This window comes from Pipistrellus kuhlii, unplaced genomic scaffold (assembly GCF_014108245.1).
Source record: "Pipistrellus kuhlii isolate mPipKuh1 unplaced genomic scaffold, mPipKuh1.p scaffold_m20_p_8, whole genome shotgun sequence".
In the NCBI taxonomy this organism is placed as follows: Eukaryota; Metazoa; Chordata; class Mammalia; order Chiroptera; family Vespertilionidae; genus Pipistrellus; species Pipistrellus kuhlii.
Window position 1 is genome coordinate 39107106 of NW_023425584.1, and position 72089 is coordinate 39179194.

The window sequence follows — 72089 nt, forward strand, 5'->3', positions numbered from 1 at the left end:
GTAGGTGTGAACAGAAGCTCATTTTCCCAACTCACTTGGGGAATAACAACTGAACTTGTTTATATCAAAAGAATCTGCCAAAACTTGTAGATAGAATTGTACAGAAAGTGAATTTTTTCTCAAGGACCCAAAAGAATTAAAGGAAACAATTTTCTTTATGTTTACCATTTGAGTAACAGCTATTTTCAAAGATATAGAAACCATAAAATAAATATAATAAAATTACATTTATAATAAACTGTTCAGGGAAATCTAGTGGTCATCTAAAAAAGACAGATGGGACTTAATTTGTAGTCAGCCAACTCATTTCTCTCCATCATATCCAATATTTAGTGATTCTATTAGACATCCTTTCTCTCTAAAATATTTATATCTGAATGCATGCAATTGAATGTGTTTATTTAAAAGGTAGAATGACAGTATAAAGAGTGAAAAGTGTATTTATTTTCTATGTTTGTACCATAGCCATACCATGCTTAGAAACTGTGCTTATTATCAGTTCTCTCATTCCCTACAAAACCAAATATTTATTTGTTGGGGACATCATATATTATATGCCAGACATTGTTGTAAGCAGTGGGGGGGGGGGGAGACACAGAAAAAATCTTTAAAGAAATTACATTAAAAGAAAGGTAGTAGGCAATAAGAAAAGAAAAAAAAAAGTAAAACATTTTATATTTTAAATAGTAATAAATGCTACAGATTTTTTAAAAAGGATGTTAAAAGCAATGAAGCCATGAAGGATAAAAGGTAATACATAAAACAGGAGGACCTCATTTGGGAAAGCAGGTTTTTTTTTTAAACAAGATGAGCAGAGAAGAATTTTCAGAGATTTATTAACATCAAAGATGTGAAGGACATAAGGCAGATGTGAAATGGAGGCAGAACTGTACATGCAAAGCCCTAAGGTAGATTGTCTAGCATCTTCCAAGAGAGCACCTTTGCCCTGTGGCTGGAGAGGGCTCACAAAGCAGAGGCTCTTACATCGAGAAATTAATGCACCCTCCTACTGGTGAACAATTATAATGTTCTCTGCACTGTGTGTGTCTTTTCCCCCCATCAAGTAGTTTATGAGTCTCTAGATTTGAAATAGGGCTTCTATCTCTCTAATAGTGATCATCTCTACTAACTACACATTCACTTTAAGTAAAATAATTACATATTAGGGTCTAATTATTTCTCTTATGAAATATTGGGTCGGCAACTACGTAATTGCGGATTCCACACATATATGGCTTCAGTTGAATTTTTAGGTTTGCAGACGTAGTACAAATGTAAAACACATTTTGTTATTTGATAGTTGGCTATTCAGCTGTTAATCAGTAAAAAAAGTTTTTTGATCTGTTTTGTAGTTTTCGTTTGGCGTTCGTTGAAAAATGGAAAATCAAAAGGAACATTTTCGTCATATTTTGCTTTTTTATTTCCGCAAAGGGAAAAACGCATCGCAAGCTCATAAAAAGTTATGTGCTGTTTATGGTGACGAAGCCTTAAAAGAACGGCAGTGTCAAAATTGGTTTGCCAAATTTCGTTCTGGTGATTTTTCACTCAAAGATGAAAAACGCTCTGGTCGTCCAGTTGAAGTTGATGACGCCCTAATCAAAGCAATAATCAATTCGGACTGTCACAGTACAACACATGAGATTGCAGAGAAGCTTCATGTATCACATACATGCATTGAAAATCACTTAAAACAACTTGGCTATGTTCAAAAACTCGATACATGGGTTCCTCACGAACTGAAAGAATCACAGTTAACGCAACGCATTAGCAGCTGCGATTTGCTAAAGAAACGTAATGAAAATGATCCATTTTTAAAACGACTGATAACTGGCGATGAAAAATGGGTTGTTTACAACAATATCAAGTGGAAAAGATCGTGGAGCAGGCCAGGTGAACCAACTCAAACAACATCAAAAGCTGATATTCATCAAAAGAAGGTTTTGTTATCAGTTTGGTGGGATTACAAAGGAATTGTCTACTTTGAACTCTTACCACCCAACCGAACGATCAATTCTGATGTCTACATTGAACAACTAACGAAATTAAACAATGCAGTTGAAGAAAAGCTGCCCGAATTGACAAACCGAAAAGGTGTTGTATTCCATCATGACAATGCAAGGCCACACACATCTTTGGTCACTCGGCAAAAATTAATGGAGCTTGGTTGGGTTGTTTTGCCACATCCACCATATAGTCCTGACCTTGCACCATCTGATTACTTTTTGTTTCGATCTTTACAAACTCAGTGAATGGTAAAAATTTCAATAATGATGATGATGTCAAATCGTACCTGATTCAGTTTTTTGCTAATAAAAACCAGAAGTTTTTTGAACGTGGGATTATGATGCTGCCTGAAAGATGGCAAAAGGTCATTGATCAAAATGGGCAATACATTACAGAATAAAGTTATTTAGTTCCATGAAAAAATTGTCTTTGATTTTCTTTAAAAAATCCGCAATTACGTAGTTGCCGACCCAATATATTTGTTATATAGAAATAACTAAGATGGTTCCTTTTTCAAAGGCCAAGTTTATTTTGTAATATAATATCTATCTCCCTGGTTGAAGATGTAAGACAGATTGTTTTATACCAAATATAGAATTATCAAAATGTTAACTTAATGTGATGTGTTAATAAAAACATCAGAGTCTCCGAAACTGGTTTGGCTCAGTGGATAGAGCGTCGACCTGCGGACTGAAAGGTCCCAGGTTCAATTCCGGTCAAGGGCATGTACCTTGGTTGCGGGCACATCCCCAGTATGGGTGTGCAAGAGGCAGCTGATCGATGTTTCTAACTCTCTATCTCTCTCTTCCTCTCTGTGAAAAATTAATAAAATATATATTTTTAAAAAAACAAACATCAGGGTCTAGAGGGAGGTGAAATGTTTGCCCCTAAATTATGTGGGTGAAGATATTTGCAGCTGGCATTATTGTGGTCCCAATGTGTAACAGCCATTGTGTGGAATACCATACATGCATGATGTAATGGTAACCGTTCCACAATTCTGAGAGGTAGTTAATTTTACTCTTTCACTAATGAAGAAAATGTAAATTATTCCAAGTCCTACAGTGGGTGAATGGTATGGCTGGAATCTGATCAAGATCTTTATACTTCAGAAAGAATCCACACCATCTACTGTTTTTTTTCATTGCCTGAGATATGGGGCCAGGCATTCCTATTGGAAACATGAGAGGCAGAGAGGTATCCTGGGAAGAGAGAAAGCATTCTCAGGTGTTTGATTGAATTTCTATTCTACAAAAGAGCTGAATATTGTGGGGCAAGATTTTTGTATACGTTTCCACTTGTTAAAATTGAGGATTCAAATTATAGCTCCATACTTGCTTATTGGGACCTTGACTTTATCTATCATGAGTAAAAGAAACCATCAAGCTTTCTAACTTAATTTGTGAGTATATTCTTATAAACCAAAAAGCTATTCAGTTGAAATGAAACCTTTATATGCCTAAAAGGAACATAGATCATTACATTAAAATATAGGACTCATAATTTTTACATGAACATTAGTACAATATCAATAGGAAATCCAAAGTACCCACTTATTGTAAGGTAAAAGAGTTTATTGAAATTAATAAAGTGTTCATTAATTTGCCCCATATTATCTTCTTAATTTTCACTTTTTTATCTTTACATACAGTAGGTCCTTGGGGTACATTGGAAATCTATTCCTATGGCACTATATAACGTGATTTATGCCATAAGTTGGAACCCACCTACTTAAGCACCTAAGTCACTCACATGAAGCACATACACAGCAGTAATGAGATGAAACAATAAAAAAAAAAAATTAAAAGAAAGATAATTTCTGACCTGTACTTGTATAAAAAATATACAATAATAAAAGACATGAAGCACATATGTACATACATTGAAATGATGGAACTTTTTTTTTTTTAATAAATATGAGATGGCGGCATAACCACAGAATGATGTACGTTGAGTCTGACCAAAGAACTGCCTGTATATCTAAGATTTTAATTATGTTGAATGAAAAAATATTATTGGCAAATATCATTATAGATCTACATTGTACATACAGACTTTAAAAAGTAACTTATTTGCAGATGAGGAGCTATAAATGCCAAGTTAGGTTCATAATAGTTACTCAATATTTTTATTAGGTATTAGAGGCCTGGTGCACAAAATCTGTGCATGGGTAGTGTCCCTAGGCCTGACCAGTGATTAGGGCCAATCAGGGTCTTCTGGCTATCAGCCAGGGCCTTCCTTCTGGCTGCTGGCTGGAGCCTCCCTTCCCTAGGGCCTTCATTCATACATCACCCCCTGGTGGTCAGCACATATCATAGCAAGTGATGTGTCTCCTGGTCAAACTCCTGTGGGGACAGTTTGCATATTAGGCTTTTATTTACGTAAATAATTTGATATTTTTCAAATTTAAAATAGATTTCCTTTAGAGCTAAAATAGCTGTAAATAGGCTATTAATCTGAAGTCATAACTGATTTTTATTGTGGTTACTAGGAAGCAAAGTTTCAGTTACCTTGATTACTGTGTTTTGCTAATTATTTATTTATTTTTAATCCTGCTCTTTTGTATATGAAAATGATATGATTTATCAACTGTGGGTCAGGAAATTTCAAGTTATTTTTAAAAAAGATATATTTTGTTGATTTTTTACAGAGAGGAAGGGATAGAGATAGAAAGCTAGAAACGTCGATGAGAAAGAAACATCAACCAGCTGCCTCTTGCACACCCCCTGCTAGGGATGTGCCCACAACCAATGTACATGACCTTGACCGGAATCGAACCTGGGACCTTTCAGTCCACATACCTACACTCTACCACTGAGCCAAACAGGTTTCAGCTCAAGTTATTTTTATATCCTTAGTAATGAATTTATAATAATCATCCAGTCTCCCACAATCAAAACCCACAGTGATGAATTGAATGCATTTACTGGGTCACCAGCTGAGATTACAGGGTGTAATCTGTGGCAAGGGATCAGAGATTTCACTGTGTAAATTTAATTTCCCCTTATGAGGATCAAAAGCTCATTAATACCCTATTCTTTGCAACCGAGCTAAGAGCTTGAAGCAATTAGTATTTGAGAAAGATTTTTTCATTAAATATTTTCGGTATTTAATCTGTGTTGGTTCTATTTTAAGTATTAATATGTTGTGTTTTAAAATTAAAAATGTTTGTTTTTGTGTGTGCGCTTTGTTGTTTTGTTTTGAATTAATATTCCCTAACAAGTATTTATACAGCAATTTAAACAATAACAACAAAAATATAGTGTCTAGGTCTCCATTGTATCTGCTTTCCAAATGAAGTTACTGATAACTTTCAAAAGATTTAAATTATCCCTCCATAGAGGAAGCGACGGAATACTTTTACTCATTAACACAAAAGAGTTTGCTACATTTCAGTGGGGAAGACATTGCATACTAGCTGCTTTAGCTGGAAAGCTGTTGATTAGTTACACAAATGTGTTAGAAACAGATCTCCCAGCACCATTTTGCATGACTAGTGAATGAAAAAGCATGTATGTTTTTTTTTTAATACTCCATCTAAAATGTTAGGTTATTATCAATTATCATATGCACATAAAATGTAAGTCTGCCTGCTCTTACAATTTCTATTATATACAGGTATTATTATTATTTTTTAAAATATATTTTATTGATTTTTACAGAGAGGAAGGGAGAGAGACATAGAGCTAGAAACATCGATGAGAGAGAAACATGGACCAGCTGCCTCTTGCACACCCCCTACTGAAGATGTGCCTGCAACCAAAGTATATGCCCCTGACCGGAATTGAACCCGGGACCTTTCAGTTTGCAGACTGACGCACTACCGCTGAGCCAAACCAGTTTCGGCAATATGCAGGTATTATTTATCAAGAAAATATTCATGAACAGGAAGAACAGAAGGAGATGATAAATGTTGGTGAAAAACAACTGAAGGATTTTGTTTTGTTTTAATATGCTGACATAATTTGAACTATGATATATTACTAGGTTTCTTTATTATAATAACATGTTGACAAATGACACTGTGAATGGATAATCTGTAATACTACAAACTACAGATGAGGGAGGATTTTGTATAATAACTTAGAATCATTCTTTCATCAATATCCCTCCTTAGTAGTACATGTACCATGTTACTTTAGGGTGTTTATTCTAAGTTTTATGTTTTTATAATGATACAATAATAAACCTGCCCCTCAAATGTTATGAGGCTCAAATATAATTGTATTAACACTGTGATTTAAAACAAAATTCTCAGCCATTTGAGTTCATGGTTTTTATACAGATTCATGCTATTATTGTTTCTAGTTTGAGGCTAGGGACTTTAACACCCTGGGAAATGAAATTAGAAGAGATGAAACACATTTATATACAGTGGAAACAAAGGACACCAGTTGATCTGTGAAATGTGAAGTTTCTGATGCAGTCATGAAGAAAAAGACATTTAGGAAGGAAAATGTTATTTAGCTTTGAGTGCCCTTTTAACTTTGGTCACAGTGTCTCTGTGGTCAACACTCCTGAGTTGCAAAGTATTCATCTCAATTTTCATAAAAATATGTAGCCAGACTCTAATTTGTATGAAACCAGAGGCATTCTAAACTTCCTATTTCTTTACTTCATATTTTATAGATTCTTTGATTTGCTCCACAGGCTACAAAAATGACTGTATTCCCTAAGTTTTATTCACATATTATTTCATTTCAATGGATTATTCTTTTGAAGTAAAGATAATTTTTCTACTAAGCATAAGTCACTCTAATTTGAGCTGTTATAAAATATAAATCAATGTTAATTAATCTCCCTAAGGGTATAACAATGGGATCTTTCTTTTTACATTTTTAACATATTTATCACACCAAGCTTCAGATATTCATATATAATAGACTTGCATCTTGTTCCCAATATTGAATTAAGGAGCTCTGAATAGGCACACATTTCTCAACACCATTTCCCCTTCTCACTAGTAAAATAGGGAGGGGTAATTTTGTGTTCATTTAGGGATGTTTGGAGATTCCCTTGATGGCTTTACTAACTTTTCCATCAAGGCTTTCTTGTTGCCTGAATCACTGGGTGCATTATTTCTATGAGCCTATACTTTCTTAAGATATTCAAATACATAATTTACCAAATTACAGAATATTGATGGATCCCAATAGAGTGGATGGTCAATAAAGAACATTTGTCTTTGGCTTCCAAGAAAGATTTATGGAGATTTTCAGTTTATTCTCCAACTCACTTTCTGGTTAGAAGAATCACGCTGAAGGGTGATGGGTCTGCCCCTATCTCTGATTGGCCCCTGGTGTATTGTGGCTACTGCCATCTGGTGTTTTAGATTCTTTACCTACATGAGATCACTTGGGAGGTAATATAACTCACCTATTAGTAATACCTCAGGCTTTGAGGTCAAACGGATCTCTTCATTTCCTGGAAAATTTGGGGGAAACATGGTATTTGTAAACATCAGTTTTGGTCATTTGTGAATGAGGATGGTAGCACTTAGGCATGAATAGTTTTGAGGCTCATATAACATAATAAAATAAAGTGTTTAAAACAATTAACATAGCCCAGGTTAAAATATGAATTGCTTATGAGTCATTCTATATGAAAAATATATTTGTAGTCAGTTCATGACTGTTATAAAATATAATTTAACTAGAGGCCCAATGCACGAAATTCATGCAAGAGTACCGGTAGGCCTTTCTTCTCAGCTGCCAGCACCAGCTTCCCTCTGGCACCCAGGAACCAGGCTTCCCTCTGGCCACCAGCAGGCACCAGATCTGGGCTTTGCTTGCAGCCCCAGCTTCATCCAGAAGGTCGTCCAGAAGGATGTCTGGTCTAATTCGCATATTACATTGTTATTATTATGGATAGTTGGATATTAGAAAGAGTTGTTTGGGACAAGAGGTGTAATCTCTTAAATCTCTTTTGTTGTTCCATTTTGTGATTTACTTTAAAGGAATGGATACAGTGGAATTTTAAGATATTTATCATATTTATAATATTTGTCAATGAAGTCTCAAGCTTCAAGAAACAATGAGGCACTAAAATAGTAAAGTACATTATTAAATACAAATCCATCATAATAAGGAGTCTAAAAATTTAGGCTCCCAATTCTAGGTATTCTAAGAAATTGATTGAATTTTCTTGGCATTGAATAGTCTAGTTAGAGGCTCATGTTTCAAAAAACAAACTTTTAATTTCAATTCTTCCACTCACTCCATCTAGGTGACTTTGTTAATTCTTATCAGCAACCCCTGCTTCTCTATTGATAAAATGTTAATACTAAAATCTTACCTCACCTAGAGAATAAATTAGGAAAAGAGGGTAAAAAATTCTTTTGAATGATAAGATTATACAAAGTAAAGTTTATGGTGTTAACATATTCTAAAGTTGTTGAGTTTCAAATTTCATAAAACCTTTTTTAAAAACTATTGAGAATAATGTAAAGTATCTCACTAGAACAGTGTAGTGATTTTAATATTCAGAGATGGTATTAAAAGACCTGCCATTGCCTAACTGCAGTTTCTTGTTCAGTAGAAGGGTAAGCATCCTTCCTTTATTCTTTAGTACTCTTTAAAAAAGCACGACTTGCAAGATGAATTTTTTTAAGGCTAAAGAAAAAAAAAATCCTAGTAGGAAAGTAAAATCTCAACTTCTTGGCCTGAAACCATATAACTGTTTTTCAGACAGAAAAAGAGGGAAAGTGAAAAATGTGATGAACCCTTAATACTATAAGCTCCTCTAACTGAGATGCGGTGGTAATTGCTTTTTATTTTTTATTTTTTTGTAACATCTCCTGGTAATGGTAATGCTTTCAAGTGAGGATCAAAGAGAATGACCTATATAAGAAATAGATTGCAACATGTGGTTACATTTTTCATCCTTTGTAATAGCCTTCTTGCATCCATACTTCTAATAAGAAACAGCCTAATGCTCATCATTTTTTAAAAATGAGTTGTCACTAAGGTCAGAGGGGATACTTGGAAACTAGGAAAAAATATGATTTAGACAATAGATGGGGATCAGTAGATAGATCGCTCATCACTTATCACACTTTTCCACTTAAAGAAAATAGCACCAAACTTTCAATAATTTACATTTACATGTCTCTGAAGTGTAAATGTACATAAGATGTGTATTTGCATATGTATATAGTCTGTACATATATTTCTGAATTTTTATGTATATATAAATATAATTATATCTATGCACACCACATATATCTATGTGCACTCACTCATATATTATCTGTTTCTGATGCAGTATAACTGTGTGTGTCTCATCAGAAATAGTCAATATCTGTTTTCCTATCCAAAAGATTCATTAAAAATGAAGGGTTTAATGTAAGAAGAGGTGATAAAATGATACTATTTTTGAACTTATAAGCAAATTAAATTCATGTTGTTTTCTCAGTCCTATATCTGGCTGATCAGGAGGTATACTTCAAAATGTGTAGCTACTGGGAATTCTTCACATGGAAGGCGAGATCTGCAAACCCTTCACAAGGCCAATTGAGTAATTAGTGTTATGTTCTCTATTATACAAGTTTTCATAAAGGTTGTTGCCTAAGTTATTAATAGTTAACGTAGTGCATCAGATATTGCCAATGATGAACGTCACCACAGGAACCCAGAATTCTTCAGTGTCTAGGGGTTGGTAGAGAAGGACTTCATTGGTACCAGGAAAAAGGCAAACCACTTAATTCACAAATTTTACCAAGGATTGTCCTTTCTTAATCCTTCTTCTACCAATAAATTAAAAACAATATCTGATTCTAAAATTTTCCTTAAAAAATGATGGTGCTCATCCTCTGATACCATTTGTAAATGCTCTAGGTAGCAGAAGGTGAAAGAAAACCTATTTAGTAATGGCCCAGGCAGGAGGGGTATATTAAAAATAATCATGTTTTGTTTTGATTGAACATGATTCTATCCTATAAAAAGGTATCCGAATTGGTGTTCTATGGTTATAGCATCACCTTTCTTTCAAAAGGCGAAATTAATTTTTATGTAGAGTCTAAGCCTTCCAGAGGCTTTTCAGGGAGGCCGGATGATCCAATGGACGTCTGCCAGCATGCACTTAACAATTGTGGGACGAGAATAAAGGGCCATAAGGACCCAAAGGAAGTAGAAATGGATTAGTCAATATGTCTGCAATAAAAGGAAAAGCTTCAATAAAGAGATAGCTGCACTTTATTTTATATAACAGACTTATTTATTCCATAGAGAGTTAGCTATACATTTCTTGAATATGTTTATTGAATTTTATTTGTCTTATAATCATGATAAAATTTGATAGGTATGCCTATTAAAATATTTCTTCCTATAAATCTACCTCAGGACAACAAACCAATTAACAATGAAATGCCCATCCGACAGGAGAATAGTGTTCAAATAAGACACTTAAAGTATAAAATATTTAAAAAAATTTGCTCGCAGTTGGAACTCATCTTAAATTTTAAAGGGAAACTGGCCACCTCTTAGAACAGAGCATCCTGGATTAAAGCCCTTCTGCTTCTGTCTAAAACATCTTCCCAATATTCTACTATTCCACATACTGCTCAGGCTTGTACTTACTGAAATGATGCCTTATAAGTCAACAAATGAATTCAGACTCAACTAAGGAGATAATAAAAAAGAGATACCATTTGTCCAAAATGAAAATGCTTAAGCAAATGTGAAAATGTGTTTTACATTTACAAAAATCATTTAGGAGCCTGAAAACTGTCTTCAGAAAACAAATAGAGCAGAAGTCCCTTGGATTATTTATTCAATTAAAAAAAAAGACAAAAATAACTTATTTAAAAATTACCAAAAATAAATGTATGAGAATAAAAATAACACTATTCATCAAAGACATGCAAATTAAAATGACAATGAGATGCTGCCTCACACTTGTCAGAAATGGCTACCACCAATAAATGAACAAACAAGTGCTGGCAAGGATGTGAAGAAAAGGGAACATGGCGCAGTGCTGGCAGGAATGCAGACTGGTGAAGCCACTGTGGAAAATGGGATGGAGCTTCTTCAAAAAGTTAACAATGGAACTGCCTTTTGACCCAATGATCCCACTTCTGGAAATATATCCTAAAAAATCTGAAACACTAATCAGAAAGAATATATGCATCCCTGTGTTCCTAGTAGCTTTATTCACAACAGCCAAGATCTGGAAACAGCCCAAGTGCCCATTAGTGAATGAGGGGATGAAAAAGCTGTGGTATAATTACACAATGGAATACTGTGCAGCCATCAAAAGAAGGAACTCTTACCTTTTGTGATAGCATGGATGGACCCGTAGAGTTTTATGCTAAGTGAAATAAGCCAATCAGAGAAAAATACCATATGAACTCACTTAGTTTGTGAAATCTAATGAACAAAATAAACTGACAATGAAAGTAGAACCAGAGGCATGGATACATGGAACAGACTGACTGCTGTTATAGTGGAGGGGGGATAGGCTGGATAAGAGGAGGCGAAGAGATTAACCAAAGATCACATATGTATGGCCCATGGATATAGACCACAATGGGGTGATGCCCGGGGAGGGGGATTCTGGGTGGAAATGGGCAAAGGGGGAGGAAAAAAAAAGAAAAAAAAAGAAAAGAAAGCCATCAATAATAATAAAAGCATAGTATGCTAATTAGGTCGGACAGCTGAATGACCTTCCAGACAACCTGCCAGATGAAGCCAGGACTGCAAGGGCCAAGGCAAGCCGCCACAGCTACAAGAGCTGAGTCCCTTGCACGAATTTCATGCATTGCACCGCTAATCCTATATAATAACAGGCTAATATGCAAATCTACTGAACAGTGGAACAACCAGTCACTATGATGCACAATGACCATCAGGGGACAGATGCGCAATGCAGGAGCTGCCCCCTGGTGGTCAGTGCGCTCCCACAGAGGGAGTGCTGCTCAGCCAGAAGCCAGGCTTATGGCAAGCTCAGCAGTGTTAGGACTGGAAAGTGGGCCTAAGCTGTTAGTCAGACATCCCCTGTGGACTCCTGGACTGTGAGAGGGCACAGGCTGGGCTGAAGGACTCCCCAAGTGCACTATTTCATGTCCCAGGCCTCTAATATCTATAAAGGAAAAGAATGGGATGCTCAATAAACAGGGGTTGATTGAATTATTAATTTTTAAATGTTTTAATATAAGTGAATCCTATATTATGAGCACTCCAAGGAAATTATCCCTGTAATGTATGGTATATATTAATGTTTACTTTATTAAAATACTACCAGATGTTTTCCTTGATAAAACCTGTCATGAAAATAAAAGAAGCTTTAGAATTTCTGTGTGTACCTTTTGTACCCATGGGGCATTTATTTCTTTCTGGAAATTCTTTTATCTAAAGGATCTTTAGTTTTGTATCTGTAACAAATTTAATATGTAAATTGAGATAAATGTACAGATTTGTTGTTTTGATTTTTGATGCTGTAGTTTTCATTTTAGCAGACAGTGAAAATATTTTTTATGTACCTTGTTAGCCAAGGGAAAGCATAATATTCTTCATGAAGATACTAATATTTTGGCTGAGTTAGAAATCTGTAACTTCAGGGAGAAAAAGTAGAATAAGAAATATCCATCCAGTTAAATAACTCTTCAGAAAGGACTGCACAGATGAAGAAATTATCTTTGGGAATTGGGTTTAGGATTTTTGGAAAGTGCATGAGTTTCCTGATTTATATGTATACCCTTCCTTTATAAGATAGCTCTGGGAAGAGGAGTGAGCTCAGTGTCTTTTTTTTTTTTTTTTTTTTTGACATAACAGATATTTTCACATGCATAGAAGTGAATGTCATATTTTCTCACAAGTGTGAAAAGTCTATTTGCTTTTTGGATTGTGTATTTGGATTCTAAACTAGATTGTAAGGGCTAGAATAGATCTCAGATATTATAGAGGCTAACCTCATTTTACAGAGAGATAACCGAGCTTCAGAGCAACTGCATTTAAAATGCCTCTGATTTGTATAGGATCCAACCCGCAAGCAAAGGGTGAATTACAGGGAATTCGTATTCAGATATACCATTTTAAAATGTTTCTAGTTCTTTGTTTCTCCTCTGGAAACACTTACATGATCCTAAGAACTTTATATGCTTTTAATTCTAAATCTCATCTTTCCCCCTCCATCTGTTCCTCTAGATAACAGTCACCATTGAAATGGTTGTGGATGATGAATGATATCATATACTTAGCAAGCTGTTTTACATTATGGGATTGTAATTCCACAAAAGGTTGTTGTAATAAAAACAAGTGGCTTATGTGGCCAACAGGACCCTTGTATATAATGTTATAGTCTCATAATTCAAAGTATGCATAATTGTTATTTGATGTAGCATAAAAGTTCAAGAATAAAAATCTAATTTATTATTTATAGTTCAGTTTTAGGCTCATAAAATGTCCTAAAAAAGAGATGTGCCTCCTACCATGCCAGCTTGACTCTACGTGACGTTAGTCACTTGGAATATTCAAGTTTGCTTTTTCAGCACATATGTCAGCTGTCTCTTTACAAGTGAGTTCATAGTTTTCTTTTCAAAAATTGTGTGTACATAGATATTTACTTTAGGCACATAGATGTGTGAAATCTGAGAAAGGCCATTCTTTCTCCGTGATCTCCAAAAACTAAGTTTAAAGTTTTCACTCATAAATAAGGAAGTATTTTATTAAGCATGTGTTAAGTGTATTCTCTAGTTACGAGTTTGATTGGTTATGTATTCCCTTTTCTTAAGATAGCCCTGAGTCTAGATGAAATAAAACAGTGATAATTTTTTTTAGTAATCTCTTCTTTTAAGTCTTTAAAATTTCTTTAAAAGGATATATTTTATTGATTTTTTACAGAGAAGAAGGGAGAGGGATAGAGAGTTAGAAACATCAATGAGAGAGAAACATCGATCAGCTGCTTCCTATTGGGGATATGCCCACAACCAAGGAACATGCTCATGACTGGAATCAAACCTGTGACCTTTCAGTACACAGACCAACACTCTATTCACTGAGCCAAACCAGTTAGGGCTTCTTTTAACTCTTTATGACCCAAATCTGAAAACCTGGAGCTGTCACCAAGCAGGACAAGCTGCAGTTACCCCAACTTGCTCACTGACACCATGGAAGAGTTGAGTGGAAAGTCTGCTGCTCAGCAGTTCCTCACTCTGTCCAGGGCCTTGAACCTGCAGGGTCTCAGGTGAACATTTCAGCATCCATGCTGACTCATAGACATGCTACCTCAAAGCTCACATTGTTGCCCCGCACACAATCACATAGTGCATTTGGCAAAACTGCATTTATATCCAGTAGCATACGATATGTCCATGTGTAACTTATTTTCATTAGTTCTGCAACTTAAAAATACTATACTGGGATTTAAAAAAAATTATCTTAATTTAAAATTTTTTTTGTCTTTCTTTGCATGTCAACAACAAACCCTGGGCTTACCTTCCACTCAACTATTTCATGGTGTCAGTGAACCAGTTGGAGTACCTGCAGCTCTCCTATATAAATTACTAATCATTTAATGTTAATATTAATCTAATATAGTTAGCAAAGTCATTTATGCATGTGCATTTAACTTTTGTGTCCTGATAATCAAATCAAAACAACCTTTAATCTGTAATATGCATATAAGAGACAAAGCCACCTCAATATTACATTTCTGATCCTCCACTGTACATTTCAGGAGGTTTCAGTTGAAATTATAATAAGACTTTAGTGTCTGTCCCTACTTTTGATTTTTAATTTAAAGAACTACAGTCTAAAATAAGAATAAGGCATCAAATGTCAGATTCATTATTTTCTCCTAAAAAAGTATATAGTCTAAACAATCATTCATAACCTTAAGTAGCAATGATAATCTACACAACATGAATTTTAAATGTTACAGTATCTTCTTTCTCAATGCTTTATTTTTTAAAGGTACCAGTGTAATGCAGCCCACAACTTTTCTTTCTTTTCCTTGTTAGCTTTGTCCAGATTTTCAGATTATTTTTCTGATTCAGTCATAGTTTAAATTTTTTTTTGTTTTAAAAAATGGGAATAGCACTAGCCAGGTTGGCTCAGTGGATAAAGCGTTGGCCTGTAGACTGAAGGGTCCCAGGTTTGATTCTGGGCAAGGACACATGCCTGGGTTGTGGGTTCGGTCCCCAGTGTGGGGCTGTGCAGGAGGCAGACAATCAATGATTCTCTATCATCACTGATGTTTCTCTCTCTTTCCTTCTCCCTTCCTCTCTGAAATCAATAAATATTTTTTAAAAGGGCATATATTTAAACAAAACCCATTTCTTTAATTTTAAAGGGAATATAGTTACTAATATTAAAAAAACTATGTATGGTATCAGATGAAATATTTTGTAAGCTAATCATAGGGTAATGTGTATGTGCCTGTGCAGGCACACAATATCCATCATTAATATAAATTGAAGAAAAAATAAAAATAATTTGCTCATCCTTTTAATTTGATATATAAAAGTTGGGCTCATAGATATTAAATTAATTGTGCATGTTTTTGAAGCACTGTTAGGTATATAATTAGAACCTCAGTTTCCAAATGTCCCCTTTCCTAGCAAGCAGTTGTGAGAATTCCCAAGGCATGTAATTGAAATAGCTGTCCATCAACCACAACCAATGGAATTATGTCAAAGACTTTAAAGAACCCCCTGAGTATTAGGAAATTACCAACATGACTGGCTCTGCACTGAATTATTCTGATGTGTTTTTTGTTGTTGTTGTTGTTGTTGTTGTTGGGTAGCATCAAAAGACACAACCATGTACAGTATGTCCAAGTGCTAAACCCATTCATTCAAGTTTCTGTAGGCATTTAAACTTTTAGCGGTCATGCCTAAGAGCCTACTTGAATGCTCAGTGGATGTACTATAGATACAGGAGTTCAGTGTGTATTTCTCTAGGAACGTTATGTCTTATTGCCTTTTGTCTGAATGTATTATGTCTACTAGTACTGTGCAGAAGTCCATAAAGTAGTAGATAACTTCTACACTTCTGAGATAAATGTCTCATGGGGCATCCACCAGCTGGAATCTCTCCAGATTTTGTTTTGACACTAAATAGTCTCAATTGCTTGAGTCTGGCCTCTGGCTTGTAGCATTCTTGGCAGTCTGGAAAATATTGCAATTTAGTGAACAAATCATGTACAAGGGAAGTTTAAATGGCATTGAATTAAAACAGGATTAATATTAGTATAAAGGCAGTTGAGGGGAGTAGGACTCTGCAAGTCTTTCAGAATTTTCACTGTAACAGCCTATTTTCAAGGATGGCAAGCCAAGTTGATGAATTTATCTCTAAAATTAAACCTGGAGAGTTATTACAGGTGTAAGACTGGAAACAACATGTATTGGCCACCTCAGAAAATGTCAACCTAGTCCCTGTAATGGCAAAATGGTTTAGGGCATAGAGTTGGTAGATCTTAGAATTTTTTATTTGTTTGTTTTAATTACAGTGTGTGGATCTACTTTGCTGATGAAATTAAGAGATTTAAACAAAGTAAAAGATGGAAAGTTTCCCTAATTTATTATAAAATAACAATAAATACACACATGTCACAGTACTGGAGAGTAAGGGTATCATCTTTTTTATAATTTTATAGTGCATTAGTATACTGGTGGTTTGTACCTAGGTATATTACATATTTAATGCTAACAGATCTAAATTAAAATAGTATTAAAATGATTCAAAGGATGTGTGATGCACTTTTGAACAAGTCTCTGGCATTAACTTTTTGGTAACTTAAACTTGATGAGAGCATAAATATCCTGGGACAGAAAAAATATAATGCAATGCTGTGCAGTATTGGCTTGTTGGAAAATTCATCTTTATGTTCAGTTGAAACTGTATCCTCAGTCCTAACTCACCTTGGGAGTAGCACGAAATAGCTTTGATGGTCCCATCGTCATTTTTTAATTGTTCTTTTTCAAGTTTGATATTTACGGGCCTTCCCATAAATGTGAGTAGGAGAACATTGAAATATGCAGTTGAGAGATAATGCACTGTGAAGACTCTAACTTCCAGGGCTTTCAGAAATGCCTACTTCTACACATAGGATTAAATCTCTCCATTTGGACTCATTTATGAAAAAGATGTTGTTCCCCTTCTCCAGAGAATTACTCTCAGGTGACACTTGACTACTGTGGCTGACTCAGTCAGGGGTTCAAGGTTGCCCCACCCCAGTTGCCTTAAGCAGGATAACTTTGCCATGGGTTGTATGCCCCTGAGCCTTCCCCTAGGACCAGGTCAAGGCTGAATGAACTATAGTTGAGAGCACAGCCTCACTGGTTCCCTCTTCCTCCCTATCAGACTTCAGTTCTCACAGGCTTCTCCAAATAAACACCCCCTCAATGGCTCCTATGCCTCTGAGCACCTGTCTTGGGGCCCCTCCCTGCTAGGAAACCAGCCTCTTGTATGTAAAAGTGTATCGAAAAAGATTAAGGAAAAAATTCCTTATTAGAATAAATAAAGCAGCAGACAACTTTTCTCATCAGTAGCTTTTTGGAGTAATTATATGTAATCTTCCCTAAGAGCAATTAATTTGGTTCTAGAGATATAATTCTTGGGATTTTCCAAGGTCCAATTACAGCCTGCTCTTCACAGTGCTTGACACTGCTTTTGTTGAGATCCGGTAGGAAAAAATAGCTAGATGTCTGATTATCATTTGTACAACTCATCCATGTAAATTAAGTAGAGTTTATTCTAGACTCTTTTTTTCACACATGAGGCACAGGACACTTAAATAAAAACACTCTCTTACCTGCCTCAGCATCATCAACAGTTGTTTTAAGGTTCACACTAAGCACTTATATATATTTGACAGCTTTCTGTGGACTCTTTCAGTAGGGGTGTCGAACTCAATCAGAGAAGGAGCCAAAATCTAAAATCCAGCCTAAATCGCGGGCCGAATGGTTTACTGAACAGTCATAAACTGTCATTGTGATGGAAACGCAGCGGAGTGCAGTGATGACAGTGCGGTGTGGGCCACATTGCAAGGCCTGGCGGGACGGATTTGGCCCGCGGGCCTTGTGTTTGACACATGTGCTTTAGAGACTAAATTTACATCATGGCACAATTTCAAGTAATATTGGATGATACAAATGGAATTTTAAAAAATTGAATAATTTAGAAAATTACATTTTCTAAATGTTCAATAGATACATTCTGTGCGTGTATAGAATCTAGAAAATATTTCTCAGAAAGAATAGGGAAGAGCAAAATTGAGCGTTAATATAGATGTATATAATAGCACACAGTTCCACCTTTGCTTTACTTACGGGACAGTTTTAAGTAGATGAACTTTCTCTTCAAAAGAATCTTAACTCTCAATTGCTCTGCTCTCTCCGATTATAATGCTTACATTCACCAAGGCCAGGGAGCCAGTCACCAGCTTGGCCTCAAGATGCTATGCACATTCATAGTAACATAGCCCAAGAAGGCACCAGCCCACTGAATCCCCTTCTTAAATCCAGAATCATTGTTTCAAAGTAACCATTTCCTGATCTTTGTTAGAAAAAATGTTTGGTGTAAAATGTATTTAAACCTCACCCTTAAGAGAGTGAAAGCAAAGGAAGAAAGTTGACGACTAATGACATCTATCTAAACTAAATAACAGTATTTGAATCCTTCAGGTTTTACTCATATTCTGAAACAGTGATTTCTTAACTCACAAAATGGATTTCATACATGATAGTATTTTAAATCTCCCAGTTATGTGCACACTTTGAAAGAATATTTTCTTAACCCATAAAGTGAACTAAATCAGGAATTTTACTGGGTCAAAACATTTTTTTATGAAATAGTATTTATTTTTTTAAAAAAAGTTAGAAAGATTTCTGAGAACATATAGAGTTAGAAATCACGGAAATGCAAACCTTTTTTTTTTTTTTTTTACTGTTTTACAATAAATTTAATAAATAAAAATAAGTCAAAATTAAATCTATAAATACTTAGACATAAAAAGGAAGATAGATAGCCTCATAAATTAACTTTAAAAGTATAGTTGGGAGCACAAATTTTAGCAATTAATAAAAGACCCATTATTTATTGCTCTGAGAATTATCTGGTGAATGGTCAAGATAACCTGATTAGTCAACAGTGTGGTTCCCATTGTCCTCAGTCTGACCCATGTTATGTGTCTCTCTGTGTTGTACACAGATTGTGTTGTTTTCAGACATACCTTGTCTGCAGTGGGGTGTAAATTACCAGGACAAGAGTGGTCCACAAATGGATGTGTAATGGACACTGCTGAGGAAGGGGCATGGAACTAGAGTAAGGATGAAAGAGAGATTATCTGTGGCCAGAAGTATATAATCTGATTATCCTCAGGCTTTCCCCAAAATATTGTTATCCAACCCAAGGGTTGTTAGTTTGACTCCCTGGATTCCAGAAGTAGGGCCAGGTTTGTTCCAAAATCTGCCATTAGTTGAGCAAAGTACAGTTGATGTTTGAAAATATGGGGCTTAGGGAAAAACGACACCTCCTACAGTCAAAAATCTGCCATCATTCTTGTCTTCCCCCAAATTTACTGTAGTTATTCAGTACCCATAAGGGATTGGTCCCAGAACTTTCACAGATATAAAAATCTGTGGGTGCTGAAGGCCCTTATGTAATATGGCTCAGGACAATGAATACAGGCAACTCTCAGCACCTGCAGATTCACCAACTGAGAGTGAGAATACTGTTTTCAATTGATGATTGGTGAACCTGCATGTGAAAAGGGGGACAGAGAATACAAAAAGCCACGTCTCTTGAAAAAAATCCATGTATTAATAGAAGTGGACCTGCACAGTCAAACCTGTGTTGTACAAAGGCCAACTATAAATGGGCATCAGATAAGGATGTCTCTTTCCAGAGAGTGTTGAACAGTTTGTTTAGCTTATGCTAAATGATGAGTTTTATATATATACTAATATATTGATTTCAGAGAAGAAGCAAGAGGGAGAGAGAGACAGAAATACCAGTGATGAGAGGGAATTATTGACCAATTGCCTCCTGATGCCCTATTTGGGGATCAAGCCCGCAAGTCAGGCATGTGCCACCTACTGGGATCAAACTGGGGATCCTTCAGTTTGCAGGCTAACACTATCCACTGAGCCAAACCAGGTTGATAGTTAAATGCATATTTTTTCTATGAGGAAGAAAGGAAAGGTGTGATATTTCTTTGCTATGGGCAGCAATGTCAGGGTTCCCACATCTGTAAAACTGGTGATTGGATGTGTCTGGTGTGTATATAAACACCAGCAAAGGTTGCAGTATCTCTCTCGGTGGTCTCCATGTTTATTATCCATTTAAACATGGTGTAGTTATGCTGAGTGTGTACACATATGCATATATTTAATGCAGTCAAAATTGTGAACAGAGCTTTTTACTATTTGGGGGACTATTGACTTCCAACTTCTCTCCAGTTTTGCAGGTTCTTTATGGTTTTTGTGTGATATTTACTGCGGAAGCATCTATAATAATAAAAGTATAATATACTAATTAGATCTGACAGCCGTACAACTGACCTTCCGGATGTCATTCCAAGTGTCTTTCTGGATGAAGCTGGGAGGGGGGGCCGAGGCAATCAGGCAGACTGGCAAAAAGTTAGGGGCAATCAGGCAGGCAGGCAAGTAGTTAGGGGCTATTAGATAGGCAAGCTATTAGGGGAGATCAGGCAGGCAGGCAAGTGGTTAGGAGCCAGAGGTCCCAGATTGTGAGAGGAAACAGGCTGGGCTGAAGACCCCCTTTCCCCCCCATGCTGTGCACAAATGTCATACACTGGGCCTCTAGTGATAGTATAAGAAAAAAATCCAAGCTATGTCATTTTGTGATTCTCATTTGTGGATTTTGCTTTTGGGTAAAATAGGAACTTTGATTTGTTTGTAGGACTTATGACACCCCCTTTAAAGTACCGTATTTTTCGGACCATAAGACGCACTTTTTCCCCCCCAGAAGTGGGGGGGGAAAGTCCCTGCGTCTTATGGTCCAAATATAGCCTACACATATACTTTAAAAAAAAAGTTTTTTTACTTGCCCGGCTCTGTGTGGTCTCTGTGTGCTTGCCCGGCTCTAAAATGGTTCTAAATGCTGCTGTTTACTTTACAGGGTTGATTACATGTGTTTATGACTGTGATGTTGGGTTTTAATGCACATAAAATATTTTAGGACACTATTTGTTTCAGAATCTTTTTTTCTTCATTTCCCTTCTCTAAAAACTGGTGCGTCTTATGGTCCGGAGCGTCTTATGGTCCGAAAAATATGGTAGTTTTGTTTACCCCTCAGTAACATTAGCAAACCTTTCATGGATAAGGCAATACAAGACCTATGAAATCAGTTTGCCTGTTCTGACTCAGCCCTTCTCTGTAAAATTTTTGGAGTCTAAACTACAGTAAATGTGATGATAGGAGAGATTATAAAACTATTTTTAAAATTAATTATATAAACTTCATGACTTAAAATAAGTATTGTATTAGAGAATTTATTGGTACACTAGAAAAATATTCTATAGAATTAGTTTTGTGAACAGCATGGTTTTAACTCCAATTCCTGGTGTAAGAAATAAAAATATTTGAGTATTATAAAGTTTATTTTGTTTTTTACACATACCCCAAAATTGAACATGTATAGAATTGATATTGTATAGAATTGATATTGTATAAAGATATGATTTTTAAGAATAATAATTTATAAATAAACAATATATTTTGCCTTATCTAGAATATATTTCTAAAACTATAATTGCTCTATCTCCATAGGAATACTTGAAGCAATTTCAACTGCATTTATACTGGCCCAGTAAGTTAATGCCTGAGTACATTTCATGCACTTATGCAATAGTCTTGTTACTCTCTGACAAAACATTCTTTAATCAGAAATGTCTTTCATTTTGACTTTTTCATTTTATTGTGGCCGAGATTAAAAATAATTTATGATTGTAAATTTTATGCAATGGATTTTAGGTCGCCTAGCTACCTACCTTACTTGGTATTCCAAAAATGTTGTTCTATATTTGAGCACTATAAACACCAAGTCGTCTTAGAATAGAAACAGATTGTTTGACATTTGGTTGTTCTTTATTTCGATAATAGTGGTGCATAAAAAAGTTTAGCTTTTAAAAAAATTTTTCAAGTGAGCTTAGAAAAATAGCTGATTTTACTCAAGAACTTGGCCATGCTTTAAGTATTAGACAAAAAAAAGCTGGGGTTGATAATGGAAATAACAAAGAGGATACTTTCTTCATTTCAACAGTGCTTATAAAAGATCAGTTTTCATGCCAATAATTGCTAACCAATAATTAATAATTTCATACACTCGGTTAACAACAGGTAGAATGGCAGGAAGAATGACAGGATCCCATTGTTATTGAAAGTGGGATCCTAACAGCTGTGTACTATTTAATAATAAGATAGCAAACAGACTTTGGTGCATGTTCAATTTTGGGGTATGCCAAAGAAACTAGAGTTAACAGCTGAATAAATAAATCATGTTCAAAACTTGGTTGAATTTAACTAAGTTTACTCAGCTGGTTAAAAAGATTGCTATGGACACTGTAGATAAGGTTTCCAAAATGTAATTGGGAATGCCAAAGAGAATCATAACTAAACTTATAACTGTATATATTTATGCTCCACGCCAGACCTTCCTAGTGCACAAAATAGTTACTTCCTTGGCTATTATGAAATTGTATGATGGAAAGAAATTTGTTTTTCTATTCCTTTATGACAACACATTCTAATGGCTGAAGTGATATGAGACCATTTTTAATACAAAGGCCATGGATTATGTGAGCCATGTATGAGATCTGAGTGGAAAAAAAGTAATTTTCAATACGCTAATGCTATGCTGTATTCCTGAGAGCTTAATGGATCAATAAAAACATAATGTAAGTACTACATGCCACATAAAATGTTCTAGCAGCTGAATGCAAAGGAGTAAAGAGAAACTGGTGAAAATAATTGTGGTAACATTGCATTTAACCCAAATATTTAAGACATTATCTCTTTAGCCATGTGATCAATATAAAAATTATTGAGATGATTTAAATCTGGTGTATATTTTATACTGATAGCATATCTCAGTTAAACTTGCCACATCTCTATCTGTCAGTAGTCACATATTAGACAATACAGGATTAGAAAGATACCTAGATCACCTCTTTACTTGATTTCAGTAATAAAGTTTTTTCATAAATGTTTATCCCTATCATCATATTAAACGGTGATTAAAAAGAGAAATTTAGTCTTACGGCTGAGATATTTCTCTGTAAAACAGATATTGATTCATGAAAATTAATATTTTTCAAGTGGAAATATTTTATACACAATAGTTGAGAACTGAAAGACATGATCTCCCAGTCATATAATTTTTTATTGATGGATTGTTCTTACATTACAAAAAGCTTTTCTCTGTTGTGTATTTTGATTATGTGTGTTGTATTGTTTTAATGTATAAAATGGATATATGGTAACACAGTTTCATGGGAGATATGCTTATAATTGAAATTTTATAAATCCAATTGTATCTCCTCTATTTGTAAAGAATTGAAGTTCTGAAGGATCCTTACCACTAGGAACACTTAAAACAGTTTCATTTACCTGCCTGCTCAGTAACAATATCTTATCTTCCTGAATGGCACTCTCATTCCTTAACTGGTCTGTCATCACTCACCATGAGATAAAGAACTGACCCACCTGGAACAGGTAGCCAAACCCAGGGAGATAACATTGATTATTTGTTGGTGAGAAAAGGAGATAATGGATATGTTCAAGAGATAGGCAACACCTGGATAATGACAAAGGCAATGTGGGTGGCCAAATACTCTGTCCCCTGGGGCAGTGTCTGTCTGCTCAGACAGAAGGTAAAGGCATCAGGGAGAAATCAGACCATGATGACCACTTATTCAGATCACCATAAGAAACATTAATCAACTGGTTTGGCTAAGAAAACCAAAAACATAAAACAAACAAACAAATAAACAAGTCGCCCTTGATACAAGTAAAGGAAGCTTGGGGTAGCTGATAGCAAATACTTCCTCTCATAGTTAAGGTTTACAGGTCAAATTTATTAAGTTAATTTGATTGATTAGGCAGTGGTTAAGTTTTTATATTTAAAAGTTCAAATTCACTATGAACCCATGTTTTTTTTTTTTATTTTCTTATCAACATGTTCATTCTGTCTCAATAGTGCAGACATATCTTCTGTTAACTATTTTATTGCCATTTTAAGTTTTAACTATCATAATAATGGACCACTGTATTTGAAAATTTAAATATTCTATTCTTTTAAGGTTCACTAAGCCAGCACACTTCCAGTCATAGCTGTAATGCCTAGGTCAAGAATTTGTACTTTTATTTTGAAAGGGGTAACTATTATTCTCTGTTATCTATTTCCAAAGCAGAATGGAATGAATGCTAGTGAGTGTCAATGCTTGAACAATAAAGATGATGCTTTGAAAAAGTAATAGATACTGCTCTACCTATATAAGAAAATTTTATGGCAACAACATATTAAAATATTCATTGAAGGTGTGTAAATAGTAAATGTCCATTTCAAGTAATAAACTACAAATAGTAAAATTAAAATATAAAACATGCAGTTTAAGTTCTGAATGGATGGAAAAAATCAATGACCGTTTTAACTATATTATAGTTCTGTGTTTACACCTATCAATTCCACCTATAAATCTTATCAATAAAGAGGACCCGGAGGCTCACAACATGCAATGGCTTAGGCACTTGCAGAAAAGTAATGACTTAGAAGAGGCATTTGAAATCACCTAGTATAGATCCTTTATTTGATGGATAAAGAACATCTGGTGATTTTTTAATTTTTTGCCCAATAATATATCTTACATGCACAAAGTCTGCATTTGCTTTTTTACCATTAAAATATAGTTGTACATTTCCTTTGGGAAATTGGCCCCCTGCAATCAATGCATGTGTTTTTGCTGGCCAAGTCTATATCTCCTCAGTTCCAGAAAAGAGACCTAATTGGCTTCCTGGTTAACCATGCAGAAGCACCCTGGGACAGAGCCACGGTTAGAACTGTTATCCTGCTAACGGGGGGAAGTGCTTCTTTTTTCCACTGGATTTCAGATTGTGAAGCCATGAAGTCTGGAGTTATTTTGGTCATCTTGTAAACATGCAAGGGAGATCGTGTTTGAGAAAACAGACAATACATAATTGAAATTATTATTCCATACAATGCTCCTAATCTTTCTGTCCTTGATACCAATCCTATATCAGGACTTTGTAATTAGGGGAGAAAAGTTAATTCAGTTTGGACTCAGTACAGTTTATATGTCGCCCTCAATTGTGACAATTAAAAGTGCCTTCGTTGGTTAAAGATATTACAAATTATAAATTTTTCTACATTCAAGGTTTTAAAATGGCCTACAGTTAAATTGGAGGTCAGGGTAGGGACCAGAATCTCATTTACTGACTTTCAGTTTATTGTTCTTGCCTCTGGGAAATGCTGTATCCCTCACTTCTAGACTGTAGGCCGAAACCAGTTTGGATCAATGGATAGAGCGTTGGCCTGCGGACTGAAAGGTCCTGGGTTCAAGTACCTTGGTTGCAAGTACATCCCTAGTGGGTGTGTGCAAGAGGCAGTTGATTGATTCTCTCACATCGATGTTTCTAACTCTCTATCTCTCTTCCTCTCTGTAAAAAAAAAAAATCAATAAAATATATTTAAAAAACAAAAACAAAATAAAAACTTCTAGAGCATTGATTGTGAGGGGAGTCTCACTATGGCATTGGGTGCTGAGATTTCCTTTAGTCTACCTATTGATAGTACCTTCACTAAATGGGGAAAGCATCCATGTCACTCTATAATGGTGGACAAAGTGTATATTTTTATCTTTTGGAATAAAAATACTTTTGAATATGAGAAGAGAAATAACAAACTAAGGGACAAAACACAATTAAGTTCAGAAGTGGGATAGACTTTATTAGATTTCAAATTATTCCCTTTCCCTCTGTCAGGTAGTACTTCCTGTAGTTCTTTCCTGCCAGAGATTATACATTTCTATTTTGAAAAGCTTCGTGTGGCCATGTGACCTGATTTGGCCAATGATGTGTGAGCAGAAGTTATGTATATTTTTGTGGTGGAAATATTTATGCATGACTTCAATGGCTATAGTACGCAGGTATTCCATTTAACATTCATTTAGGTGTTGCTGTGAAGGTATTCGGTAGATATGATTAACATTTAAAATCAGGTGAGTTTATATGAAGGAGATTATTCCGGATAATCTGCATGGACCTGATCCAATTAGTTCAAAGTCCTTAAAAAACAAACGAACAAACAAAAAAATACACTAAGGTTTCCATAAGGAAGAAGAAATTCTGCCCTTAGACTGCAATGTCAGCTTTTACCAAGGAACTGCCTGCTTTTTCAGCCCACCCTTCCTAACAGCCTTCCTCTTCCCTAGGGATTTCAGGTTTTGGATTTGCCTAATCAACACAATAAACCTCTCTTTCTCTCTCTCCCACAACTTTCACAATGTTGCAACACACACACATACACACACACACACACACACAAAACTGAGAACACATGAGGCAGAGATCCAGGCAACCTGTAATGGATAGTTAGTATGAGAAAATTTTAAACTATACACACTCTTGAGATTTGGGGGTGTTCTTACATATTTTACTTTAAACCAACTGGCTCAGGAAATGAGGTGAAATATGTCTAAACTCTATCCCAACTTTTCTGAAAAGTGTCCTTTCTATATTTACAGTCTGGCTTCTATCAGTTCCTGTTAATGTAGAGTCGTCATCTCCTGGCCAAAAACCTATGTGTGATCCCTCAGACCCCACTATCCACAATTTCAAAGGCTTTTCTACCCTCCTCACCTCAGGCTTGTGGTACAGTCAGTGCACAGGACTCGGCCTCCTTTAGTGACTTATGCTCTTACAGCTCTTACCTGTATTCCTAGCCCACGTGCCTTTGTTCAGAGGGCCCTTGGCTATGGCCTTTCCCAGTGTCTCTGTTAAGACCTCCTTATATAGATATTTTCCCCCACTCTGACTCAAGTACTTCATACTTTTCCACTCCTTCCCCAGGCCCCTGGGCCCATAAAATGTCATCACCCTTTTGTCTGGGGGCTCTCTCAGCAGTGAGATGATACCGGAGTCTATGCTGACCCACCTAACCCTCCCCAGGCATTTTTGGATGGGGAAGAATGAGACATTTTCTGCTCTTTTGCCTCTTGCTAACTCCGATGCTCTGATTAAAAGCTCAATGGTTCTTTGATGCTGACCCTGGCGGCTCAGCTTCTTCCAGCTCAGTTCAGCCTTTAGCCATCACAACAGCCTACAAATACCACTGACTCACTTTTCACACCTCTCCCCCCACCCCCTCATTATTGCATCCATCCCATTGCAAATTAACATTGGGATGTATCAATAAAATGATCGTGGTCTTTTCATCATTCCTGCTGCTGTCTCTGTGGGTCCAGGCAACATTATCTGTCTCCCTGATTAGTATTAGTGTCAGTGTAGCCCCACCATTCTCCCGATTGCTACTGTTGTCTGCTCTTGGAACGATAGCCAGAGTAACTCTGAGAACAGATCATGCTGCTTCTTAGATCATCTAACTTCTTCACAATGATAGGCAAAGTCCTGGATGTTCTGTATCGGTGGCCATCACCTCTGTGACTGAATCTCTTGCACCTGCTTCCCTGGCTATTTGGCTCTGCTTCCGGTACCTGCCTTGCCATCTCTGTCCCTTCTTTCAGGTCTTTGTGTAGATGTCACTTTCTCATTAGGCCCTACTCCAGTTACCTTATCTAAAATGGCAATATGGCTGCTCAAACTTGCATACCTGATCCTTCTTATCCTGCTTTATATTCCCCAATAGTATGTATCATATGATACAATTTATTTTAGTTATTAGTTATGTTTATTATCTGTTCCCTCTTTTCAAGAGGCTAAACCTCACACAGGTTGAGATATTTTTCTTCACGAATGAAGCCAAAGTTCTAGAACAGATATTGGCACAGAATAGGTGCTCATGAAATATTTTTCAATGAGTGGCTTAAAATGTTATCTGTACGCAAACAAAAATAAGCACTGTCCTGGATTATGACCTGGAAAGCCTGTAGTTATTGCTGTGTTCTAAATAATTCCTGTGTGCCCACTATCTCCCATTCCACCGCACACCGTACCCTCTTCTGTTCCCATCCACCAGATTACACCCTAGCAGCTCTGCATTCGTGGTCCCGAAAGCCATAGTAGATTGCAGAACACTGTGATAAGCCAACCACAACCAATGGCTTATAAGGCATGATGTGTCACCTGTAATAGATCATGCTTAATTTTCACAGATTATTTTTTTGTGTAATTCAAAGGATTTGTATGCAACAATTTTCACAACTCCTGCATAAGAAGAGCTATGGTTAAGCAAATATCGTGGTTGATTATACTTTTATTTTATTTTTCTCAAATTGTGGGAACATACTGGGTATTTTTAATTACTATTTAATGAACCATTTCACATAACCCAATGGACATTATAATATTAATTCATGAGTGTCAGGGGAATGCACTGTTTTGTATATAATGTATAAGTACACATACATACAGAGATATGCACATATATGATGTTCTAAAGAATAAAAGGAGATTATATATATATATATATATATATATATATATATATATATTCTTTATTTTACTTATTAAGTGAAACAATTTGACACTACATATGCTTAGGAAAGTTAATTGGGCCAAATGGAAAAATGGATAAAAATAACTCCATATTTCTCCCAATTGAATAAGACTTCATTACTTTTAACTTAATCATGTAGTTTAAATTATTTATATTTTAAACTTTGGCAATTTGAAAAATTTATGATTTGTACTAAAATTGTGAGGACCTATAGAATGAGTTGAAAATCAGATTGAATCTTGTCTTTTGTAATTTAATCTGTAATAAATGAAGAGTTTAAAAATTCAGTCCAATAGCTCTTTTAAAAATTAGTTTATCCAGACTCTACTTTGCCCCATATCTAAGTATCTATACAGATGTTAAACATTAGATTTTTCCATTATGTGGATTGATTCCAGCCATCTTCAGAGTATTTCTCTCCATAGATGTCAGTACAATGGATGTTTAAAAAGCTGTTGTTTTGAGTTATGATCATCAAGGGAAGGACTATGATACTTCTAGGAGAATTTTAGCATTTCTGTAGAATGTAAGATTAGCTTGCACTGGTGGGGAGAAATGTATAGTAATGACAAACTTATGAAATCCTTATAATGAGGTCTCAAATACCTGATCATAGGAAATAAGACTAGGTAAAGAGACATTCTTTGAAGGCATTTTATATATTTAAGAAAAAAATGTTCCTCAGTGCTGCTGTAGTTCTCAAAACACAGTGAAGGTCAGTGAAGTAGGAAATGTCTCTGGTGATTTAGATAAATGTGGCCTCATTCCAATATATTCTGTTTTTCCTTTTATCCAATTGAGAACCTACCGCAGGTTTTTACTGTGGACTGTCAGAAAGAGCACAAATATTTCATAAACCATCATGGACTTATTAAATTGGCACCAATTTTAGGCTTTAGGAAAGTTTACTTCATGATTTAAAATGCTTCCTCCTCCCTTTTTTTATTATAGAATACACGATACAGATGTTCTTGTTTTGGAAACCTAATGTTAACAATATCTGTCAATCCTTGTGCTGGTATTATTATTACATAAATTGGAAGTCATAGATAATATTGCATACACACAATAAATCAGCCTTTTAAAAATGTGATGATTCTAATGTTTAATGTATGCCTGCAGACTGGTTGCCATAATAAAATAAATAAGGAAAAGTCAGACATAAAGTCATGTGATAAAACTTTGGAACTTGAACATTTCTCTCTCTCTCTCTCTCTCTCTCTCTCTCTCTCTCTCTCTCTCTTTCTTTCTTCTTTCTTTCAGTGTTACTCTAAGCTAAACTCTATTAGATAAACTTAACAGATACTCAATTCTAAATTTGTATGGGACTCCTATATGTGAAGGATTATTGTCACAATTTTCCAGTCAGGAAAATTTAAGTAACTCTCCCAAAGCATCATATCTAGTGAGCAGCAAAGGGTGATTTCAATCTGGATATAATATTTTCAGAGACTCTACTCTTAACCACTGGGCCACTATTAATCTGGATAAAACATAAACAAAGAGATAAAATAGAAATTTGGAGGTAAAGGACTGAAGAAGTATGACTCACTGATCAACAAAAAAATAGATTAAACTGAAATGTACTCAGTCATTGAAAAAATGTAAAATAAGTTTAGGAATAATAAAAATATGGCAAATCACAACAAAGCAGTAGTGTTTTATTTGAATAAGATTACACATATGCAAAATAGACTATGTTAAGAGAATGAAACCATGTTAAAAGGAAAGAAAAAAAGTTTAATAAGATTGCAACTTGAAGTATAAGTCCTAACACACTGATCTAATTCAGGAGCAAAGAGATGCCCTGTGGTCAGGACTCCAGCTCTCTGCATGGTTGCTGCATTCACCATGCAGGCATGCATTTCTCAGATGCATATTGAGGGTTTCTGGCCATAGGCTGCCACACAAGGACTGAAAATTCAGGGAAAAACAAAGCAGAGCCAGACCAGAGTTTTCTCTGCATCCCCAGTTTTCTGAAATTTCATGATTATAAAAACACTTGGAATAAGTCTCTTCTCATTCATTATTTTAGGATTTGGCTGGCTTTTTTTAATTTTATTTTACTTGTATCTACATGTTCTCAAGCTCTGGACCCCTTACTTTTATTATTCCCAGATAATTATATTTCTTCATACCCCCCACTCTCTTTATAGAGCGCCTATTGCTCAGGAAGTTAATTGCTTGAATTGATTACACAATATTAGCTTTTCTCCTTTATATTTACATTTCTTTGTCTTTGAGACTTTGGGAGAAGGTTTTTACTAAATTCCTCCATAGAAAGTTTTTTTTTTTAAACATTTATTTTTATTTTTTTAATTCATATGTTTAATTCAAGAATGTTTTGTTTGTTTCACAATTGTCCCCTCTATAGAATCTTGGCATTATTTCACTGGCACATTTTCTTTTTGCATTTGAAATATACTGAATTTATAATTATTTTTTAAATTAAAAAATATAATTTATTGGGATTTTTAATTTTTTTTTTTACTTTGCATTATATTTTAAGCGGGTTTTCCCCCTGTTTGTTTGGCCTTAATGATTTCTTCTGCAAGTGGCTTTCCTTAAAGTCTGGGTGTCTCTTACAGTTTATTCATATTTTCCATTGAAGCATAATATGATTATTGGAAGTTTTGTAGAATAGGTAGTGTTGGAGAGATGCAAATCAAAACAACAATGTGGTACCATCTTACACCTGTCAGAATGGCCAACATCAACAAATCAACAAACGACAAGTGTTAGTGAGGTTGGGGAGAAAAAGGAACCCTTGTGCACTGCTGGTGGGAATGTAGACTGGTGCAACCACTGTGGATAACAGTATGGAGCTTCCTCAAAAAACTGAAAATGGAACTCCCATTTGACCCAGTAATCCCACTCCTAGGAATATATCCCAAGAAGCTAGAAACACCAATCAGAAAGGATATATGCACCCCTATGTTCATAGCAGCACAATTTACAATAGCTAGGATTTGGAAACAACCTAGGTGCCCATCAGCAGATGATTGGATCCAAAAACTATGGTATATCTACACAATGGAATATTATGCTGCCATAAAAAAAAGAAATTCTCATCATTTGCAGCAACCTGGATGGAATTGGAGAACATCATGCTGAGTGAAATAAGCCAGTCAATGAAAGAGAAACACCACATGAACTCACTTGTTTATGGATGATAAAGAACATTATAAACTGAAGAACCAAAAGATAGATATAGAGACAGTAAAGCAACAAGCAGACTGTCAAATTACAGTGGGGAGGTTAGGGAGATCTGGGGGAGATAAGAGATCAACCGAAGGACTTGTATATATGCATATAAGTACAACCAATGAACACAAAACTCTGGGGAGGGAGAGCATGTATGGAGGGGAGGGCAATGAGATATATATATACACACAAAGATAATAATTTAATAATAAAAAAAAGAATAGGTAGTGTTGGGTGACTAGTAAATCTCCCTGCAAGGGTGATTAGGGGGAAATATGGCTTTTTATTGGAAAAACTCTAGTTTTCCATGGACTTTTCTCTTAGGCAGATCATTTGTAAAAGGTCCTTCAAATTCCTGCTAGGATTGAGGGGAGAAGTAGTCCATAATTCAACATATACATTTTAATGTTTTCTTGATAAAAATATGTACCATCACCTTCAATGACACTGAGTGTCTCCAAGACTATAAGCTGTATTTCTTGGGAGTAACTTCCACGTTTTCCCAAGTGGAAAGGGTAAGAGGATAATTGCCTATTTACTTGTCTTTGGAGGAGGCATCTGAGAATGTAACTGCTTGTCATATAAACTTTTCAACAATCTTTCCTATTATCAGTTCCAGATAAACTTCCTCCCTTGCAAGGTACTTGATTTTGCCAAATCCTGAACTTTTATGTGACCCTGTGGGATGGGTCAGCCTGCTTTGGAACTCCTCCCCACTGAAATCTTAGGTTTCATTTTTTCCCCCTCACATAACATCTTATTATGCATCAATTTTTCAGCTTACAAAATAGGTTGGCAACTCTTGTCTGTTGTAGTATCCCATCTTGATCTTTTTTCATTCTAATTTTAAAATTTATTTTCTGGGCTCTCAACATATTCTGGAGAAACACTGTGTATTCAGTCTCCAATACATGACCAGAAGGCAAAACCAGCTGTTGACCAAAGTAATGAGCAACCTCAACTAAAATGTGACTGTAGTATTATTACATCTGAGTTTATTCCTTCTATTCAAAGAATGGATTAATAAATCACATTTCAATTGCATGCTGTAGGATTGTGAATGTCATATGGAACAATTCTTAAAGTTATGGCAGATTTATTCTGTATAATCTGGAGGTACTTATTTTACAGGTACTTATCCACATATATTTATTTTCGAGCGTTACCCATATATCTCCTTATACACATTCACTTATAAATATACTCATCTAATTGCTGTTACAAATCACATTTATGGAGTGCTTTCAATGACTTGGATCTGGGACTCACTGAGATTTCAGAAATTGATAACTTATAATTTTTTCTTTTCAAAGAGATCTAAGTTCAGCAGAGTTCCAATGTGTGTGGAAATAATTTGGCTCAGGTATCAAAACAAACTTTCCACTTCAGAACACAGCAGAGAATCAGAAAGTAAGTAGTGAAAAGCTGAAATAATCCTCATATTTCTCACAAATTAAAGTTTCAGTGCTATGTTCATACAAGTTCTCTATAAGCTCTTTAATGGATTACATTTGCCCATATTATAGATTTAATTCTAAGAGGCATAGTTGTATGACTTACCAAATTGTACAATATTCAATGTAGCAAATAAAGTTGTAGTCAGAGCTAAGAAGGAAGGAAATGATGCCTGGCTCTCAGGGAGTGCCTACACTGAGCTGTATCAGTGGAGTTAAAGGTCAAGGGCACTCCTGCTTCCTGGTAACCTTGGAATATTTGTGAACTAGAAAAATGACTGTGCTGACCTTCAAGAGTTCTTGGAAGGATTAAATAACACATGTAAGACACATGGAAATTAATAGCAGCAAATTAATATTAAGCTATAATTACTACGTATTATTATGGTAACACAATAAATTGTGATGAGTCAGTATAGTTCAAAGTGGCTCAGCACAACTCTGTAGGCCTTTTGATTCTTTTGCATAGTATAGTATCTGGGAAGCATGTCTGTCAGGGTTTTGCCACAAAAGAGAAAAAAGTATTTAACAGTCAGTGAATTTTGCACAAAGGACAGTTACAGAATAGTTGGGAAGCTAAACAGAAGAAGGGACATTGAGGCACCCAAATGTCAGCCCTTCTCCCCCCTGAGCAGGGAAGAGGAATCCAAACCCTCAGAATGGCAGCCTGTGCAGGATAAGTGGACACAGACTCTGTGAGGGAGGGAGAGACCCCGATTCTTGGTTTTCCACCACCTGATCCCCACTGACCTCAGGAGCTGGGAAATCCAGGGCTCAAATTCTTCCCCACCCTACATTCCAGGGCAGAGTGGGAGCCAGCAAGGAAGGATGTGCAGACCCAGAGGTGTGGGACCTGCCCAGATGCTCACAACATGTTTGTGGTACCCACACTATGTACATGATTCCTAAGACCATTGACTAGTCAGGCCGAAATGCACCCAAAAAGCAGTGATTAAAACAATGATTTTCAAATTATGCAGAAATCTTCAAACTCAAATTCAGTATTCCATTGCACTGAAGTTAGAAAGAAGGAGGATGCATTGTGGTGTGAATGTGTGTGTGTGTGTGTGTGTGTGTGTGTGTGTGTGTGTGTGTGTGTAAGGAGAGAGATGATGGAGAAAGATAAAGAGTACTTCCCTGTCTGCATTAAGAGTCTCTAGCTTATGCCTACATAGCACATCCTAGCCTTAGCTTTGTGTTTAACCTACCCTCTTTGAGTCTTTTTCTTCTGAGCATTCCCCTGACGTAAGCTAGTAGAGAGCTGGGATCCTTTGTTGTTCATTTCACCGCTATAGGACCAGACACTGTCTCTGGCACATAGCAGAGGTATAATAAATTATTTGTTGTCCTATATTGAGAAACAAAAAATGATTAGAATCCCCTCTTCAGGTTCTTTGTTCAAACATTACCGGATATTAAATGTGATGAAGAGGCAGCATAATAGTTCTTAGCATGCAGGGAAAGCAAATTTGAAAGTAACATAACTACTTTGTTTTAATATTTCTGTATATTTTAACATAATTCTTAATGGGAGATTCCACAAATCTTCACACTTTGCCATGAAAATGTAAATGGAATTTTTTTCTTTTTAAAAAAAAATTACACAGATCATTTGTTATTCTAAACTTTATTTTTGGTTGCCTTCTTATGTTATTTATTCATATATTGATTCTTACATAGAACAGTGCAAACAAGTCCCATTATCATTTCATGAAATATCCCCTGATTTAGAGAATGGAAGCAAGCAGTGAGTGTGTGTTCCGGCTGGCACTTCTGTCACCACGCTGGCTGCCAGGTTGCCGCCGGTTGATTTGAATGACTGTGGAAGGTACTTATTCCTTTTCTCTCTTATGCATGCACATTCCCCTGGCAGCTGTATGATCTGAGAAGAAACTGTATTTAAAAAAAAAAAAAAAAAAAAAAAGAGGTTTTCCTGCAAACGAGGGATGTACTTATGACTTTGTGTCTTTTTCACAGACATTTGCTTCTTCTGTTTAAGATGGTCCTATGCAGTACACATTAATGTATTCAAACAAAAATAGAGAAATAAATACTAAAAATTTGCCAAGTTTGAAATCATTTCTGAACCAGGGTGTTTTAAGTGCACTCTTTAGGGGTGTCATGCGTTTTGTCTATATTTCCCCTCAACGTTTGTCAAACACAAACTAAACCATTCTGGAAGCCGTGCACTGCCCGCCGGATGGATGATGGCCTTTGGGAAGAGCAGGTGAGGGCCACCTGTGAGTGTGCACCTTCCAGGGCTCTGCTCCTAGTTTCCAGCTTTTCTTTTCAAACAGCTCACCGCCCACCGTCAGCACGGAGGCTGAGTGCGCAACAGGGGCACTGACTTTCGGTTCATTTTACCTTTTACAACGATATTGCTGACGGTGCGTTTTGAAAAAGGTCTTAAACTAGTACCTGACAAAGTTATTTATAAAAATAGTAAGACTTTGATGTTTCTGTTTGCTCCCTCTGAAGTGTGCAGTGGCAGTGAAAGATCGTGTGGACTGAATAACCTTCCCAAGGGTAACTTTTATTAGGAACCAAATGAGTCTTGCCTTTCACAGATGTTTTTTCTAGGCTTTATGTGTGCAGGGAACTCCAGAGACAAGCTTCCTGTAAAGAGGCATGAGGTTGTGGCCACACACGCATAATTTCTGTAAAATAAAATCACTGAAAGGTGGTTTAAAAGACCACCACCTCTTTGGTATGAAATAACTTTTAAAAATGATGTCAAATCACTATAAAATGCTCTCTCAGTAATTAATGAATAGAAGTGCTGCCTATTTATTGATAAGAGTAAACATGCCTACCATTGGATTCTTCCTGGGAAATTCAACTTTTCTATTATCTTGTATAGAAAACAAAGTAACTAGATGATGGTAGATATAAAATGAACTGGTTATTTTTGAAATTTGAGAATGAAAATTTATCAGCAGCTAAGGTAATTCTGGAACCTTTGGGGGATATTTCCGTGTCTCAGATCTTTCCTGCATGTTGGTTTCTGCCCAAGCCTTTGTTCTGATATTGAACCTCTGGGCTTGGGTTACCATTCCTTCCAGGGGACTGGCCCTGAGGTTCTTGACCTGGCCTTTTCCTGTCCTATCTCAGCCCTCATATGGACAGAAATCCTTCCCCACTCCTCTGAGACCAAGCCATGCCTCAGACAGTAACTTACTGAAGGTTTGGAAATGATGGAAGGAGAGAACAATACTGAGGGCCTTGCATGCCATATTCAATGGGTTAACATTGGACTAAAGGGAATGCAAAAGCAAGATGCATCTATGTGAGGTATTAGCCTGACATTTTTCAAAAACCTAACTTGTCAGGGAAATTCATTTACTAGTAAAACCAGTTTGCTTTTATCCTCACCCCCAAATAAATGCACCTGCTTGTTGCTTTCATTGGCTGCATGGCCTCCTATAGACACCAGGCCGAAGCTTCCCATTCCAGCTGTTGGATGTCTAAGGCAGAGCTGCATCACTGCACTGAACGGTCTCAACGTTTTTCTGCTTAGAGCAACACAAAACAAGCGCTCTTTGGAAACTTACTGATTTTATGTGAGAAACTGACCACACTTAGTTACAGAGAAAATATTCAAGAAAACAGCTTGTTACCTTAATTAATTTTCCCCAAAGTTTTATTGATAGCAAATTATATATATATATATATATATATATATATATATATATATATATATATGTAAGTTTCTATCTAGTAGTAGTTAGCAGTTTTTCTGCTACTTATTGAAGTATTTAAAAATAATTTATATAAACATTGAATTCTTCACTTTATTTGCCCTAACAATGTAAAGGGCAATACTGCAACTATAATAAATTTGCACCTGATTTGCAATACACTGGTATTCTATCATTGTTGACTTGTATTCTTAGGAACTCTTTTTATTTTTGAAAACTTAGCCATAGATTTAAAAAAAGGGAAAGGTACAGAAGAGATAAAAAATATAAAAATACCACCATAATTCCTTATTTAAATACTAGAGGCCTGGTGAAAATTGTGCACTGGGGAGCGGTGTTCCACACCCCAGCCTACACCCTCTCCAATCTACACACCCCTCAGGGAATGCCCAACTGGCAGTTGGACATCCCTCTCCCAATTCAGGACTGCTGGCTCCTAACCACTTGCCAGCCTGCCTGATTGCCCCTAACTGCTTCTGCCTGCCATCCTGATCACTTCCTAACCTCTCGCCTGCCGGCCTGCTTGATGCCTAACTGCTCCCCTGCTGGCCCAGTTGCCCCCAACTGCCATCTCATGCTGGCCTGGTTGCTCCTAACTACCCTTCCTTGCCAACCTTGTTGCCTCCAGCTGCCCTCCCCTGCTGGCCATCTTGTGGTGGCCATCTTGTGATGACATATGGATGGCCATCTTGTGACAATATGGAGGCAGCTATCTTGTGATGATATGAGGACAAGATGCCACCTAGACTTTTATTAGTATAGATAATAAAATATAGGAACAAATCAGAGTACCAAAAGACATATAAATATGCAGTTTAAAATGTAAATATCTTAAATATTCCCCAGTACAACTATGCTTATAATTAGAGATTTTAAAAAATAAGGTCATGGTTTTCAGAATCTATGCTATATTTAACACTTTCTTTAGTGACTTTGATATAATATATTCAGAGTGATTTGTAATAATTTTTCTACTTGTTATAAATATTCACATTTTGTCATTAAAGTATATGCATATTTCAAATGAAGTTAATATAGGAATTTTGTTCTTGAAATTTAGTTTGGTTACCATTTAAGAAATAATAGAAATATAAAGGTAGTAATTTTAAACATAAATAAATTGGCTATGATTATACAAAGTAAAGTCAAACAGAAATTAACATCCTGTTTAGAATACAATGTCAAAGTCTACTAAGTGAGCATTTTGTTTGAACTCAACCAAGTACATTTTAATGATTGTATTCAAAGGTCATTACAAAAAAAAAAAGAATATTGGGTCTAAATTTAGATTTTGAATTCCTTGTATCTTTCAGACAGGGCCATCCAATGGCTAGGATTTGAAAGATATTTTAAAATTTCCATTTGAATCTCCTATAATATTAATTGCCAGTTTAGTAATACATTTTTATATTATTTGATAACTAGAGGCCCAGTGCACATATTCATGCAGTGGTGGGGTCCCTTAGCCTGGCTTGTGCCCTCTTGCAATCCAGAAACCCCTCGAGGGAGGTCAGATTGCCAGTTTTGTTTCGATCCTTGAAGGCCAGGCTAAGTGACCCCATTGGTGCATGAATGCCTGTACCGGCCTCTAGAATACATATAAGATCTTTGGTTAACTACTTCCCACCCTTCGCCATCCCCACTTCTCTCTGAGATTCATCAGTCTGTTCCATGTTTCCATATCTATGCATTGAGCTTCTGCCCCCTGGTGGTCAGTGCACCATCATAGCTACTGGTTGAATGGTCGAACAGTTGAACAGCTGCTTAGGCTTTTATATATATATAGATAGTTGTGCATAATTATCAATTATCCAATATATACTGAGTACCTACCTATAAAGCAACCCTACCCACACATACTCAGTGACAAATGACAAGGGTCATCAAAATATTCTAGAATCTGCCACTAATCATAAGTTCATGTTTATGATGAAAATTAGCAGTGAGTATTTGACTTTCTATGTGTCCTTGTGAGAGGAATTTTCCATGAGTTAATAATCCCTTTGCATGCTCTCTGAGTGAGCACTCATAAAGTTGAACATGTGGGTGGTGATGGCATTTTCATGAAAATTTAGATGGAATTGTCTGTTCTTTGAGTTCTTCCCCATCCTGATACCCAAGTGAATTTCATATATTAGTTGGCCTTACTTTTGACAAGTCATTTTAAACATACTCTTCAAACTTGGTATAGTTTTGATACAATAAGATAAAAGTAGTGATAAATATTAAAAAATGTAATTCATTTTAAATGTATTTTTATTATTTTGAACCAATATATTTTTCTAAAACCTCTCCTAACTTATGTCAAATTTTAGTAGGATATCTGTGTACATTTGATGTTTCATTTCACACTCTGACATTAATGGTATTATAGAATATAGTATATAATGGTGCTAAAATTTAATTATTTTAAAATCCACTATATATATATATATATATATATATATATATATATATATATGTGTGTGTGTGTGTGTGTGTGTGTGTGTGTGTGAGAGAGAGAGAGAGAGAGAGAGAGAGAGAGAGAGAGAATATCTACATATATCTATCTATCTTAAATGATATTCCAAAACATAATTTTTATCTAAATTTTATTCAAGATTCAGCATCAAGGTTCAAAAATATAAAATGTGTGTATTTAAGGTAGATTCTCATTTTAAAATAATTTGCTTATCCATTGATTATTGAAGTAGGATATTATAAAATGTTGAAAATAAATGTAATAACCATAGTTTCATTCACAGATCAAATTTCAGGTAGTTTTTGGGTTTCACATTTATAAACAAGACCTTAAAAAAATAAGAATGCTTTTTTTTTTTTTTAAAGTAGATGCATCCACTTAAAGTTTTATACATATACACATCTGCTTTTTTATTATTTTACTCTATGAGAATTGAGAAAGTAAAACTGAAATTGTAGAGTGTAAACACTCCCACCTGGAAAATCAAAACAAAACAAGAAAAGTATCCAACACTATAAATTGGCTGTGACAGTATTTCTGTATTAGCACCTTTTTTTTTTTTTTTTTTTTTTTTGTCTAGCTACCTATTGATTAAATGATTCAAGTCTTCATATGAGAGCATCCATATCCATAGTGAACCTCTGATGCCAAAGTGTATTTTACAATATTATTTTCCCCCCCAAAACTTCTTGGGACTCTTTGAAATTGAACACATTTTGCCACCATGTTTTTCCTCAGATTAGGTTTCCTGTTGATGTGCTCTTTGGAAGCCCCAGGCTGAACTTCATGGGAATACTGCCAAACCACTGAGCACAAACAGGGGTAGAAGACAAACACTCAGTACTCAGCAGAACACTATTTTAGGGCAGAGGATTTAGGAAAACTTTGTGTCTAGTCGAAATTGCAGGGAGGATTAAAATGGCAGTAAGTGCATATAATTAACCAAGCTGGAATTTGTTCAGAATACCAGGGCCAAGTGCTCTTTTAATTATTCACTTAATGGGTCTCTTCATGCCAAAATAGCCACCCTACACTGAGGCTGGCAGCCTGTTTTCAGAAGTATGCCCTCATTTGTGCATTCAAAAACCACACAGGAGTTAATTGCTTATCTAATGCCTCCATTTTTGTGCCAAGGTTCCAGTTTTGACTCATGAGGTTAGGTACATGCATAGATCATTCTGGAGACTTGGGGGGTTAGTTTAACAGTAGATAAACCAGTCTGTTTCATTGAAATGGTTTACACATAAGATTCCAGATCATAGAGTCTTCATCTTTCAGGATATTCCAGCCTTAAAACTTTTTTTTAAAGCTACATCTTATTTAAAGGAGTCCTGAACAGATAATGCCCATTATTATTTCCCTCTAATAATCAACCCAGTGAAAACATCATAACTTTAACACTTTATTATTTGCCTCTCTCAGATAATTTCAGCTATTTTATTAGTTAGCCATCGATTCAGACGTTTCTAAGCATGGTTGGGTCCAATTTCTAGTCAATTTTCTGAGTTTTTCACATTTTATTTTTATTCCTTGGTATCCTTTGACTAAGTTAAATTCTTCCACTTACTCAGATATTCCCTCCTGAAAAAGACTGACATGAATTATGACATAATGTCACTTTCCTATAAGTCACTACTGCCCCCAAATATTAAAGAGACTCCTAAAACTTTCCCTCAAGCCCTATAGTACAAACAAATGTGTGTTGAGTAGACACTCTTTCAGGGAATTATGGGAAGTATGAGACAGTTTGTTTCAATTTCCCTCTATTATTGAGCCAGCTGTGAAGTGACTGATGCAAAGACAAGTGTCCAATTCTTCACTAGTGTCTCCACTTCCCTCTAGCATTGCCTCTTCTGTCTTTTCTATAATCTGTCTCTAATTTCAAATACAGACTCACAAGGATATTTCTACACTTATTAAAATAAGCTTGCCTTCCTTAAAATATATCATAAACACAAAGTGATGTAACTGTAATTAGAAATCTTACTGCTAACACAAGTAGGAAAGTTAAATTTGACAGAATTACCAGGTTGCCTTATTATAGGGTATGTTACTTAAAGCAATTAAAACAATGTTTCCTTTGAAGATTAAAATATCTATTTCATACAGTTGACTTGAAATGTGATATAACATGTACATTAGAGAAAATAATTAAAAGATTCTTTTTAATTCTTTTAAGAAGAGCACTTACAAGTTGAAATGTGTTTCAAACAGGTATGATAAAGATGATGAGGCAATAGAAACAAAATTATACCAAGGAAGGAGTTTACTAAACCAAATTTTGCTGCAATTAAAAACACATATCAGGGGTTTTAACCTCTTTTATCTCTCTGAATGTTCAGAATGACCCTTTAATTGACACTAAGAATTTTCTAAAATGGAGGAAAATGATATGCAGATGTTGTGATACATTCATAAATTGAAGAACCAGAGTTTAATACCAGGTTTGTTGGCTGGAGAGTCACTTAGTTTTTGGAGATGCCATAATTCTGTAGAAGAAAATATCAGCTAATTTGATCTGTTCTGGAAAGTCAAACTTAAATCAGTTAGTTTACAAATTCACATGGAATTTGGGTCTATTTGCAGAACTATGAAATGAAAAACTATAATGACAATAAAATGAGAGATAAAATCAAGAATCCTGATTTAAAAACAAATCTTCGTAAATAACTAAGTCAGCTGACATCGATAATTCTCAAACAAAACTCATAAAGCTCTTTTCCAGAATGCATTAATGAATAGGTAGGGTGTACATAGCAAGGGATGAAACAAAACAGAGCATGTGATCCGGTACAATTGTCAAAAGAATTTTAATTCATAATGTGCCAAACTAAATTTGAAAAAACAACAGCTAATGATTGTGCAGGTGTTTGGACTCATTAGAGAATGCTTCATTCCAACCTGCCTGATGGCAGATTTGTGCCAGTTCTCTCTGAAGACCAGTGATATTAGCATAGATTTTTCTCTTGGCAAAAACATGATTTTAAAGTGTGAGAAAACAAATACCACCATATTGTCTAATGGAAAATGTATTGCTGCACAAAACCATAAGAATAGACTGGCAAAGGAAAAACAGTAAACTAGATTTTGCTTTAGCATTTTTAAGAATGCCACAATTCAATACATTAGTTTCCCAAATCTTGAAAGAAAATTTATTTTCAGGGAAGATACTGAATGCTAAAGGTACGGTTTTGTACATTCTCAGTACTATGGTAGTTGCCCAAAGCTGAGCATGCCCCAGTGTTAGAAGAGAAGCTGTAGAATTAGTAAATATGTGTGGTTACTATAGCTGACTGTAGGCCTATATTTTCAATTCTCTCTCTTTTTTTTTTTATTCTTTAGTAGAAGTAAGCAGACAGAGAACCAACTTTCTTTCATTGCAAATCTTTGAAGAACCAAGGTATTAATATCAGGAAGTGGGCTAGTATTAACTACCATTAATTGAGCATGAGTACTATATAATTCTTTGCCTATACTTGGGACAAACTGTTAGATGGCTTGGAAGAAAATAAGACAAAATGTCTAAATTACTAGAATTTCTTTATTTTTTATTTAATTTCAGAGGGGGAGAGAGAGAGAGGTAGAAACATCACTGATGAGAGAATCAATGATTGGCTGCTTCCCACACATCTCCTACTGGGGATTGAGCCAACAACTAGGGCATGTGCCCTGACCATGCATAGAACCATGATCTCCTGGTACATAGGTTGATGCTCAGCCACTAAGTAATGCTAGCAGGCTAAATTCCTTTAACCAGGCCAACACAATTAGCATCTCAAAACCCATGCACAAAAAGAATGGTATTAATTTCAATGTAAATTAAAAATAAAAACATTTTCCACTAGAACTTATCCTCCTTATATAAATAACTTATCCAAGACATTCATGATGAATGTTTTGTTTACTCAAAATCAAGGAAACCATATTTAACCATAGTACTACTTAAATTAAATAATAAATAGCAAATGACAGAGTATGCAGTAATGTTTTCATATATGTACATAAATATACTTTTTTTTTTTTACCACTCAGAATATTTAAGTACAAATGTTTCTATTTACATTATTTATTTGTTGAGAATAGGGATGATTCTTTTATTCATTGTCATATATCCAGCCCCTGGAATGTAATAAAAAATTTGTTGAAAATATTTCCTTTCAGCTATAAAACATACCATTGTCTTTAAAATTTAAAGATCGGAATTTCTTTATTTGTTAAAATGTTGGTTGCAAACCACAATAGTTGCAAGGAAACATCATTTGAAGCAACAAAACTTTCTTCAAAGTTGCCAATTTCCATTCTCTAAATTTTAATATGAATTTTTAATCATGTTTTTAAAAATATTCACATTTAGACTATGAGAAATGAAAGTCATCAAAAGTTAAATTTAGATTTTTCTTATTTGGATATATGTAATGTACTAGTTACTGGTCTATTAAAAATTACATGTGTAAATACAAACAATTCAAACACATAGGACTTGGGCATTTGTAGGGATATAAAGCTGAAACATTTTATGACTCCCTTAAAATAATAACTTCCACCTTCAAATATCTACCCTCAACATAAAATCATAATGTCCCTACAAAATGTCTAAATCCTCAAATTTAAACAGTTTTAAGTTGGAGATAATGAAGAAATTGTGAATGGGGTGTGGTGTTCAAGAATGGTGAAATCGTAGAGTTTATGTACATGATAACAAGTCAGTCCCATGCGGTTTCATGGAGGTCAGCAGGAAAGGAGAGACCGCAGGTCAGAGATGAAGGGCATTTTCACTCAGTGCACAGCGGAAAGCAGGAGCTGCACCTTCACATGGCTTCGTTTTGCCTTGCCAATCCCATGGGACAACCCAGAAGTGGACGCTGCATACACAGTGGGGTTTAAGAGCTGACAAACCCTAAGATAAGAAAGCCCTCCTCTTTTTAATGTGGTGATTAGCAAACTTGCCCAACCTTTGCCCTGGAGGAAGACTATCTTTATTAAGAAACTGCACTCTGCCCACGGGGCAGGCTCTCTATGTTTTGAATTTCTTTTTTTTATACAAGAGAAGCCATTCAGAAATGTGAGACTCCCCCCCCACCCCGGAGAATTAGCTTCTAATAGTGTGCTAGACAGGTAGTTCTAAGATTTCATTGTTTTCAACACCAAGCACATCTATTGGTAGAATCCAACAAGAAAGCTGAACCTTTAACTTGCATCTGCACAGCTTTTTCTCCTCACTCATCCATTCATCAGTCCTGTGTATATCTAATATTTTTCAATGTTGTTCATTTTATTTCTATTGTTATTGCCCTCATTTAGTTCTTCATGATCAATAACTTGGTTTCCTGCAAGAGTGAGTTACCTTACAGGATTGCCAAGTCCAGGTCCCGTTCAGCACTAATGCCTTCTTTATAAATGCAGCTGGGATGATCTAAGATACAATTCTGAGGAGGTCGCTCTCTTGTAGAAAAGTTGTTGCCCCTGCCTTCGGGAAACCATCTCTTTAAATGTCTCACAATGTACTGAGTATATATTCCTCCTCAGTGTCTCCTCCTAACACCCCTTCCTCATTCTCTTTTATAGCACTACTGAAGAGCTTAATGTTCCAGGATTTACTATCTAGACCCTCATTCCCTTTCAATACCTGCTCATTTTTAAACTTAGAAGTAATTTCTACCAAAATGACCATTTGACTCTTCCCAGTGCAGATTATGCAACTGCATACTTCTCCTTTAACACCTCTAATTTCACAGTCATTAAATTGCCAACTAGCTTGTTTTTATGTTTCACCAGGTAATAAGTTCTATGATGGTAGGTTCCCGGGACCCATACATACATATGGCAGGTGATAACCACTTATGAATGCTTATTGACTATATGAATAAATGAAAGAGTGAATGAGTAAGTGAATAGGTAATGGGGTGCTCACTTTAATGGGAGTTGTTCAAAAGAGTAATGTATTCCAGGATGATGGGAACCAATTAGGGTCAATCCTATTCTTGGACACTATTTTAATATCATTTTTTCCCTGTGAGCTCCTACACATGACATTGTTCTGACCTTACTGGTATCCACAATGATGCCACTTTACAGAGAGGATTTTAAATGTCAGCCAAGTCTGACTCCTCGGGATCTTATTCACTAAAAGGAAGCAGGGGGAAAGTACGACAGGTGGATATGTGTTGAGGATTAGAGCACACTGGGGACAGAAATGAAGCTACCAATCTCATTAGCTGTCTTCTGAGCTGCCAGGTTCTACCTAGGTTCCCAAGGTGAAAGGCTAATAATTAATTCAATTTACTATCTATTCTGCGGGAAGCTCCAAAGGTTAAGATTATGGAGGACCGATGAGGGCAATCTTTTATACTGTTTAAATTGCTGTTTAAATTTGAATTAGATTCTAACGGTGACAGTTTGAAACTGACACAGTTTAATTCATTTATCACCTTCCCAAACTGCCTACCTGGCCTAGCTTTAAAGTATGTCTTAAATAAGCAGTCAGTCAGCACACTGCCATGCCCATTTTTATTATTTACTTGGAATTTAAATAACAACAGCAATTGTAGTCTTGTCAACTTTTTTGTTCACTTTCTGTTATTTTCAGCTTTTTCTACTATGGGTCTACTACCTGCCAACATATGTACTATTGATAATATATCTCATACTCTCCAAGACACAGCCTTTTGGGGGTAAAGCTATAATAATACTATAGAATAAAAGGCTAATATGTAAATTGACTGAACCTCAGAACAACCGTTTGCTATGCTGCACACTGACTACCAGGAGCCAGATGCTCAATGCAGGAACTGCCCCCTGATGGTCAGTGTGCTCCCACAGTGGGAGCACCATCCAGTCAGAAGCCGAAATCATGGCTGGCGAGTGCAGCAAGTGGTGGCAGGAGCCTCTTCCACCTCTGAGGCAGCCCTAAGGATGTCAGACTGCCGGCTTAGGCTGTCAGTGGACATCCCCTGAAGGCTCTTAGACTACAAGAGGTTGCAGGCTGAGCTGAGGGACCCCCCTGAGTGCGTGAATTTCATGGACCAGGACAATAGTAATAATGATAATAATAATGATAATAATAATAATAATAATAATAATAATAGTGTTTATGATTTACCAAGATATATAGATATAGATATGGATATGGATATGGATATGGATATGGATATGGATATGGATATGGGTTTAGGTATAGGTATAGGTATAGGTATAGGTATAGGTAGAGGTAGTTGTAGATGTAGATATAGATATGTAGGTAGATATGCTCACTTAATTCCCTTAACAATCCTGCCAGATAGCTATTATTATCATTTATATTTTAGAGATGAATAAACTGGACTCTGGCACACATTTTCCAGGCACAACAACTAGTGAATGATAGAACTGAGGTTCAAACTCAGAAACAGAAATGTCTGTTTAAATTCACCCATATTTTCTTCATTAGAATTCTATACTCCTCACATTCCTCTGCAGTGGTTTTCAACCTTTCTAATGCTGCGACCCTTTAATACAGTTTCTCATGTTGTGGCGAACCCTAACCATAAAGTTATTTTTATTGCTACTTCATAATTGTAATTTTGCTACTGTTAATGAGTAGTAATATAAATATCTGTATTTTCTGGTGGTCATGACTCACAGCTTGAGAACCGCTACTGTAGAGCCTAAGACCATCGGAAAACACAGATATTTACCTTATGATTCAATAACAGTAGCAAAATAACAGTTATGAAGTAGCAATGAAAATAATTTTATGGTTTGGGGTCACCACAACATGAGGAACTGTATTAAAGGATTGTGACATTAAAAAGGTAGAGAACCACTGCTAAGACATTCTGCAAATTCTGAGAAAATGTGGTTTTCTGCCCATAGACTTGCACTTGGCTACCACATGGCAGTCGCCATTGCTCCTGTTTCCAGCTCTGGCATCTGGCAGTCTGTTGCTGCTGTGCCATTGCTATTTCCCAAAGGACTGAAGACTAGTAATCTGCAGGTGCCTGCCTCCTCCCCAAGACCTGCCACTGACAAATACTGCACTAACTCTTCCACAGGCCTCAGTGCTAAGTCAAGGCACTGGGGACTGCGTGCAGAAACATTTTCTGCTGCAGCTAGAAGGTATTCAGATTGAGTCTGGATGATGTATAGTAAAAATATATGTATACAGTCCCTGAGTCATAATTTCTTCCAACACTAGGGATATTTTAAAAATACTACTACTAACACTTTTAAAAAGATAACTGGCAGACAAGTAGATTAGGGGAGTATCTTAATTCAATTAGGGATTGGACAGATTCAACATCGGGTTGCATTCTTCATAAGACTTGGTTTAATTTTGACGTTCCCTTACAAAGAGAGTCCTGTTGAGATCCTGGGGTATGAAGGCCCTCTTAGTTGAACTTCTTGGCTTAGCAAAGTGAGACTGCCAAGGTTCAGTTAGCTTTTCAGCCCCTTAGTTCCTGCTTTCTACTTAGACTATACTTCTTAGAGATTAGCAATGTTTCAAGTGCAGAACTTATACATGTTACACTCACTTCCTTTGGGTTCTTATTAGCCCATGATCTTTCCCCCTCAAGTCCTGGCAGCTTTTGTTGCCCTAACATCCTATTATTAGTTTCCAATAATAATTTCAGTTGATAATTCTTCACACACACACACACACACACACACACACACACTCTTCAATTTATTTATTTTTAAATTTGTCTTGATGGGAGATTTGATCTGTCACAAACGAAAGCTAAAAAGGCAAATTGGAATATCTATCTATCTATCTATCTATCTATTATATATATATTTATATATATATATAAATATATATTTATACATAAATATATATATATATAAATATATAAATATATATATAAATATATATAAATATATATATAAATATAAATATATATATAAATATATATAAAGATATGATGCTTGATCTTGGGTAGTTGAGGAATCCTTTTGATTGTTACCTTTTTGAAAACTGGACCTGGAATCTTTATTTTTTTATTTCTTTGACAAAGTAAAAATCATCTGAATGAAAATGTATTTAATCTCAAATCTCATGGTTAATATATGAACATTAATTTTAGTCATATATTATGAATATCATCTTCTTAATTGAATTCTTTCTTTTATAGATAATCACAATGAGATCCTAATGATTAAGTGGAATACTTTTTAAGAACCTTTTTTTTTTAACTAAGAACAAAGAATAATTTATAAGAACTCCCTTTTCTCTGCTAAGAAATTGAACATGTTATGAATTTTTAGTAATGTTTAATCCAATGCTGAACTCTGTTTGAAAGAGTATCATGGCCTCATGTTCTTCTAGGAATAAACCAATATTTTTATGAATAAAAGATCTGATGTACCACATTATTTTATCTGGCTTGTTGAATCAAGTAAAGATTAGCCTCACCTGGATGATCAATTCCAAGAAATAAACTCTATATGCTATTTTAGCGGAAAAGGTTAAATGAAATGTCAGTCTATTATTATTGAATTGAATGCTCCAATACAGTAAATAACACTTGAAATGAACTTTCAGAATGGCAGTATTTTGCAGAACACAAATTAAATCTTTCTAATGGCTCTAAAATATTTAGTGAGAACATCATTCTTAAGTCCATACACATGAGTGATTAAAATAGCCAGATAATTTTGTTTTAATCTCTCTTTTTTTTTTCTTTTTAAAAAAATATATTTTATTGATTTTTTTTACAGAGAGAAAGGTAGAGGGATAGAGAGTTAGAAACATCGATGAGAGAGAAACATCGATCAGCTGCCTCCTGCACACTCCCTACCGGGGATGTGCCTGCGACCAAGGTACATGCCCTTGACCAGAATCGAACCTAGGACCCTTGAGTCCACAGGCTGATGCTCTATCCACTGAGCCAACCCAGTTAGGGCTTAATCTCTTTATCTCTTTTTTTCCTGTTATTTTAAAAAGAAAACTCATATTTTAAATATTGCATGTACATTATAGCTTACCGTATTTACATCAGCTTTGAGTGTGTATGTATATATATATATATATATATATATATATATATATATATATATATACACAGTTTTAAGCAAAATTAGGCTTACAGCTGTGAGTACACAAAACAGTTTATTTTTGTATTATTATTATTCTTTTTTTTAAATATATTTTTATTGATTTTTTACAGAGAGGAAGGGAGAGAGATAGAGAGCTAGAAACATTGATGAGAAACATCAACCAGCTGCCTCTTGCACACCCCCTACCGGGGATGTGCCCACAACCAATGTACATGCCCCTGACTGGAATCGAACCTGGGACCTTTCAGTCCGCAGACCAACGCTCTATCCACTGAGCCAAACTGGTTTCAGCGATTTTTTGTATTATTATTTACTAGATTCCTGGTACATGAAATTCATGCACAGAGAGGGTCTCCTAGGCCTGGTTGGTGATCAGGGCTGGTTGGGGCTTTCCTTCATTCCACACTGCCCCCTGGGAGTCAGTGCACGTCATAGCGAGCAATCAAACTCCTAGTCCCCTGGTGGAACTCCAGAGGGGACATTTTGCATATTAGCCATATAGGTAGATATAGATAGATAGATTAATTATTATATTTTCTATATAAATAACTGTAAACCTACTTTTGCTCAACCTGTATTTATTTATTTTGACTTTTTTAAATCAACATAAACATATTTGGAATTCTTACATATGTCAAAAGTAAATTTTAATAAAGACATTTAAGAATACATAAAATATGGATAAAATTGAATAATAAAGAAAATATTAAAATGTATTGGACTCCAAATTTAGTTTATTTTTCTTATTAAATATATTTTTATTGATTTCAGAAAGGAAGGGAAAGGAGAGAGAGAAACATCAATGATGAGAGGGAATCATTGATCAGCTCCCCACTGGGGACTGAGACCACTACCTGGGCATATGTGCTCTGACTGGAAATTGAGCCATGACCTCCTGGCTCATGGGTCTATGCTCAACAACTGAGCCACGCTGGCTCGGCCAGATTTAGTTCCTAATTCTCATTTTCTTTTATAGAGTTGATGAATACTTTTGGAGAACTCATGTTGTAGTAGTTCTACAAAAATTATTTGGCTTACATCAATTTCAATGAAAATTCATACATTTCCTATGATCTCTCACATTTATTTTTAATTATTTTTCTTGATATTTTATCATATCCATATCTACATGTAAAATCACTCCTACCTATCTAACGTTACAGACATGAACACAAAAACAAAATCATTAAGCCACTAGTGTAAAAGGCGAAAGATTTATGCAGTCTGAAGAGAAACCAGAGCATAAGTCACTAGTGTAAAAGCACTCTAATTTCCATTCCTCGGGATCCCAGGAGACCTACCTGATGTTTCTGTGGAATGAATTAAATGTTGATTTTTAATCTATTCTGCATTTTTAAATTCATTTTCCAGCATATTAAAAAATAAAAATAACCAGGTCTTATTTTCTCACATAATTATTTTCTTTCGTTCACTGCGAATATAATAATTTACCCACTTAAAAAAAAATCAACATTATGCTCTGAAATCAGTGTTATGGTCAGCAAAATATAACCATTATTAGCAAGAATTCAAAAACTTGGACACTTCTTACACTAGTAAATAACAATGTATCTATCATCTGTTAAGTTATAAAAGCACAAGACCAAGTTTTAAAAATACATCTGTTTTAATCAGTTGGTAGCTATTTATTTATTTATCAATTTAAGCACTGTTTGTGTATTTAAAATCTTGAGAAAATTTAAAATGTGAAATTCTGGAATGCAGGCTTTCTCCCCGCCCCCCCCCCCCCCCCCCCCCCCTCTTCTTGATCCCTGGTTATCCAAGGCTCCTCAGGGCACACTTCAGAGAGAAGTACTAACAGCTATAGTTTGTCTTAGAATTGATGTTTGCAATTCATTCCATAGTGACAATAGAAACTAGATATGCATTTTCTCTACTTGACTTTTAGCTCCTTGAAAAGTAGAGTCTATCTTAATAAGCTTTATGCTTCTCACTTGGAAGAGTGTCTGGCATATGTACTTTGTTCTGTAGGAGCATAAATACGAGTTATACTGGCACACTCATAAATTTTACAAATCAAAGCAATTCTAGAGGTCACCTGGTAAGAATTAAGAATCCCCATATAAAAGATAGGTACAATCCAAGATTGCACTGTTCGTTGATAGAAGTTTGTTGATAGGGTCATCCCAGATATTTTGGGTTTGTCAACAACTCTTCTGATGATGTAGTCGCATTTTCAATATGATGAACCTCCTTATCATACTTTCTTTCCCTGGTACATTGAACTTTCTGGAAGCTAATTTTTAGGTGTATTACCACATGCAACAGTCACAATCCCATCCATAGCTAAAGGTTTATTGATTTTCTATTGTTTGTGAAGTTTGTTTTTGTCCTTCAAGTTCTTTCTAATTTTCTTTGCCATTTGTTTGTTCTTGGAAGTCCCTTTAGAATGCAATGTGGAGTTGAGGTTTATTTCTCTTCTCAGTTCAATCCCCCTATCAGGGACAGATTTTCTTGACATATGGTTGGCTCTTGGTTTATTTTTTCTGCGTGGTGTCTAATATGTATGGTTCTACAATTGGAAAATTATCCTCTGTAACCCAGGTGGTATTGTCAGTATTGATTTGTGCAGTTGATGGTTGCTTTGGAGACGGAAAGTCATTCAATTGTATCAAAGGGCTTTCCGTATAAAGCAATTGGTTAAGCCTGTACTAAACAACATCCTCAAAAGCTGTCCTGAGTAATAACCTTAAATTTAATTCTGAAGTTTCCTCTGCATCACTGTATTGTAGCCTTCTCCTTTAGTTAAGACATTTTAAAAGAAAACAGAAAGAGGGTTTTGCTATGGATGCTTGCTAAGCATTAATTCCACTAGGCAATACTTTTTGTACTTACATAAATTTTTTCAGCTGGCATGTGAGTTTATGGATATAATAGTAGTCAGCTTTCTTAGAGAAATAGCACAGCAGTCTGTCCTTGGGCTCCTATTTTAGGGACAGTTAAGAATCGGCACTTGCTACAATTTTCTTATAGAAAAAGAAAAAAACCTTTATGTAGTCTGGATGCCTGTTTCAGTTTTCTAATTTAGAATTATTCACATTAAATAGGCTGAAGCTATTGTTTCAGCCATGATTTTTGCATGGGTTTTAAGTTAACCAAAACCTGTGAATTCTTATGTATGCCAAATTTGGGGACCTATTAACACATAGAAAAACTTGCTATTAACTTTTGTTGGTAAAATATATATTTACATAATATGTAATATACATTTTATAAAAGGTTCAGAGGAAGAGAGACAGGGAGGAAAGAGAGAGAACTCAGGAGCCTCCATCCTGTTTATGACAAAGCTAGTCCCATGAAGAACCATGAGCCAGGCCAACAAGCACTGTATGGCCGTGTGGGGGGATTGATGGGACCACGTGGAGAACTCTTTTTCTCTGTTAGAAACAAGTTAGCGCCTAGATCAAAAGTAGGCTGACTGGTTTGATTAATGTTAGCTATTTCTCTAGACTCACAGACTTAAGTAAACATGGGTCCTGCTGCTCTACTAGGAAGAAAATGCGCATCTACAGAGAAAAGTCAGGCAATGGCACAAGGGAGCCAGGAGACCAGGGAGAGCCCACCCGGGTCCAGAGCCTCCTGTTCTAACATTCTTGCGAAGGCCACCCCTGAACAGAAATGAAGTCTAGCTGTGCACCTGACTGCCATGGCTGCATGGGACAGAGAATGAGCAGAGTAGGGAATAAGTGATGAAAAGGCAGGTTGTTGTGTTTACATGATGTAACAACAGTTCTTGGCCTTGTTATGCCTCAAGACCCTTGGAAATAGAACGGTCAAATATTAACTCTCATGTATAGGTTCTGAACCCTAATCTATGTCCTTGAACTTGACAACTAACGAGCAGCCTTTCTCCTCAAAGATGAAGTGGAAGGAGCAGCAGACTAGGGTGGCCAAGAAGCCCTCTTTTGCAGGAGCCTAATACTGACAATAAAAATTGGGGAGAAAAGAATATATGAATTCCAAGTATAAGATAAGATGCAGGGGAGAAACGTTGATGTTATATCTTCAAAGGGAAAGCTTCAAAGCAAATAAATAGAGACTGAAAGTCAAACAGCAAAGTCCTTTGTTTAGTTTTTAGGCAAAAAAACAAAACTACAGTGTAAATAAACACACAGACATTCTATATCTTGCTAATGTTACAGAAATAAACCTTATAATAGGAAACAGCATATCTTTACACCTGAGCAGAGCATATGTTTCAGCTTCCATTGAAGAGAACAATCACTTGACAAATGAGTCTGCCAATCTGCAGACTTCCAGAACACACCTGGCTAAGAGCAGAGCGAGGTTTGGGGAGGACTGTGTGCACAGAGAACACCCTCTCCCACTCTCTTGCCTTGTCTTTCATGCTCTTTCTCTCACCGCTTTCTGCATAGGCTCTTCTTGTCCTTGGAATGTCAAGACCTGAATGTAGATTGTGGCCCCAGAGGAAATATACAGGTCACAGGTTATGAAAGTTCTTTACATAATTGTTGCTTTAATAAATGCTAAGGGGAAAAAATAACAACAAATGATGCATTACCTATTACCCAATATTTTTAGGCCTTATGTTTCTTTTATCAACAGTGAGCAGTTTTTATCAGCTATTTTTCACATTGGGAGGCTTAATATTTCATAGATGTTGTCTAAATATGTTTTGCACACATGGTCATCAATGTTTTATTCATTGCTGATAACTCAGTATACTGGATTTATTTCTGATTCTTTATACACAACTGAAAAGAGATTGAAATATACAATCTGTTCCCTAGCGGAATGTAGTAATTGATATTCTTTTGACTTGAAAAGTATACATCCTTATTTAAGCACATAATTTTATTATCAGAAATTGAATCATGGCTATTGGGGATTAGGGTTTAGTATGTTTTTTTTCTTATCGACTATATTGAACAAGAAAAATAATTCAAAACGTGCAGTAAAATTTATATTATTCATTACTTATATAACAATGTGGCTACTTCTTCTGGGGCTTATTATTTTTTTTTTTTGAATGTGATAATAGTTTTCTTTTAAATAGGTTTTCATTTCTAATGGAGGAGGAATGATTTTTGCACTGCCCTTCTGGGTTTAGTTTTGATAGAAGGGATTAGATAAAGAAATGTTATCTCAGGAAGCTCAAAGTTTGGAAAGCATGTTTTAAAGATTTACTTTCAGAAGGGAGAAAAGGGTATTGTTCAAACTTACAGATTTTATATGGTTGTATTCATTCTGACTCGTGAGTGTGGTAGGCAACCTGTAAGATGGCCCTACTAGTCTCCACCTTTCGTTTTTATGGCCTGGTGGCATCCCTCCCCTGGAGAAACTGCTTCTAAGCAATAGGCCATAGCAATATGAGTTATTATGTCTATAGCTAGATCACAAAAGATTGTGGATTCTGTCTTGTTTGCTGAATCTCTCCATTGCCTTCTTGGCTTGAATGCTTTGACTCAATAAGCTGTCATTTGTAGAACTTTACATGGCAAGGACCTGAGGGTGGCCTTGTTGCAAGGAACTGAAGAGCTCAATCCACAACCCATGAGGGACTGTATCCTGCCAACCCTGTGTGAAAGCGGAGTCTCTCTAGTTTAAATGTAAGATGGCCAAAGCCCAGAACACTTTGACTGTAACCTGTGAAATGCTCTTCACTTAAGGATCCCAGTGAGCTATATCTGAAACACTGATCCACAAGGATTTGAGCCCGTAAGTTTTGGAGTAATTTGTTAGGTAATAATAAATAATTAATACACTGAAATATAAATATATTTCTTTATTTTGCCTATCGGTATATGAGATCACAGAATGCTTCATTGTAGTTTACAGAAAATCAGTTTTTAGAATCTATAATTAATGCTTAAGTACCACAATTTCATGCTTAGCATGTTTTATGCATATGCTTATATTCTAATGTAATTGGTGTCATTAGAATACATTATATATGACAATGGGACAGTACACGTTATCTTAGAATAACCTCATTTTATTTGTATGTAGTAGAGGTTGTTCATTTGCTCATATTGAAGAAACAGCTGTTATAAATGCTATATTTTACAGTCTTAATTTCAAAGTTCATAGCATATGGTTTAAAAGGAATTAGCATGGATTAATGGTCAGCTTCCAAAACAAATAGGAGATCAATTTATTTTAAAGTGACATCACTTTTTCTATATAAGAATGTTTTGATAGTCCTAAGATCATTCATTCACATTCTGAACACAGACCTGAAGGTTTGAAACCATTGTCATGGGATGCGTGCATCCAACCCCGTGCCTGCTGCTTTGCTGAAACAGAAGAAACAGAATGTACAGAGCAATGGTATTTAAAATGCACGGCTTACATTGGACTCCTTGACAACCAAGTGACGATGATGGATCCAAATGCAATCCTGACTTGGAACATCAATTAGGAAAATGGCGGAGGCCTCTCCAGCATTATAAATAACTCTGTGAAGCCAGTGACAAAAGCCCTCACTACCAGTAATTTTGCATGATTACAGTTTGGATAAGAGATAAGCTGATGAGGGCGAAGCACTGTATTTATGAAGCTATGTAATACTAGCATTTCTCGCAACATGTATGACCTGGGCATGATCCCAACAGCTCTGTGTCTCTAAAACACACCTATGCCAAACAAATTGCAGATTTCAACCACATTTTCTTCTGTCTTTAAATGACAGCTGTGTAAGTTTTTGAGATATTAATATCCAGGCTCATATCATTTACATAGCAGGCGATTTCTATGAAAAGACATATATGCATGTCTTGATTATCAGTTGCATCAGTTACTGACTGTGAAAAATTATTTATTTTCTATTTGTTACAAAATTAGCTGCCTCTTCAAAAATGTTTTAGAATATACTGTCAATAGTATATTCTGTAAGCTTTGTATTTTCAGGGAAAAGCATACAGCATACATTTATTTTATGTGACAAGCAAGTAGCAATCCCTTATGATTAAATTTGTAATATATTTGATGTTAGCTTTAAAGTATAGTACATTTCTGAACTTCCCACTGCTCATAATATGATATATTGTTTGCTGACACATGTGTTAAAAATATCAAACATCCGCCTCAAAAAAAATTATGCTGTCACCACTGACATTCCCACCATTTCTTTCTGAGCCTGATCTTAAAACATGGAAAAATGTAAGGATTAAGGATAACACAATACTTTCACTTTCTTTGGATTCATAAAATTTCAAGTTAAAAAAAATCACTTTAAAATCATGAAATGTAAGCCCTGCATTTTCTACCTAAGAAAACAAGGGCTCAGAAAAGTTAAGTGACTTCTTTAAGGTCAATAAATTGGAAACTTCAATAATGTCATAAAAAGTCAAGGTCCATCATAGACCAAAATGTCTTCTTGAAAGACAGAGAGAACCTCATAAATAATTGCTCTTATACAATCTCTGAATATTTAGTATCCAGTAAAAAAAAAAAAAAAATTAGAAACCACTCTAGATATTTCAAGCAGAGAAGGGTTCCACTTGGGGTATTGATTATATAGGTGTTAGAAGGCACTGAAAAGGCCACTGACGAAGGAAACAGAAAATAAGTCATTCCTCCTGTGCTTCCAAACTCCTGTCAGTTGCCCATTGGGGGAAAAACTTAAAGGATGACAAGAGTGTCCTGAAAATGTAGTTTGCAGACTTTAGTACAAGCAGTACAAAATAAATTATAAAAGTCTATGGCAACGCTGACAGTCAACAAACAAGGGTGACATAGTTAGAAAGAAGTGCTTCTGATTCCTTCAAAAGTACTACATGTTCTGTGCTCTCTGTTCTATGATATTTCCAGAGAAATAACATTTTTTATGATTTTATTCAGTGGTCAAGTTAGGAAGGAGAAAAGCAGATTGAGATAATTCATTTTCAGTTCATATGTAAATAGAGTCATTATGTTTCCAGCCAAATGAAGCACACATAAATATCCCTTTCACTTATGAATGCCACCGGAGCCCACCCTGTATACACTGAAGACAGATCCTCTGCAGAAAGAGCTCTCTGTGTCACCAGGATTCAGCTGTGCCCTCACGTAGAGCTTCTCTTCTGCATGTGTATTAACCTTAAAGCATGTCTCAGGTCTACAGGTTTCTACTAAATAGAATCTATTCAAAAAGGGATCTAATTAGCAATAGTGTTTTTAGTGAAAAATAACAGGAGGGGTGAAATAGAGGTCCCCTTCAATGTTTAAATTAGACCTTTCATTTAAGCCTTTCTTGTTAAATAATAGACTTAACTAATTTCCACCCAGCCTGCAATGTCCCTTTCCTGTACCTTCAGAGATTTAGGTCTTGCTTCAAGTCTGTAAAGTACACTCACTAGCAAACAGACACACAGGCTCTCAGGCCCAACTTCTTGCTAATGTACTTCCTACAGTTCAAGTTCCCAGGAAGAAGACTCGGAAAAGTCTGTGTCTGTGAGGAAGTTTACTGGAGAGTGCGTTTGGATCCACATTTGTGGGAGAGTAAAAGAAACAAGAGTAGAGAGAGGTAGATGGTAGACTCAGATGCAGTCACAGCAAAGGCTCAGTCTATTTCAAAAAGATCTCTGGACCAGACATAGTCCTTCCTAAATTGGTATAAAGGAGCTGAGCCATCATGCCTCCCATAGACCAGTCACTGGAATGGCTTCCCCATGACAGTGGTTGACTTTGGATGAGGGAGCTTTTGTAGCTAACAGCAATCATCTGTCAGCTATTAACTTTGTCAGTTTCTGGGGGTGGAGTGAGGGATCCCTTTGTCCTAAAGGAGAGTTCTGGGCATGCACCACAGTGTCCACTACTAGAGAGGGAGGTACTCCTATATGCTAATAAAAAAAAAAAATAGGAATGTTAACCACATTGTTCCAACTTTCAATGAACAAATACTTTTAGCTCTTGTAAAATTGAATACATTCTGGGATGATGCTAATGAGAAGATTTAAAACAATTACTTACACCCCCATCCAGACTTTCTACTTCTTGTACATCTTCTCTTTTTCCTTATTTTATGAATTGAGACATGACATCATTGATTTAGCTCACTTCATTGCTTAGCTCACTTCACTTATTTAACTACTGAGTAAATGTATCGCTTTCCCATCTGGGCTACCTTCTCCATCCCATCCTAGCCAACTCAGAGCCCTGCTGTGTCTGCAAAGGTTTTGAGGCTTCTTTTGGAAGATAAAGGCTAAAAACTCTTGATGGCCAAGGTCAGAAACATTAGAATGCACAGGTGCCAGGGTGAGCTGGAGGAATTCATAGCCTTGTTCTTCTTCCACAGCTTCTCCTAATAAGAAATAGACCCCACTCTATGTTCCTGACCTCTAAAAGAGATACAATAATGATACCCCCCACCTAAATGTATGTAGCCAGAATAACTCAAAACACAGCCTCATTGGGTTATCAGGATAAAGACCTGCTCAACAGTGAAATGGATTACAAGATCCTCATCTCAGTGTTGAAAAAACAAACTCATAGTGTGCTCAAAGGGTGCTCCTTTGATATATTTTGGTTTTGAATCTCTCAGATACTTCTGAGGCCTTTTGTGGGCTGAGCAGTATGTGTAGCTTTCAGATATTATTTGGGGCAAAGTTATTCATACTCTAAGTGAGTTAATGGTCTTTGACTTTGAATGACCCCAAGCTTACTATCCTCCTAATCAGTGTTGGAGAGGCTGCCTGCCCTGAGTTGATGGGCTCTTACTTGTCAGGAAGACAACCTCAGCAGCTCTCAAATTGACCATCTGACTGTCCTACTTTTAGGTATGATGCATACTAACCACTAGGGGGCAAATGCTCAATAGAGTAGCTGCTGAGCTGCAGTGATTTGGCAGCTACAGTTCTCTGGTAACACACCCAGAACCAGAGAGGAGGGAGCCGGATTTCAGGATATGCCACCTGAGAACCACCCTCTCGCCCTGAGGGGGATGTCAGAGATCTTGTTTCGGCCAGATCCCGCAGGCCAGGCTGAGGGACCCCACTGGTGTACAAGTCCATAAACCAGCCTCTAGTATTAAATGATGCATGAGGTCAAAATTTTTCTGCTCAGTTTTGCTGCCTGAGAACAGCCAAGGCTGCCTTCTGCTTTTGAACTTCCAAAATAGCTCCTCTAATAGTAAGAATCTAAGGACTCCCTTCTGCTCGTGGAAGAAGTTAGGTTTCTTCAGAAAGACTGTTAGGCATCAATGTCAAAGAGGCTTGTGTAGCTGCGCCCTGTAAGAGGCCTCTCAGGACTTAACATATATGTGTGAGTCTTTTTCTCCTTGATGCTGATGTCTGGTAAGAAACTTGACATCTCTGCACTGTCCTTATTACTGAAAACATTCAAGTACTGCTACCCACAGTGACAGAAGCATTTGTGAATTTGAGAACACAGATATTCCAAATGGCGACACCTGAAAAAATATATCAGATGCCATTGCCTTCTCGCTCTGAGGCCTGCCACCACAATGTGGCATGTTCTCACCACCCTCTAGTCTCTCTAATATATGGCACATTTCTTTTATACTTTTAAAAATACAGTACATAGTTTCAAAAATTGGTTCTGAAATCTTTTTTTTTTAATATATTTTTATTGATTTCAGAGAGCAAAGGAGAGGGAGAGAGAGACAGAAACATCAATGATGAGAATCATTGATCAGTGGCCTCCTGCACGCTCCCTACTGGGGATAGAGCATGTGCCCTTCACTTGAATGGAGCCAGGGACCCTTTAGTCCACAGGCTGTACCTCTATCCATTGAGCCAAACCAGCTGGTCCAGCAATCTTAAGAGCCACACACATAATTCTAATTTAGCAGATAAAGATTATATAGGTCCTAGAATCAACAAAACATAACTGACTTTTGAGGGGAATACTCAAAATCTTCAGACATTTTGAGTTTTTAAGCAGAATTTAATGATTATCTAGAAACTACTGCACAAGCCAGTTAGTGAGAACATGGTTTTTATTAAAATATACCATAGGAAAAACTTAGGCAATTTGTGTTGAGCAAGTCATACAATTTCATTTCTATGCACACACCCATGCCTGCACACACACATCCCCCCCTGCCAGCAACACACACACACTGAAAATCAGGCTTTTTAATAAATATTATATCAATGGTTCCTAATAGAAGGCTTTTCTCTTCACTTTCTGTCAAATTTTTATCCAATAAAATCTCTCTTTTTTTAAAAAAATGTAGAGCAATTTATCTCAATCTTAGATTCACAATACTTTTTTCTACCTACCATTTTCTGGAACTCCAGGTTCCCATCCTTCAAGAAAGCTTATTAAAGTGTTAAATTATTAAATACTTATTGTTTACTCACCTATTATTAAAGGAAGCTTATAAAACCTTCATTCAACACAGATATATTTAATTCCAGAAGGTGGGATGGAATATTCTACTGGTAACCAGGAAAAAGAAACACTAAGTTTTTATGGCCTCTCAAAAAGGTAAATACATTCAAATTCTCACAACATATGAATTGATAGTTTTACAGCATTGGGTAAAACATTCTTCCTGGTTGTTCAATCTAATCATATAACCACTTAAAATGAATTTTAATACCTAAATATAAGTCAAAGCCACTGTCAGTATTCCCTATATTTCTCTTTTGTTCATGACACTGTTTTAAATATATACATGTCTCTTGTCTCTTCATGTCATTTTGAGGATAAAGTAATTAGGGTTATGGTACATCAATATAGCATAAACAAAGATCTATTAAATTTAACGTAACTGTGTGAAATTTATTTCTGAAGCCAAATGCCTTATTGAATAATTATATTTACTAAATTTTCTGAATCCACTAGCCTCTAGGTTTCTGCTAACTTTTTCATCTGTCTTGATATATATATAATTATATATTAATTATACTACATATAATATGTATTTATATGTATTCCTAGTTGCATCTTTCCTTAAAACTTTCTATTTATAAAACTGATGTGCTCATAAAGATTCTCTGAAATTCAGCACTTCTCAATCTGCTAATCATGCATAGCTGAGGGTCCTTAGGGTGCACAGAGCCATGAACTCATACTACCAAGTGCTTAAGTAAATATGCTTTCAGCATCCTTTGCCCTCTGGTCTTCTCGATCTCTTTCCACATTCTACATTTCTAGCCAGTTTTGAATGAAGTCTATGAAAAAGCATATAGTTGACAAATTCCATCCAAATTCACTGGTTGAGAGTATTCTGATGAACTTTCCATTGACATTTAAAATCTGCTAGGTACTACACTATTCCCAAGAGTAGCTCTGTCATTGGGGCTCAAACCTAATTTGGCTGTCACAAAATGTAGAATAAATTTGGAGATTAAAAAAATAGAGCTCTACCTCTCTGGTTAGCAATAATATTGTATCCAAATAGCAGTCACCCTTTTGCAGGCACATGAGTAGGGCCCTGGAGGAAATGTAGGTCATCCTTGAGACAAAGGAATGTAACTAGCCCAATAATACTGAAAGGAAATACAGAGTGAGGTGACATAGGATACCAGAGTGGGAATATCTGTCTGTGGAGGACAAATCAGGATACAAACAAGAGAACAAATGCCAGTCTCCCTTCTTCTGGGGATTTCATAGAGAAGCCAAAGAAACTCATGTCTGTCCCTGGAAGAGAGAAAACTTGACTGGCATCCTCTTCTACATGTGTAGCTTCGCAGTATTGAAAACAAACACGTTATTGAACAACTATAGCGCATGTCAGAAATGGTGCAAAGAAAAGATAGTAACTTTCCCATAAAATATAATGTCTCCACAAAGTTTAAAATTATATGAAATCCTAAATTATAAACCTCAAATTATTCTCTGGACATAATAGACAGTATTAGAAAGAAAGGAACATTAGTACTGTCATCTGCCTCTGATACAATGAATAACTAATACACTTCTGAACATATTAGAAGCTCTGCATAAGTATTTGGTAAACTAAGTATAATGAAATGGAATGGATTAAGAAGTTAGAACAATATCTTAATTTACCCATAAGTTGGTTGATCTATACCTTTAAACTGTGTGCAATATTTTATGTACTTTAGTAAGAGCCGTGGATTCAAATATAAAAACAGGATTTCTCCTTAAAAGCTAATTTCTCACAATTTATTAGGGAAAGTACACTTAAGAAAGAAACTAATAATACTTTGCCAAGTACAATATAAAATAAGTCTAAGAAAGAGGTTGTATATAGAGGAAGTCTGTGTTAGAGACATGGGTTTAGAAAAAGCTTTATAGAATAAGTAAGCATTACAGAGAAAGGATATCATTGCATAGGAATAATACGGTAGGTTGAGGGCATTTTGAATTAAGGGAATAATTCATTCAGAAACAAAAGAGCAAAATGACAATGAGCATTCTGGAGGTACAAATAAATCAGCATTACAATCAGTAAAAGATCATCCTCAACAGGGAAAAGGGAGCAAATCTTGGAAAAGCTCTTATAGGATAAGAAACTTGACAACGAAAAGACACTAAAATATGGACATCTTGAGGGCAGGGCAGGCTCTTTTTTTATTTGTAAAATATCCCTAGATTCCAAACAGTGGATGACATCGATGAGCTATAGATTTTGCTTATTGATTTTTGTTATTTTGTTTTAAGTGACTGAAGAAATGGATGGTGGCCAGATAAAATACTTTTGTTGGAGTGATGCCATTAGACATGTGTCTTTTTTTTATTTAAAAAATTTTTAATGTTGACATATTATTTCCCACACTTTGCCCACCTGCAACTACTCCTTCCTGCCCCTCCCTTGGTCTTTACCAAACTATTGTCTGTGTCCATGCAGTATGCATCTATGTTCTTTAGCTAATCCCTTCACCTCTAATCCCTCCCGTTGGGCATTGGCCAGTCTGTTCCATGCTTCTGGTTCCATTTTGTTTGTAGTTTATTTTGTTCATTAGACTCCATATATAAGTGAGATTATTTGATATTTGTTTTCTCTGATTGGCTTATTTCACTTGTATAATACTATTCAGGTCTACCCATGCTATTAGAAAGGATATAAGTTCTTTTCATGTATTTTGGACCGGGCATCTATCTGCAGAGATAAGCTGGGTTTTCTGAAAATTGGAAGATACCTCACCAGGTCAAGAAATGTGGACTCAATTTTTCTAAATAAAATGAACTAAGCAACCTCTTTTCTGATGTGCTAAAAATAATTAGGTATGCATTAATTCCTTGCACTGACTTCTAATTTGTGCAGCCACTTTTCCATTCAAGGCAGTTACTTTCAGGGGTTCAGCAATCCCCTGCAGACATGTTCCATGAACAGTTCCTTCCTGGGTTACTTCTCTGTGCTCTGAACTGCTTTGTAGTTTCAGTGAAGCCTAAAGAATTCTGCTATCAAAAGTTTGAAAACATTGTAAGAATTCAAGGAGAGGAGGTGGAAAGGATGCAAAAAATTCAATGAAAGCGTTAGAAGGGTCCCAGGTTCGATTTCAGTTAAGGGCATGCACCTGGGTTGTGGTCACATCCCCACTAGGGGATGTGCTGGAGACAGCTGATTGTTGTTTCTGGCTCTCTATCTCTATCCTTTCCTCCCTGTAAAAAATCAATAAAATATGTTTTGTTTTATTTTTTTAAGTGGTAAGTTCTTTAGACAAACAGGAGCAACATCAGATAACTTGGAAATGCATTTCCAGGAAATCAGAAGTGTTGCTCAGACAGTATGAGAAGGAGAAGCTGCCGCCAAAGCTGTGGCAGTTTTTTTCTTTACTTTCACAAGGTTTTGCTTGGATTCTTTTTGTACCAATATTATAATACCACATTAAAAACATTAGTCACAATTTATGGAAGCATTTATGGATAAAATATAAAGAAATTATTCTAATTTATGTAGACAGAGCTAAAAACAAAAAAAAGCACCCAGTTACTAAAGAAGCACAATGCAGAGCTGCATAACTTAATTTGCATTATAATTTTCAATAAACATGAATTTTTGCATAGAAATAGACTTGGAATCCATAGCAATTATATTTTATTTTTGCATATTTATATGATAAACAGCATAATAAACTTAGATCTTAAAATTTCTATGAATAACAAGTTTGTGTGCTTTAGAGGAATAGTAATAATCCTATCAGTGACAACAGAAAACAGAATTTGATATCTAGCCATAACCTTACTACCATGAGCTTGCTGCGTTTAGGAGACATACTTCTGAGATTCAAGGCATCCCACTGTCATCAAAACACTAAATATTTAAAAAACATGATACCATTATCCTCCCTACCTTACACAATTCCACAAATTTGTGTATAGGTTTGTTAATCAAATAGATAGTTATAAGGCAGAAGAAACTTTAGACTTAGTCTTGCTGCAGCTTTTTCTCTTATTGTTTTCTATAGCAACAAGAATCTTATTTGATTTTCAGGCCCATTTGTAAATTTTTGAATATACTTCTCCATAGAAAAAAGTTAATGTGCACAATATTTTTGCTTAAGATTTCAGAGAGACCCCATCCAGAAACCTAGCAAGAGGGCCCAGATCAATAATTTATAAATTACAAATTTTCCTGTGAGGCTTAGAACCCTCCCTCATCAGCTTATTTTTCTCTCCTCAGTAAGTTTTCAAGTACCTCATCTAGAGCAGTTTTGATTTAAAGTCATATTGTGGGTGTGATTATTAAAATGACGTTTGAAATCGTCTGTCCAATTAATAAAAAATGCTGAAAGTAAAAAGACACAATTTGAAGGAACAGAGCTAGTATCAGAAGCAGGAATGACAGTTGTGTTGGAATTATCAGACTGGGAATTTAAAACAACTATGAATAATAAAGGCTCTACTCTATAAATTAAAGACCAGGTGAGCAATGTAAGCAGAGAGATGGGAATCTAAGAAAACAAAGAAGGTATGCTGGAGATTAAAAACAGTGTAACAGAAAAGAAGAATGCCTTTGACAAGCTTATTAGTAGACTAGACATGGCTGAGGAAGAATATCTGAGCTAAAGGCTACATCAACCTCCAAGACCAACAAGCAAGGGGGACAAAGACTAAACAAAGAACCATTTGAAAACCAGAACTAAATATCCAAGTACCGTAGGACAGCAAGAAATGGACTTTTCAGATAGGATTAAGTTAAGGATCTGAAGACGGCGAGATCATCTCAGCTCTCTGGGGGATTCCAGTAAGAGGGAGGCTGTAGGGTGGAGGAGATGTGAAGATGGAAACAGGAGTGGTGGTGGTGGTGGTGGTGGTGGTGGTGGTGGTGGTGGTGGTGGTGTGTGTGTGTGTGTGTGTGTGTGTGTGTGTGTGACACAGATAGACAGACTGAGAGACAGACAGACAGAGATTGGCAGAAACTACATTACTAGCTTTGAAGACAGAGAGAAGAAGGGGCCAGTAACCTACTAACCAAGGCACGTAAGTGGTTTCCAGATCCTGAAAAAGGTAGAGCAATGGATTCTTCCTTCAAGGCCTCCAACACCTTATAAGCTCAATAAGACTGCATGTGATATCCAGAACTTTACGAGAATAAATCTGTTGTTTAGATGCCAAGTTTCTAGTAACTTATTACAGGAGCAATAGGACACTGACACTCTACCTCAATATGTCATCACAGTTTATCAAGGAGCAGTGTATATGCAGATACAGTACAATTAACAAGATGTAATAGAAACAAAATAAACTACCAGTGCTTGTGGCTGTGTAGAGTCATGTGGAACTAATTGCCTATAAAATTAAGAATGTGCACAAAGGGTAACATTTGAATTTATTCTTAAAGGATGCCTAATAAGTATTCTTAAAGCATTCTGGGGAAATGGGATAGATTAATTATAGGATGGGCCTGTCAAAAAAAAATTTGTAAAAATAGAAAATTAAAAATTAAAAACAAACAAACAAATAAAGGATGGGTTTGTAGAGGTTTGCAGAGTACATGAGAAAAAGTAAAAGTTTCTAGAAATATTTTTAAAAGTGTGTGTGTATGTGTGTGTATCTGGTTGAAAAACAAAAGGGTAGGAGTAATTGGATTAAGATCAGAGAATTAGATTGGAAGATTGGAGAGAAATTTTTAAGAGTTTTAGATTAAATGGTAGATAGACAGCATTATTATTTGGGCAATAAAGAAAAGATCAAGTTTTTAATTTAATACCTATTTTTTTTAAATCAAAGTATGCTCTGTCCACAGTTTAAAATGACAATAATGAGACATAATGTTCCATTGCTCTACTCTTTCCCACCAGTGCTACTTCTTGAGTCCATCACATCTGCCATTTTATTTGTGGTCCAGTATTTACCTTAATAATTCTACTTATGCCACAGAATTTATTTTTAAATATAAATTTTATGTCTTCATTAAAAGGAATATGAACATTCTGCTCTTTTACACACGACCTTCCTCCTGTAATACTTATACTGTAATTAAATTACAGTTTAAACATAAAACAAGAGGAACCCCAAGAGGACCACACCAAGGCACATCGGAATTACAATCCCAAAAGCTCAAAACAAAGCGAGAATGTTAAAAGCAGCAAAAGAAAATCAGTTAATTCCTACAAGGGAATGCCAGTATGACCATCAGCTGATTTCTCAGTAGAATTATGCAGGCCAGAAGAGAGTGGTAAGAAATATTCAAAGTGATGAATTAGCAAGGACCTACAGCCAAGATTACTTTACCTAGCAAAGCAGTCCTTTAGAATTGAAGGTCAGATAAAGAGCTTCACAGACAAGAAAAAGCTAAAGGAGTTTATCACCACCAAACCAATATTATCTGAAATGCTGAAGGGTATTCTTTAAGAAGAGGATGAAGAAGATAAAATGTATGAACAAGAAAATGGCAACAGATTCATACCTATCAACGATTGAATCTAAAAATCAAAATAAAGGAATGAGAAATCTAATGAACAGACTAAACTGGTAAATAAAATAAAAGTAGAGGCATGGAAATGAAACAGATGGGATTTTTAGAGAGAATGGAGCTGGGGACAGGAAGAGATTAAGTAAAGCTCTTATATGCAAATATGCATTACCTAAAGACACAAACAATAGGGTGATGAAGGCCTAGGGTGGGGTGGGAGCAGGGTGGAGGGGGATAAGAAGGGGAAAAAAGAGGGGCATCTATAATATATTCAACAATGAAGATTTTAAAAAAAATTAATAGGCACTTGGTGTTTACATTGTGTGACTTCATATCATTTACAGCTAAACCACTGTGTTCCCACTGTATTTTTATTTTACAGAGAACACATACCCAACATTTATTCTGCTTCAAATATTCTGATTGAACTAAAAAGGATGAAACTTCTCTCCTAAAGTAGCACATCATTTCCTCTTCTTTCCCCCTGGGAGACACCCTTCCTGAGAGCAGTCTGGACTGCCCAGCTTTGCTTTGTGATGCATTGGTGACTTTGTACTTTACCTTACAAACTAGAACATCTTTGAGAGCTAACAATGTACTATTAAAATTACATCCATACAGATGTAAACCAAGACGGCCCGGAACCAGCTAGAGGCCCTCTGCGTTTCACCTTTTTATTTTTCCGTACCCAGTATCGAATCCCTTCCTTCTTCTTGGTAGTTTTATTTGTTTTTATTTGGTTTGTTCTTCCTTGTCCTATGAGAATACAAGTACTTCAGACTTCATCTTTGTAGTTTGTCCTGGGATAATATTAGGGACAGGAAGTCATTTTCAGTCAGAATTCTGAAGACATTTCCTTCATGCTTTATAAGTTTCAGTGTTGATGGTGAGAAGTTTGAGCCGTTTGGAAACCTTAGTCTCTGTATTTACCTGTTTTTTCCTTTCAGGACGATTGATGTATCTTTTGCCTGTGATATTGTTAAATGTAATTCTCCATAAACTATAGTTTACCACTCTGGATGCATTAAAGATTTTCTACTTATATACAAAATACTCATATTTATCATTATGATGTGGTTTGTTGTGGAGTTTTTATCATTATTACTAATGCTGGGTACAGGGTGGGACCTTATGGTAACGTATACTGTACTATATATAATATGCTTCATATAATTATATATTCTTCTAACAAGCACATTCTCTCTCTTATTTGTTGTTAATCTGCCAGTGTTGTGACTTGTTGCCATCTAAGTTTTGGTTTTCAACTCTTCGCCATTATCACCTCTTCAAGTTCTCCTTTTTATTCTGGGCTTATATACCTTTTAGCTCACTTGTTGTCCTTTTAGAAGTTTTTGACTGAGGAATAGAGGTTAACAATTGTGCTCAAACTGCTGTTTTAAAGAAAAAATTCTTTTCTAAATCTTTATTTCAAAGAAATCAAAATGCTTCTGCCTCTCTGATATCATCCTGCATGACACCTTCAACCAAGTCCATTTTTCTTCTTTCAGATTCTTAGCATTGTAGCTGGGCATGCAGTTGCTGGCTAGAGACTATATTTCTTCACAACCTCATGTGCAGTTATTTAGGCTGTGTAACTAAATTTTGCCAGGAGTAAGGATGTATGCAATTTATCTTATACTTATTTATTGGCCTTCACGTTCTTTTTCTTCTATCTAAAGAGATGGAATGTGGCATATAGTAACCCAACTTTAACACACAACTGAGGGTCATTTTTAGAGCATGACAGAGCAACTGGGAAGAATGGACACATGTGTATGCATGCGTATGCGTGTGCACACACACACACACACACACCACACTTACAGATAAACCCACACATATACTGAGTGTAGAAGGATGAGACATAATATCACAGACCAAGGCAGAAATTATATTAAAACCACAAAAGCATGGTCCAGCCATTGAGCCAATACACTTTGACTAGTGTTTCCCAATGAAATAAGCTACTTTGACTAAACACTGTTCACTTCCTCCAGGAAATTTCATCCTAAAAGGTTTTCCTTGATTGTCCTGGGGCTAGGTTAGCATTATAATAAAAGCCCTTTTTAAACAGCATCCTTTTTATTAAATATGCATTTGTAACTTTTTTACAATCAGGGTATGCACATATTCTCTGTTCATTTGTATTTGGTTAATTTTTAGACGAGCCACCTGTTTGCAAGGAAGAAAGAATGTCAATTGAAATTTGGGTGAAAGCCAGGATTCACACATGACAAACTTGCTGGCAGCCAATTTAGCAGCAGAAAGCGCATCCCGGAGCAGGAGAGAACCGCCACATCTATCTTTAGCGTGAACGCCCAGTGGCTCTGCTGTCTCTAGATATAGCAGTGAGAAAATTTAAAAATGAAGAATGCAATCTCCAAAAATAAAGAGCAGGGTAGTGTGGGAAACCAGGTGTTACCTCAAGGAGGTATTTGGTAATGATAGTTATCGGAGTTGAAATCCTATGCAAAAATTCAGATTGTTGCTAATGCTTCAGGAGTCATCAAGTATGCCTGTTATGGTAGGAAAGCCAAGCATCATATAGAATCACTGCTTGCAAAGAGACTAGAGTGAGAGAAGACACTGAAGCAAGCCCACAAAGCAGAAGACACAATATACTTCAGATTAAATAGACTTGGAACACTAGACTGCGCCAAGTGATTAAAGTAATTAAAGTGAAGCAATTGAGATGTAAAGACGAAGGTGAATGTTCTCAGTGAATGCAGCGCCTGGGTCCTGACCAGGAGGGAGCTTGGTGCGCAGCCTTCACCCAGGGCTGCCTGGCAACCAGCCCTTCCAAGGAGGGCGGTGTATAAATTAATCTCTTTGGTAAGCATTTGTAACTATTAATTTAATTAGCAGAGGCAGCGTAGCATGAACATCCCAGTGCAATAGCAAAATATTAATGAAGATTTTGAGATTTTAACCTCGAATAGGCACATTGGAGTCTGTGCCCTAGTCGTGGTGGGCCAGGAAAAACTCATTAAAAGTAATGCAGGAGACTTTGTAATCAGATTTTATGGGGTTTTAGGAAGAGAGTGCAATTTCAATTTTCCTTTCTGTTCTCACTGCACAGAAACTTGTCTGGCTTTAAAATTGGAGAGGGTGTGTGTGTGTGTGTGTGTGTGTGTGTGTGTGTGTGTGTGTGTTTAACTCTAAAATTCTATGAATCCCTAATAACCTCTCAGTATCCTAGTTTTAATCGTAATATTCCTTAGAAGACCCGTGGTTTTATCGATGTAGCTGTCTTGAAGGCAAAGGGTATCAGACACCTTGCAAAGACTATTAGTAACTCGCTAGAAGGGCAATGTTCAGGGAATAACAAGAAATGTTCTATGGCTTTGACTAAGAGGCTGAATGTTCTTTGCCCAAAAGCTCCTGCGCAAACCTCTCCATTTCAATTTAATAGAATACAGTTGTGTGTTTCAGATGTTTCAGAAAGTCAAGTTCTACCAAAGGCAGATCACCTAGCATCGTATGTACTTTTTAACAACTTTTTCCTTTGGCAAAATGCTTTAATGGAAACTAGATCTTGACCTCGCCAAAAACATTATGTGATAAAACTTAAATGTTGTCTCAAACTTTAACTAAAATATACAAAAAAAAAAAAAAAGGAAAGAAAACCTCTGAAACCTTTCTTTTGCTCCTCTTTTTTTTTTTTCTTTCCTAATTAAAGAGTAGAATTCAACAATATTTCAGTTTCTGCAAAGAAAAACCAAAATCTGCTCTTTTTTTCCCCTTCTGGCTACTACTGTGAGAATGATGTCCTTCCATTTTAAAAGAGGATCTGAAGTTCCAAATTGGTCTGTAGGATACTTGTGAACTGATTCTGAGCAAGGCCAAGGATGTTAAATGCCTAGAGAAAAATGTGAAGTCAAAAGGAAAGAGAAAAACAACCATTATATTCTCAGAGACGGTTATTCAAAATCGTAAAGTCAATGTCTTACCTATGAAAATAACTTTTCCATGGGTAGGAAAGACATGTGTGGATGTGTGTATATGTGTGTGTCCTATTTCCTAACTCCATGAGTATTTTTAAGTAGGATATACAGCTATAAGAATAGTTATTTAAATGAAATTTACCAACAATATATAAGTAAAGAAAGAGGCACAGAGGCAAACATTGTCATTTTTTTCAAGTACCCTTTTGGACAAGACAACAATCAAATCAAGTAATTTGAAACTATGCACCAAAACTAAAATTCTCATCTAGAGATGTATTTGTCCAAGCATTTAATGTCTAACTCCTAAAAGTGTATTCTTGGACTGGTACCATCAGTATTACCTGGGAAATCCTTGAAACACAAATGATCAGGCCCTCGCCATACCTAAGGAATCAGGAACTCTAGAGATAGGGATTAGCAATTTCTTCTAAGAGTTTCCCAGGTAATTCTGATACACCCCAAAGTTTGGAAAGCACTGCTTTGACCTATCATACCATACAAGTCTCCAATAAAAATTTTATTTTCATAGTATCCTGGTATCTATTATCAATATTATATTGTTAATTCAGATGGTTTGCATTTAAAATATTTTTAAATCTCATTCTTATTTTCCTGTTAGTGGGATTTTTTAAAATTCACAAAATTGCCACATATTTATAAAATGCCAAAATAATACTTTTAAAAGGACAGAAAAACTGATACTCATAGATTATCCACAAACAGCATTTTGTTAAAGAAGGTTCTAGATGCATCTCTATGTGTGTGTAAACCTATAGATATGTAATCATAATCTGTGGTGTTTTGAGTGAGGTAAACTTTTATTTATTTATTTATTTATTTGCCAAAATATTAATTACATGTTCTTCTAGTGAATTTC